Below are 72,089 nucleotides of genomic sequence, written 5' to 3' on the forward strand. Positions count from 1 at the left end.
GAATAAGAGATAGAACTTTAGTCCAAGGGTTGTTAGTCCATTTTCTTGGGTATATTCTTGATTCTTTAACTTTTATTTCCATTGACGCTACTTCAACCAAAAAGGTCATGAAGTCTTGTAAGGTTGGAATGAAGGATGACTTCCATCTTCTTGTAGTACATTTTTTGGCTACTGCTAGAATTGTCCAAAGAAGATATTTATTTTTGTTATTCAATACAATAGATTCATTTACATTCAGAAGAATTAAAGGTTTTGATAATATGAAGGAATCAGTAAAGATGGCTTGCAGAAAATTTTCAATGTCATTCCAAAATTTCTTAATGTGAGAACAATCATAAAAGATGTGAGACCAATCAGCCTTATATTCTAGAGAACATCTCCAACATATTATCTGTTCAGAGGAGTTAAATTTAGCAATTTTACTAGGAGTGTAAAAACCTCTATGCAAAAAGTTCCAGGAGAAAATCTTCCATATTTTTTAAATTAGAGGTTAATTTAAGAGAGTGTAAAATTTTTGATTTATTTGTAGGAGATAGGGACAATGTACAATCTCTAGTAACAAAATCCCAACATTTCTGATTAGGAGTAGTTTTATAAGTAATAACAATTTTATAAATTTTTGAGATTAAGTTTTTCCAATTAAATTCACCATGCAGTATTTCATACATAAGAATTATAAATGAGCTATAGGAATAGCTCTGTATTGTTCTGCACAAATCTTGAGTGAATAGAAGCAGACTATTGAAAACTAGCCAGTCTGATGATGGTAGATCATACTCTTTGATCAAATGTGCTACTAGTGCAACTAGGTTCTTTGTGCAATGATACCAGCATGTATTTTTTTTCTTTACCACTAGCTGAGTGTATCTAAGCTAATATTATCGAAAACATTTTTTGTAGTTTTAAAGGGGAATAGAAGCTGGATCCATAGTTTAATGTCAATATTGTTATTTACAAAATTTCTAAAGGATTTATAGATATGATTTAAATAATCTAAATTAGTAAGTTTAATAGTATTATATTGTATGTTGATACAGAGTACATACCAAAGTATGTTACTTAATTTGCTTAATTGTAATTTTTTTATTAGCTAATTTTCATTTAAGATAAAACTTGTATGTAAAGATTTCCAATCTGAAGAATATTTGGGGTCTACCCAATTTAATATTGTTTTGAGGTTAGAGGCTTTAATGTAGGATTCTAAATCTGGGGATATTTATTTCTGCAAGTTCCAATGGTCTAATATGATCAGTTAGAGCTGTCCTATGCTTTTTAGGATACCATAAAATTTTAATAGAGTTTTGTTTATTTCTTTTAAAAGATTTCTACTGGGCAATATAGAGATAGAAAGAGTTATGTAATTTATTTTTGGCAATAAGATCATTTTAATTAATTGTAATCTATCTTCAAATTTTAGATGTCATTTATTCCATTTCTCTGTGAAAAATTTTAATGTGTTCATAATGTTTTTACAGTTTGTGTTTAAAGTTAGGTCTATATTTTCACATAGGCCAATCCCTAGGTACTTCAGTGAAGAAACATGCTTCCCAATTATTTAATTAGTAGTCAAATTAGTAGTATCATTAAGATTTTTTTTTATTTAGAAGCATATGGTTAGATTTAGAACTACTGATTTTTAGGCCAGAAATATAGTACAATTTTTTTGACTAGTAAATCTAATTCCTGTAAGGATTCTTCAGAGTTTATTAAAGTAAGTAAGATATGGTCTGCAAATAACATTATTTTGGAATTAAAATTATTATTTATATTTAGGCCTATAATTTTAGGATCAGATTGAATTGCCAAAGTTGTTTGTGATGGTGATTAAGGCACTTGTTTCTAAGGTAACATTTGGGAGACCTTTGTGGTTTAGGTTGAGTACTTATAATTTCCTCCTCATATGTAGGTCTGCACGCTTGGTCTAAGCTGGAGGTGGTTGGTTTAATGTGGTGTTGTGTGGCACCAACCAGCTGCTTGTTATTTGTGACAGCCACGTGTAAGAGTGTTACCCCCATTAACATTATATACCTGTTTCTCTCAAACACTCTTGTCAGCTTATTTAAGCCGTAGGTGGTTGTCAGTAAATTTTAGAGACTTGCAACATTGTCTCAGGATGCCAATTTCAACCAAGCTGGCTAAAGAGAGAGCTGGAAACTGCAAATCCATGATTCTAGTTGCTTACTAATATGGGCTGAAGAGTAGGAAAGTGACTAACAGATTAGGAGTTGACTGATTGGGAGTGCTATCTGTTTTTAACTAACAATCTATGCCTACTCTCAAAGAGCAACACATCTCTCTGTTCAAACCTGGTGCTCTTTGTGAAACTACTGACTGTTAAGTATGGTAGGAATTTGTGGGGTAGCTAATTTATTTATTTAATTTATTTGACTTTTGTTAACCGAGAAAGTCTGACTGGGTCAAGAACCCATTTTCAGTGGATGCCCAGGGAGAAAAGCTCCCCAACATAAAACTTGCAAATATACGGAATACTAAATTTACTTTTTGTTTATAATTTACAGAGATGTATTTGACAGACAACTGTTATATATATATATATATATATATATATATATATATATATATATATATATATATATATACCTAAAGGATTAAATTAGCAAAATTAGTAGCTGATTTATAGAGAGGATGAGATAATATGGGATTAGCTTTATTATATTATTCTTATAACAACAGTATACATAACCTATCTCCCACTGGGATTAGTAAAATAAAAAAGGAGATATAAAGGTAAATGCCAGATTAATTAATGAAGGAGGGATAGTGAATGCATAAATAGGCTTAGTTAGAAATTTAGGTATTTAAGATAAGGAAGAAAATCTTGTACAACGATCGGCAAGTTAAGAAAGAATGTAGAACTTTGCTAGAAGGGATATAGACCTTAAGAATGGTGTATACTGAGGGGGAGGAGGTGAAGAGGAGAGCATGGTGGAAATGTAGGTGGAGTGAGGATGCACTGAAGAGGTAGGAGGGGAAAGGGAAGAACACAAGAGGATGGAAGGAAGTTAAAGTAGTGAGGTAGAAGAGTAAGCTTAAGGTAGGTGGACAAGAAGTGGAGAAAGGGAAATATAAGGGTGGGGGGAAGTGGGGCTAGCTAAGTAGTTTTAGAAGAGGGGCAAATACCTGTTTCTAGAAGGTAGCTCTTTAGTGTGAGTTTAAAACTCTTGAGATTTGAAATTGTTCTTATGTTTACTGGTAAGGCATTCCAGAGTTTTGTGACAGTATGAGAGTAGAGACACTGTCCAGCTAATAAGCAATATAGTGAAAGTATCATTCTAAGTGCATTTGCTTATACAGTACACCGTTAAATGAGTCTGCATGAGAGGACAACTTATAGTTACACAGACAAACTAAAAATATTTAAATGTATCCACTAATCAATAGCAAAGTAACACATTTCAAGTTTTTGCAGCAGTCAGAGGGCTACAAATTTATAGTTTCTGTCTCTTCTCTCTCACTAGAGAATAAACCAAGATAGTTATTTTCTAGTTTACAATAAATACCAAAAAATAAGTGCAGAGCTATCACTGCAATTCAGTAAGAATGCAGCATATAGTTATCCCATGTGTTTCAAGGCCAGTAGTATGTCAGATCTGGTGAAAAGTTATCATAATTAGTATCTGGCTGCTTAGCACTGTGCAGCTTGGACAGAATGAGTACAAGGCCACTCAAATGCAATGAACTCATAATAACACAGAACACAAAAAATATTCAAATGAGCCAACTAACCATTAGCAAGATAGTATTCTTAAAGGTTCTACAGCAATCAGAGGCCTAGAAATGACTAGCCTGTTTTATCCGCTCTTACTAGAGTACAAACCAAGATAATTCTTAGTCAGATTACAACAGATAACAAAACTAAGTGCAAAGCTGTCACAGTAACATAAAAAGAATGCAAACTATATATATATATATATATATATATATATATATATATATATATATATATATATATATCTATATGTGGGTCTACCTGAGATGGTCGACAAGCCATTTGATCGACTTTCATTTGGTCGACAATTCATTTGGTCGACAGGCAGATTTGCCCCCCTCCCCAATGTTGTGCAACCCTGGAGTTGATATATATAGTTAGGGGGGTGTGGGGGGCAAAGCCCCCCACATAAAACTGCATGTCAACCAAATGAACTGTCGACCAAATGAGTGTCAGTCATATGGCCTGCCAACCATGTGATAGGGATCCATACATATATATATATATATATATATATATATATATATATATATATATATATATATATATATCCCAGGTGGCTCAAAGCTGGTAAGTTCATTAAATCCAGTGTAAAATTGTCTCAATCAGTAACATGTTTAACACTGAGCAGCTCTGAGTGAATGCCTAAATGCTGGTCTCTTTCTTTCTACCTGGGAAAACCAATTCTCTTCTTGGCAGCAAAGAATGTACTGATTCTTACAGGTTTGTAGGTTCATATGTAAGTCCTAAGCTAGCTACCATTGAGGACCATTTTATGCCTGGTCAGTTTCACTTTCTGTGCTTGAATTAACCTATCCAATTTGGTTATAGATAGGCCTTACCCATCCCATGTTCGATAATTATATATTGTCCCTAATGAAAATAACTGGGATCATATCATTTATTTATTTACTTTACATTTGTTGACCAGGAGTGTCTGAATGAGCTAAAGCCCTTTTTCAGCAGAGGGCGGGGGGTTAAAACGCTGCACGTAGTACAAACAAACAATTTCACAATTTAAAAGTGCTTTAAGAAACACTTACAGTAATACATAAGAGTCACAGTCAAAAGAGAAACAACAAATACAAACAACAAGCGTACAAAATTATAACTAAGGTATACATGTGTAGGAAATTACAAGAAAGTCATTGGAATACATGAGTTTATAGGATAAACAATATGGAGAACAGAAATGGGACTTATCTAGGTTAGATGGATGTGTTCAGGGAGGGTGAGAACAGTGGCATATCATAGATAATTTGAGGGATTCATATGTAGTGTAACATATTTAGGAGCTGCCTCTATGTATTAGTAGTACAGTGGACAGACCTGGGGTAAATTGTCTGATTCCCATCCATAGAATCACATTGCACTTGAATATGGACAGGGAGATGAACTTTGTTTTATGTGGATGAGTAGTCTGTTCCAGAGCAGTGGTATTCTCTGGGAGATAGACTTTTCCCTCCAAACTGTTCTGTTGATGTTGTCAAAGAGTTTTATATCCCTAGACCAGGTATTTATAAAGCCATATGACTTCTTGATGTGCAATAAATTCATCAGTATGTCAGACACAGGTCATCTATTAACAGTCTCTAAGATACCGAGAATATTGATAAGAATTTGAGTTGGTCCTTGTAAAACATGTTGTATAGACCTTATGTCTATTTGGTAAGGTGTCTCTGTTGGCATTCCAGTTGTTGCATATGTCTGAATAGATTCATGCCAAAGGGGGTATTATATTAATAATTGGATTAATGAGGGATGAGTACATTTTTAGTGGTATCCATTCAGTCTTAATGATGTTTAATCTGTATCTTTCAATGTGTTTTTTTCTACTATATAACTTAAGTTTATATTCTTTTAATGTATTCCAAACTATTAGACCTTAGAATCATTTATAATGTTATCACAGAGCCAAAGGATTTTGTTAAGTAACTTATAGGCGATTAACTGCAGTACTTATCAGTAAAAAGAACAACATGTTCTCTATATATCACATAGAAAAAAGTACTATATTCCTTTACAGCAAGGAAAATACCAGATTCATAGAAAAACTAGATCTTCTGTTTCTCATATTTTAATCAGCAAATAATCCTTTGTGGTATATGTCTCATCCATTTGTCTCATACTCTAAGTAATATTCCTGTCAATGTCCATGCATTAACAAGTCTAGCCAGCACTTACCTCTTTTAATCACTAGGTTATTTTTTCAGCCTCACATGTCACTTTTATGTATTAATTGCAAAATGGTCCTTACAGTCCCTCTGGATCAAGTCTTCAATGTCCTTCCTTCTGCCACCATTTTTAGTCAAGAACATCCATAGCTGACATCCAATTGCATTTTTGACTTTAGATCTACCATTTGCCTCTCAAATTACATGTTTTCCAAATAATCTGCTGATAAGCAAACAGTGAAATTCTGACTGCAGCTGGTTTTCTATTAAAAGACTGTTAAAATATACAAATGATACTGTTCAATTATTCCTGCTCTTCACTTTCCCTTTGTAGGTCATCACTTTGCCAAAATTATCAATGCAGCCATCACAATCTTTGCCTTCAAATACCTCTCTCCAAATTAAATAATGGTTTCCAAATTTCTCTGAAAAACCATGGTACAAGATGTTTGACAACTTGTTTTTGAAAAGTCTCTGGGCCGGATTCACGAAGGCTTGCATGGAGTCTTAGAGTAGAGTAAGACTCCATGCAGCCAACATGCCCGCCGAGCGATCCAGGAACAGCCAGTAGGGGCATGCAACTGAGATCTCTAAACTAGTACTACACGGACAGGGCTGGGATATGCAAATTACCTCAATTGCAGGTGAAAGCCATGCAAATGAGGTAAATTTGCGATCCAAGAAACCCAAACCTGTCCGAGTAGGAGTAGTGTTACTTGCAGAAACGTACTCAGTTGATAACTGAGTACAGTTCTACAAATAGCAAAACGGAGCTGTGTCAGCTGGAAATAAAGCATGAATGTACAGGAGGAAGCATTCCAATGGCCAAAAATACAGCTATTGGCAACAAGAAGGGATGCAAATTAAAAATAAAATATTTTTTTTTTATCCCGATCTCTGTGGTTTAACCATAGGGCAGCGCTGCGCAAACACACTGGGCCATAAAAAGAAGAAAATTAATAATTAAGATCCACAAATGTGGATTTTATAGCTAAAAAGAATTTACAATGCAAGGGAATGGCAGGCTGAAGACAACATGGCCACCAAGTAGAGGTTGCTAAGGGGGGAAGCTCAGTCTAAGAGATGTAACTAAGAATTAGTAGGCAATCCCACGCAAATGAGAGTTAGGATAGTGAATCGTAAGTTTACATAGCAAATGAGCACAGTCAGTGGAGTGTAGGAGTAGTATAAGGGGAGTAACAGAGTAGAAGATAGGTGACATCACGAGGGGGATATGTATGAAAGGAGTGAAGCTCATTGGAGCAGAGTGACATGTGTCAGCTTACATTCACATAATAGTGAAAGAGGTGTGTCAACAGGTAGGCCAGGTAAAGTCAAGAAATCAAAGGTGTATGCCATGGATAACACCAAAGTTTCTTGCTGAGCGTGCATATGTGCGTGTGCGCGCCAGTAAACCCGAGTAAGACAGTGTGTTCGCGTGTAACTGTGTGGGCGCGCGTGTAGGCTTGAATAAGCATATGTAAGGCTGTGTAAACAGTTGTAAGCATATTTGCACCGGTGTGCACGCGTTTTAACAAGAATAAGCAAGTTTTAGTCCGTATAAGCATGTATGCGTGCATGTTAGCTGCTGTGTGCGTGTTTGCATTTGTGTGCGCGGGCACTCCCCCCCTGAGGAAACAGGAAGGAAAAAGGAAGCACACTAAACAGTGGAAGTTACCAGGGAGTACTAGCAGAGCTAGCAGGTGAAAACAATCAGAACAGGCAATTACCCAGGCAAAACACTAGCCCAGCCCAGCACTTAAAACTCTGCAAAGAACAGTCCATTATGTTTCTCTTAAAAGACACTGCAACACTGCAGTAAGCTAATAGAAGTGAAAACTGAAAAAGCTTCACTGAGATAAAAAATGTTAGGGGCTGCCATTGCTGTTATAAGGCGACATATTCAACATGCTGAGGGTGGTGATAATGCAAATTCTGCTGGACAACCCACAGTGAGGAGATGGAGAAGAGTGCACAGGCCCAGGGTTACCTACCAGGGGCTACATGAGCTGGAGATAGTGGAGCACTATAGAGTGGACAGAGACCTCTTGCAGCAAATTGTTGAGCTGTGCAGGCAACAAGTTTTTTTAGATTTAAAATGAGTTTTTCATTTAGTGAGATGGTATTCTTGGATGTAAAATTATATAAGAAGAACAATAAAATACAAACAATGGTGCATAAAAAAGATGTGCACACAATAAGGTATTTAGAAAGTACTAGTATGCATCCATCACATGTATATAAAGGCATAATGAAGTCGCAGCTGATTAGAGTGAGTAGACTAACAACAGAAGAACAAGTATATATGAATGAGATAGCAGTCATGAAAATAGAATTTATGAAAAGTGGGTATGCAGAATATCTTATTAATAAAAATATTGAATTGGTCACACAGGGTAGAACTAATGACTATAAACCTATATTTGCAAGTTATATGATTGATGAAGAACATGAAATATCATCATTTATAATAAAGAAAGATACTATTGTAAGATATACAACTACATATACTGGCTATACAAATCAAATATGTAAATTAATTGAGAAAAACTGGCCAATTTTGATGGCTACGCCAGAACTTAATCTTATAGCAGGGTCTAAACCCAGTTTTGCATATAGAAACCATCAGGCCTTAAAGAATATGCTGTGTTACAAGGATTTTGCAAAACAACTAAGCCCAAAACACAATAAAATAGGGACTTATAAATGCTACAATTGCACATGCTGCGGGGATATTTTAGAAGTAAATTGTTATTTTAAGCATCCGGTTACCAACAGGAAATTTCAGTTCTATTGTAATGCTAATTGTAACACTACGAAACTTGTGTATCTTGCTACTTGTACGTTATGTCAGGCGTTCTATGTTGGAAAGACTACACGAAGGCTTAAAGATCGTATTATAGAGCATAGATCAGAAATAAACAGGCAGATACAAACCAATGCTTTATATAAACATATATTAGAATTTAACACACATAGTTTCAAATTTAGATGTATTGACATAGTACATGTGGGTATGAGGGGGGGTGATGTTAACAACCTTTTGGAACTAAGGGAGTTAGAGTGGATAATTAGGTTGCAAGCAGACACCACTCCAGGTTTAAATAATGCTATTAGCATAAAACCTGTATTAGTGAAGCGACAAATAAATAATTTATAATAGGTTAGGTTAATATCTTTATAGTTTTATGATGAGCTGGTAAATCAGGTTCTGATGTAAAGCACTGTGTTTTAAAATTGTTATACTGATTAATGTACATTTTTATAATGAAGTATATGAGATGATTTTTTGATTTTTTGAATTTTTTATTGGTTGAATTTTTTATTGGTTGGTTTGGTCATGTGATTTTAATTGTTCCCTCTATTTAAATGTGAAGAAATGAGAACTATGTATGCTGATGAAGGGTTGAGAGCCCGAAAGCTTCATTAAAAGTCTAGCGTTTCTGAGACTATCGTGTGTTTTTGATGACATTTTGCTCTATCTTCGTATTTTATTCTTAAACATATGATCACCCATCCACATGTCAAGATGTCACCTGTAGGTGGTCAGTGGGTGGTTCTGCCTATGCAAAACCGGGACTACACTCTGTAGTGAGTGGAGGCTTTCTGATAATAATCTGTCCCCCCAGCATGTCCTTTTAACATCAGTGTTGAGGTATATGTGCCTGGAGTGTGTAGCTCCAAGGGAGTCGGATATACTGAGGTGGAGCATGTCCAGTAAGTCTGGGTCAGATATTGCCTGCAACTACAGGCAAACAACACATCCGTGTAGGTGGTAAGTGACTGAGTATAGCTGACATTACTGTATTGGAACTGTGCAGGGCATCTGTGTGAGTCCCTATATCTGCTCGATGAGTAACATTTGTGGCTATGACAGTTGCTGCAGGTGTCAGGTAAGGTACATCCCAAATGTGGCATAGTAACTAAGCATGGTTGTGAAGAGTATAGGGGCACAATGACCACACATGATCAACATGTGAAACCATGTGGATTATGGTGGGCTATGTAGACGTACTGTCTAACCACTATGGCAATAGGGTTGTCAAAGGCGAGAGTACGAACAGGTTGTGTCCCCAAAACCGTAACAACCACTACTGTATGTAATGTATTACAACCTATGTGGTAATGTGTGGGCATTTTGTCATCCTCAAAGGGGATGACTATGCAACTAATGACATGTAGCCGTGGGCCGAGGCTCAGGCACCATTCAACCTATCTCTGTGAGACCCTGTATGAGTATGCATGTGCCAGCAGGAGAGCTGATTATGGCACCCAGTTTGCAGTCATCTGCGAACATGGGCAGCCATAACCCTCTTGTGATAGCCTGTACATCACACAAATATATACTGAACAAGGGAGGTCCCAGGACTGAGCCTTGTGGGATGCCATGTGTAATTGGTGTATAGTCGGACATGGCACCTGCAACACTGAGCATGTGGGTGCTATCCCTGATCCAGGTAGCAATCCATTGTGTCAGATATGTGTCGATATTGATGCTGGGAAGCCTATGCATAATGGCCGAGCAGGGTATTGTGTTCAAGGGCTGTGCAAGGTCCAGACAGGCTGTGTGGACAACCGTCCCAACACTGATGGACCTGGTAACTGTTGAAAGAATATGAACAGGTCCAACAGGCAAGATCTTTCCACAACAATGCTGTAATGTGTAGGACCCAGTGTCTGTAGGTTTCCCATGTCTATGTGCATGAGTCCCATTACAGTACACCCCATAGCTTTGCAGAACAGGCTACTTAGCCTTTTAGGCCAATATTGCCTGTGGTCTGTTGTGGCAGTATTCAGTGGAGCGGGACCACTATTGTTGTACGCCATTCTGTGGGTACATATGCTGCAGTAACTCTTATGTCGAACAGTGACATAATGTGAGTGTTATGTCTGTCATGAAGGCTGTGTACGACACAGGCTGGGACACCATCTGGTCCCATTGATGCTGTGTTGTCCGCTGTGGGGAGGGCATCACTCACCTGTTTACTCGTGATGTCTGGGAGGTTACACTCTGTTGGTATGGACAGTACCACCTTAGGGGGGATGTGGGGGGCACATCTGCACTGAACCTGTTTGCCAGGATGATGGCAATGTCAGTGGGTTCAGGGTATGTTTAGTCAGTATGCAGTAACACACAGCATATCAGTGAGTGTCCAGCCAGGTACCTGAATCGACTGAAGAAGGCCTTGTGAATGTCCGACGTGTCTGGTGCAATTGTCCATTAGAAGCGTGCCTGACATAATTACCCAAGTGATTGTAGCTGTCTGCTAGTACAGATCACAGATGCCTTCCCTGTCTGGGATTGTGCTCTATCATGTAGTAGCTTCCTCCATTTGATGTAAAGCATATGAATGGCTGGGGTCTACCACACAGGTCCACTGCCATTGCAGGAACGAGTCCAGTTGTTATTTTTGATGTAACGATCCATGCGGTCCACTAGGTGTCCATAGAATGTGTATGGAAAGAATACAGCAGTCTGAGCCATACTTACCACTGACCCAGGGTGTCTGAAGGATACCACCATGGTTTGGAGGAGTGTGACATTTTCCTATGGGAAGTTCACCAACATTATCCAGGAAGGGTGTGGGGATGGGATATGGATGTCCAGTGAGATAAAGTATGCTCTGCCCTTAGCAATGAGGGGTATATCGCAGGTGTGGAACATAGAGTCCCCGTGTCAGTGGATGATCATGTCTGATATGTTGTCCCCTCATGTGGGTGTGGTGATCGGTTGTGCCATAGCATATGAGTGTAGAAATAGTGGCAACTGTTGGTCGAGGGTGTTGTAGCCTGAGTACTATTCACAGTCAATGTGTGGGTATTTGACTTCACCCAATATAATGGTGTTTGGGGAGACCTTCATATTGTCCAATGTTCCCAGGAAAGCTGAGTGGGATTGCTGAGTTGGGGAGTGTGGTCTGTAGTAGGCAACAAACCAAAAGGCCGATTTGCACAATGTTAGGTGCATATGTATGGTTTGTGATGCTTTGCGCAGTGCTACCAACCCAGAGGTATGTGTATCTGTGATGTATATGGATATACCCCCTATTTGTGTTGGCCATTCCGAGTTATTTGGTCAGAAAGCATGGTACGATATACAACCTAGTAGTGCTGGTGTGCATGTGGGAGCCTGAACCATGTGTCTGTTAGTGCACAGATATTGCTATCCTCCATACTGAGGAGATTCCTGAGTGGATGCAATTTGAGGGTAATACATCTGGTGTTGAGCAGCATTATCCTCAGTGTTGTATACTCTGTAATGTCTAAGGAGGTGGTTCTGTCCTTTGAGCCCCACTTAAATAAGGCACTATGGTGGCAGCAAGTGCCCTAGCCAGTATTCAAAGGTCCAAGGGTGACAGGTGACAGACACTGTATCCCCATTGAATAACACCAATATGTTAGCCAACTGTTAAACGTGATCAGTGTGTTGGTATACTGTGACATCATACTTGGTGAGTGTAAGATGCTAGACAAGAACAGGGTAATACTGGGTTGGGATACATGATCACAGAGTTCCTCTATGTTTCATGTCATGTGGTCCAGGGAGGAATGTCTGAGGTTGTACGCACCAGCTTGGACAATGATGGAGCCAGTCCTGGACTTGCTTTGGTGTGACCTGAGTGCATGTGTTAAGTGTCGGATCCTGGCACCTGAGAGACAGCTCAAAGTGACTGTTCCCTTGTTTGGCCTGGTGAGTGGGACAACAGTGTGTTTGACATTAAGTGTCACCTATAACAAGTGTATCAGGTGTGTTGTTTAGCCCAAAGGGCAGTGAATGTGTGGCACACTAACATTGTGAACTGTGTGAAGTTGGCATTGTAGTGGGGTAGCAGTTGTATGTGTGTCTGTATAGCCTCCGAATATGTGTTTCTGTGATAATGTGGTTTGTGTGCTGTCACTATCGGTGTATGTGAGACTGATATGTGGTGTGTGTGGTCACCCTCACCACCTGATAGACTATGCCAGTCATGGGTGGAGAGAGCTCAGTGTCCTGTATGTCAATATTGTTACATCTCCCACATATGTGAGTGTGATGTGAGGAGGAGAGGGTTGTCTGTGTACATGAGGCAGATGTGACATTGTGTCATAACCACAATATTCACTAGCTGGACTGGAGAGTACACATTAAACCGACCCCTGGACATGCCAGTGTATTATGATGACATACTCTGTAGCCTGAGCACAAAGGATCAGTAGGGTGTTAAGTGTGTAAAAGAGTATAACTGGGATTAGTGCTCAGGTTTGTTGGTGTTTTGTAAAGAGTAGCTGAGAAGGAGTCCAGACTGAGAATCAGGGCATGTCCTTCAGCTATGTAATAAATAGTAATGTACACGCATGTATGTGCTGAGTCAGGGACAACTGTTCCTTACTGACATTGCCAACATCCTATCAGACAGGCCCATGTATACATACCCACCTCCCGCAGACGATAGTCCCTGACATCATACCAGGAGATATCACATGTAGAATGGCTGAACAGCTCCCCCCAAAGCCAAAAGCATGGAAGCAATTGGATTACATTGTTTCCCAATATGTGTCATGCATGCACTACAGAACAAACAGACCCTGCACCTGAACAGTCTGTTGAGCCTCACCCACTCCACAGGACCTGGAACCATCGAATGTGTTACAGCAACATAAGGCACTCCCCACATGTGTGGGTGCACAACACACCATGGGAGGTATAGTCCAGTAAGCCTATAAAGTCTGATCTGCAAGGCCATGGAGTGCATCATGGCAGACGTGATAAACAGAGCTACTGGAAACTGACAAACACACAACCCTACAAACTGTGGTATGTTCATGTGCAGATCATGGTTCCCAAGCATGCTACACTGTCTGCAAGGCAGCCACCCAGGACATGCATCATGGAACAGAGCTACACATGTCCCACATAGACTTTGAAGAGCTGTTCATCAACATCACAGACACATGTCGTATCCACAAAATCAACAATCTGTGCATAGATATGTGTTGACATATGAAGGGATGTCAATGTGTCCACAGATAGATCACACAAGGTGAGATGCACAGGGTCCTGTACAAGCTGTTGATACCTGCCAACCTACATGGATCATTCCTGGGATTGCAAAACAATGTGTACACACATTACCATGTCCAGTCTGATGATGTCATCATCCTACAAATATACCAGGAGAAGACAAATCACCCAATAAAGCATATAGCGTGCTGTGTTAATGTGTTTTTTTCTAGTATCATAACCTAGTTAGGTAGGGGTTTGAATCCTGCAAACATCACATGTGTGTGGTTTCCTTTGAGAGACATAGCCTTTTTGGAGACTGGGAAAACACATTAAAAGAGGTACATCCCTGTTTGGAAAGTCTGATGATGTAAGCATCCTACAAATGTTCAAGGAGAACATGAACCACCTAGTAATGCATATAGTGCACTGTGTTAATGCGTATCTCTCTAGTATCATAACATAGCTAGGTAGGGGTTTGAGTCCTGCAAATGCTATGTGTGTGGTTTCCTTTGAGGGAAGTAGCCTTTTTGGAGACTGGGAAAACACATTAAAAGAGGTACATCCCTCTTTGGAAAGTCTGATGATGTCAGCATCCTACAAATATTCAAGGAGAACATAAACCACCCAGTAATGATTATAGCGCACTGTGTTAATGCACATCTCTCTAGTATCATGATGTAAGTAGGGGTTTGAGTGCTGCAAACGCCAAGTGTGTGTGTGTGCCACAGGTGGTCAATGTAGTGTGGGTTTTGCTTTTACTACGGTATGACATATGTTTCAAACAGTATGTGCATTGCACACATCGGGTATCTGCGTGTCAAATAAATATGTGTACATGTGACCTCAATCAATACATAGGTATGAAGCCTGCATACGACATGAATACATTTGTAACCTTCGACAGATTGTGCCGCTGCTTCACAAATCATAGGTCACATATGTATGTCTGTGTCAAGCCCGGCCAATGTAGTGATCCGTGGTGAAGGACATCTCTGCCACACACACCCATGACACGTACTATAGAGTACTATGAGTGAGGGTAATTGCCGGGGTATATGTCAGACATGTTCATACACAACAACGACTGGCAATAATGGACAGTCATTATAGGTGTACACCAGCCCTGAGGATTTGCATGCAGGCCCCTAATGTGTTATGTGAAACACCGAGAGACCCCACAATAGCTATGGATATGTGGATACCAAGGGACAGATGACATAACATGGGTCTGTCTGTACACATTGGTACCCGACATACATGTTGAGGGCTACCACCTATGTGGTACTGTCAGGATAGTATGTATAGTAAATGTGGATGAATATGCCATAGACGGCTCACTGCTATACAGCATGTGTTGGACAACAGGTATCTGTCTGTATGATACCCTTTTGTAGGATATGCTTCCCATCCAGGGAATGCAGTGTAGGCCAATGCATGCATTTCCAGATGTTGATGTACATATCCCTAGTGTATTTGCATGTACCTAAGAGGGCTATATGCCACACAGGTGTGGTCCCAGGAACGTGTGGTGGTCAATACCACTAGTTACTAGTTATTGTATAGTACTGGAAGGATCCAACTGTTACTGAGTTCCCTACAACTGTGAGTCATTTGTCAGGACATCATCTAATGATTGGTTATAGTCATGCTGTTGAGATGGTGTATACTACCAAACTGCAGATCATTGACAGATATCAACAGTATCACCCACATCATAGAACCAACCCATGTCATACACACATGTGTACCCATGTTAGTACATATCTGTAGTAGAATAAATACTGGCCATCGAAAGATACCATGAGATGTTAACAATGTGTAGAACAGGGTATGTCGCACGTGTCCACTATGCACGCACATGCAGACAGTGTGCACACACCATGTTCACAGATGTACACCCGCTAATTTGTAATGCACACATCACACGTGTACTGTCTACTCACTAACACATGCTGGCAACCCTGTACACTTCAGCCAAGTGGCACGTGGGTGGACATTACATACTCAGGACTAACACTGGTGTAAACAATGCTACAATGACTATCACAGCTGTGATGCATAATGCCTGCTCAGGTATACCTACAAGGATATCATTACACTTTCCTGTTGTCAACTTGCTACTATTGCTACACTGCTATAATGTCACCCTGTGCATCAGAACTGTGTTAGCCTGTTCCTGCATCAATGATACAGATGACAGGAGGAGGCACAGGTGTCATCATATGCACAGGGTGTGTTGTAGGTTTGTCAGAGCCCGACATTGACCCATCCAATTGGCATGTCTGTGTGTGTGTGTGTGTGTGTGTGTGTGTGTGTGTGTGTGTGTGTGTGTGTGTGTGTGTGTGTGTGTGTGTGTGTGTGTGTGTGTGTGTGTGAGTGTGTGTGTGTGTGTGAGGGACAACAGTACAGCATGGGCCAATGTTGATGTAATGAGTGTGTGTAGGTGTGAGCCCTAGTTGTATGGTAAATGTGTGTGTGCCTGCATGCACACAACTCCACCATGTGGCTGCCATATATGGGCGGTTGTGGGACAGCCACAGACTGTACCTGCTAGGCCATACAGATCACTGTCTCTGGCCATGGACATGGTACCTGTGCCTATCAGGGGTGCTATGGGCAGTATCGGGTAACAACCCTGACTGGGTGTTGTCATCAGAGGCAGTGGTATGATGACTGGACCCATGTCCCTGCTGGGACTGGCCAGTGCCATGTGCACATGGTCTAGTAGGACGGTCAATGGACAGGCCAGCCCCAGCATTGCTAGGGCTGGTATTGCCACTACAGGAGCGGCAGTGATCCGTGGTCTGTCTGCGATGACTGCCAGCTGATGCTGTTGCTGGCATGCATCCGTGTCGGCTTCTCATCCATCCTGCATGGTCCTGGCTCATGGCTAACACATTGTGGAGGACATCTAATGTCTCCCTCCAATGGCTATCAATGACCTCGGTGTAATTCCGGATGGCACCAGCAAGGTCACGGATGCTGTCATTGATAGCAGTTTAATGGGCCCTCTGCGCCCTTAGTCCCTGTCGGGTGTACCGTTCCATACGTGCCTGTGCCTGCATTGCAGCCCAGAACATACTGGAGGTTGTAATACCTCTGGGGGCACGTCTGCCAGGGGCAATACGACAAGTGGTGCTCCCCCGAGAACCCCTGGACATCTGCCTATGTGGTACCATTCCAGTAATCCAGCTATGGCTGCTGTGAGGGGATGCATGTGCCATAGGTACCACACTCTCCTGGTCAATGCCAACTGTATGCTCTCCCTCAGCTAAGGCCATTGGTGACGAGGGATGTATTGGCAGTATGAGTGTGCGCATAGATGGGGTTAGCCACTGTGTAGTGTCGATTGATGAACCAATGACAGACCCTGTCAGACCTTCCTGTGCCACAATACATGTCTCATCATCTCCACTATCAGTGGCGGTGACATCAGGTTCCCTGCTGCATTCAGCCACCACTAACTCAGCACCTGTGGAAGGAAGACAGGAAACACACTTTACAATCTGTACATGATGTTAGCACACATGCACACATGAACACATGCACACATGCACACATGCACACATGAACACATAACACATGCACACATGAACACATGAACACATGAACACATGCACACATGCACACATGAACACATGCACACATGCACACATGCACACATGAACACATGCACACATGCACACATGGACACATGCACACATGCACGCATGAACACATGAACACATGCATACATGCACACATGCACACATGAACGCATGAACACATGCACACATGCACATAAATACACTGCTCACCACAGCACATACACACACACACACACACACACACACACCAGCAATCCAACACATACACAATAGTGGATGATGGTGGGTGACAGTATCACAAGGCAAACAGTCAGCACACATGTGTTAGTATGCAGAATATGTGTTGCTCAAGACCATGCAGTGCAAGTGTAGACAGCCCTATCTAATGACATTATACATGGCTTTGATGCATGTGTGTAGTTGTTCAGTGATTGGGTACACCCTGGAACAGAGTGTGTACATGGACACAGCATTGCTCTGCAAGTATTATCTGCTCTGCAATGTCATGTGCACCATCACTCAATAGTATACATACCATGGCTGCATGTGTTATCTGTGTGACACATAGATTACCATATCTGATGACAGTGTCTGTGTCCATAGCACAAAATAGTGGGGACAGGTGTAGCAAATTCATGCAATGTACAGACATGGGATGAGTAGTGCATGTAGACATGAAGGAATCCCAATGCTCGACAAGGACATTGTACAGTAGTTATGGTGAGTGTGGGACATACTGCAGATATGTCAGTGCCAGCCACGACATGGCATGCTACACAACTGCAACATTAAACACCACACATACCCAATGTGTGTCATGTGACCTATACACCCAATAGCATTCCAGGACATATATGTGACTCTTTGTACAGATGGCGACTGATGTGCAGAATGTGTATACTAGCATATGTAAGCACACACACAACATGCTATGCATGGTGTGTATAGGTGTATATGTTTGCACACACAGAACAATGAGGTGCACAGCAAAGACTGCTATGTGTAATACTGTGGTCACTGTAACTGGATGGGGTGTAGTACCATGTGCCATCATCATCATCATGCATCTTGTGGTCACTCACGGCTACTACTGTGTGACAGACCACCGCCTAGCATGCTGTACCTGAAATGCAGTGCCGTGGATACGTTCACTATTACACAGCCACTTTGTACATGGGTGTATGAGGTGCCCAGTAGGGAGCATTGCCACACATGACTGTATTATGTGTTTAAGAGTGTTGCACATGATAAGCCTCTACCCCCAAGGTATGTCATGTGTGTGTGGATGACATATGGGATACTGAAGTGTGACCTTACAGTGGGTGTGTGCTTACGCCATATGTAGCGTGACTTTGTGTACTGCATGTGATAAATGTGTTATGTTGTGTACAGGTGTTGCAACTATGCCTATACAATGTGCAGTACGGGGTTGCCACAACTGTGTATCATGCTCTGTGTATTGCATGTCATTGAGGCAGCTACTGACATTACTGAGCTGTGCAACGTCTCACAGCAAACATGCATGGCATGCATTATGCATAGGTGTGTTATGTGTACATGGCCTACACCTCACCTATGACATGCATATTTCATTACCAACATTGCAGGTATAACACACTCACCAGCATGGATTGGCTGCCTTGCTGTCACACCAGAGGGACCTACAAGAATATGAGAGGGTTTGTCAGTGGCTACAACTGTGGCATTGCTGCAGTAGGTATGCTAAACTGCAGTACAACAACAGTCAACAGTCATAGGTGTAGGGATATTATTCAAACTATCCATATTGCACAACACTAGGCAGCTGAACTGCTAAACACACAGTACACATCTCACGTACACATAATCTAACAATACAGTTAACTGTAGTCTACAGATTGGGTATGTTACCTGCTTGCTCCAGGTGGATGTGCTGGGTGGCTCCGGCCTCCATTACAACACATGTCAGTGGTTGATGTAGCTGTTGTCCAGGAGCCACCATGCTTAGGAGCAGCTCCTCCGCTCTGGTGAGGGGGGGATGAATGGCCACCCCTCCACCTGTGGCAAGCTGCTGTCTTTGGATATCAGATGCATGCTACCGGACTTGTCTAATTAAATCACTGCAGTGATGGTGTACCTGCTCATATGTCCAGTTATGCATGCCTATGTCATTTACCCGACTAACAGGTTCCTGCCACAGTGCAGTCTGCTCCTGCTGGTGCTGGCTGCTTCTGGAGAAGAGCATTGTGTACAGCTGCGATAGGCTGTCGAGTATCACCTCTTCCTCATCCGCTGTATATGCTGGGTTGCGGTGGTGGGCCATTTGGATGAAAAAGATATGAACAATATGTGTGAGAGTGTCCTGTGTCACACTTTACACCTTTACCCACAGATATCACTTTACTGCCATATACACCATCCTGTTGTCTGCCAGAGGTTGCACACGTTCAAAACCACTTATTGGTTCTCAGGCCACAACTAACTAACACTGCCTGGCAGACTCTATATATCACACCACTATACAACAGTACCCAACACACTGTTTGTGACACATTGCACAACCTCAAGACAGGGGTGTATATCACACCGATGCACGAACAGAGATGTCATCCATTGCAATGGATGTATAGTACAGGTACAGTAGTACCAATCAACCACCCTAGTCACTGATGCCATAGCCCTGCCTAACAGATGTGTCCAGTTGTTACTATAGGTGGCATACTGCTGTAACAGACTATATATGTTGCTGGATACACACATTTGCCCTGTAACACACATATGATTGCAGCCATTGTACAGGCATAATCACACACACATCAGGCAAATATACAGTGCACCACTGTATGCCAACACAGATGAGCATTACCTGTGTACCATATGGTACTGTGTGCACTACTTACACACCCTTATGTCTGCATTCTGTACTCTGTGGAGGCAACAGAAAACACACATGACAGTGTTTCCAAGCAATGTGAACACACACCATACTGTGCTGTTTAGGCCTACAGCTTCAGGTAGTACTACAGTTCATATTGGTGATGGATTCACCAGCAGTACCACTCGCTAAGCATACATGTATTGCTTTAGCCTACAATGAGACACCACATTCGTCAACGGAGAACTTTGTCACATCATCTGCTGTAATACTATGTCTGCCTAACAGTACATTACACATCAGTTGCTGTCCTCACAGCTAGGATAGGCACTACCATGTCAGATACAACATCACACTAAGTTATCACACCTTTACAGACCTTGCACACATTCAGCGTTACACTTCTGCAACCTCACATAGCAGCTATTGCATTAAGTACATGTGTGAGTGCATAGGGTCATAGGTAGGTAATATGCTATTGGCCCTAGGGCCTACGGCAGCCTCCGTAGTGGTGGTAGCCATATGCAACCCTGGCCTTTGACACACATGTACTTTGATTTCACTTGCCCCTGCCAATGTGAAACACAGAGGTGTTTCCTGGGGTGTATTACCAATCCCCCACACAATCATCAGGGGTATTTATAACAACTGCTAAGGAGGAGCCTTGTTTGCTATTGCTATGTGGTCTATTCTGGTGTATGGCATATCTCTGCGATGGGAACCTATCCCTCCAGCATGTGCCGTTTAGTAAGCTGACAAGGTTTAGGGCCCTAGAGCGTGTATCCCGGAGGGATTGTGATTTGTTGCCATGGTGGTTGTCACCCAGCTATGGGTGTGACATACCTCTGTATGTCCGGCAGAGGTCACCTCTGTGTGGCCAGTATGCAATACAGTGTATCTGTGGTTTTGTGAGTCAGTCTGCATAGGGCATCTGTTTGCATCCAGTATTACCCTCTGGGGGGGTCTGTCTGTGGCCTGTTCACCTGGTGTAGTTGTCATGTGAAGTACATACCACACAGGGCATTGTGATGATTAGAGGGGAACTCTACCCTATACTTCTATAGCTGACACACCTGCTGTCATGACACATACCACACAAACAGATTTCAGGTGTAGTGTGTCACTGTCTTCATCAAAGCGGAGGCTACTGTCCACCTGTGTCCCATGTTCCCTTATCGCACCTTCACTGTTAGGTAGATCTCTACCTATGTGGTAGTTAATGGGTACACTGTTTTGGGAAGGTGGAATGGCACTGCAGTATCAACACTTGTCTACAGTCCATGCCTTGGTCACCACACACCTGTTGCGGTACATATGAACCCGTGTGTCTCTGTATGTATATATATATATATATATATATATATATATATATATATATCTATATATATATACTATATCACTCTATATATATATATATATATATATATATATATATATATATATATATATATATATATATATATTTATATATATATATATATATATATATATATATATATATGAATATATATATATATATATATATATATATATATATATATATATATATATATATATACATACATACATACATATATATATATATATATATATATATATATATATCTATATATCTATATTATATGCATGCATATCTATACAGATACATGTACACATCCATTGTTGTACACATGGATGTACATATAGGCACATATACAGTCCACCTTTCATGGTGGGGATATCACTTATGCGACAGTTCTGGGATGTACAGGTATGTGATTAAATTGCACAGTGTTGTGCAGAATGCATGTGGGTGTCCTCAGCCCTTGTAGCATTAGCAGGCTTCACTGGCTGTAACACAGCCGATCTGACAAATTTGTCCCACAGCATTTAACCACCACATGACATAAATCAACACTACCATAGCTGGCCTTAGGCATAGGCCAACTGGGCAGATGCCTAGGGCGCTGCTCTAGCAGGGGTGCTTTTCCACTATTTATGTGGTGTAGTAAGACAAGGATGGGGGCACCAGGAAGTGTGGTAGGGGGCACTGTGGAGCCCTTTTGCCTAGGGCACCAGTTGACCTATGGCCGCTCCTGCGCACTGCATGCTGTTTTCTAAGCCACACACTACGACCTACATGGATATATGCACATATCAACCTTCACTGACAGATATCTGTCCACCCTTCACTAACAGTTGCAGTATGTCCCTTGCCCTATGCACATGTGCAGATACAGAAAGATACATACCGCTGCCACACATGGATGATTTGCAGTGAGTAGAGTACTCTTCAGGAACATCTACAACATGCCAACACATACATGTGAGTTACATAACTTACCTTAGTATTTCCCTGTTCCGTGTGTTACGGTTTTGTAGTTTTTTTTAATTGGTGTTTTTCTTTGGTTTTCACCCTCTATTCAATGTTCTGTCTCTGTTTCTCACTCTGTTATGTTCTCTGTCTCAGTCTGTGTCTGTGTCTGTGTCAGTCTCTCTCTCTCTCTCTCTCACACTCTCTTTCTCACAGCACCTGCAATTATATAATTGTATGTGTGGACTGCAGGTACAGCCTGCTTTTCTAGGTATCTGCACTTGTGCATGTGACAGCCTCTGCACCAATTGCTGCCCACCATTCAGTAATTGCATGCAGTTTGCTGTTTGGTGATTGCATTACTCACTTTGACTGCAGCCCACTGCTATAAAATGCTAGGTAAGGTAGGCATAGTCCTTTCAGATTTCCAAGGTGGGGCCCATGCTTGTTTGCTCTGGACACTGTTGTGTCAGTCTGAAGGTTGGTATATGTCTCTTATCTGATGTTAGGGTTGTAGCCAGTTATATGCATGTTGTACTCAAACCTGAATGTTGCTGCTTCCAGTACACACATCTCAGTGTAGACATGTACGCACCCCTCCAAATGCTAACACAGGATACATGGGAGTATGTACTTTTTTTTCACTCACACCATTAACTGCCGTACAAATGTGCTTATTGCACTGTGTTCCTGTGGCCAGTATTAATCCTGGTTTGATACTGTGTGGTGTTTGTAATGTTCTACTGTAACATTATTCCCTGCTAGGATGGCTGGTTCTCCTTTCACAGTCATGTCATGCAATTCCATAACCACTGCTGGTAAAGACCCACAGAAAAGTATTTGTGTTATACCATTCCTAATTTCCGTTTACATTCCCTCATTGTAATGCATGATATATTTATTTCAGAACCAAGTTATTTGTATGTCTGTTGTGGCTTAGTGGTAATTCATGCAGTCTATTGTGTCAATGGTCTGGTGTTCGAGACTGGCAGAGTTTTTTTTCTTTTGCTGCTCAGCAGAACAAGGGCCCTGCCATAGAGTGACTAAGGCACTTTTAAGCAGTTGTAAGTGGGTTTGCGTGGCTTTGCACGATGTTTAGCGATGTTTAGCTAAGCGTACACATGCGCACACTTGCTTAATCCCACATACTACTGCTTAAAAGTGCTTACTCCCGCTAACCCCCGTACTTATTTCTTTTAAAGAAAAGAAAATGGGGAGATAGGAAAGTGGTGAAAAAGGGGGCACAAAGAGGGACACACAGTAGGTAAACAAGCTCGGGATGTGCAGGACGGGTGTAGGAATGGTCCATAGCTTCCCATTTCTTTAACAGCAACAGCTGTGCATATGCATTCTAATTATCAGCTTAGATGATTGTCCGATGGACATGTGTGCGAAATGGGCAGCTATGTATGGAGCGTAATTTTTTTGTGGGTACTGATTGCTCTTTTTTTTTTTTTTCAGGTGAGAGTGGGAAGTGAGGTAGAGGAAGTAGGTATGTCCGGGGAGGTAGGTTGGGAAGGTAAACAGACAAGACAGAAAATATGCATACAGGGGCAGTGTATGACACATGGGGTGGGTGAACACAATTGATGGGGTCGGATGTTTGGAAATTGCAAGCCCATGAGCCCACAGATGGTAACAGTGGAACTGAGAACCCCACCCATGGGCAGTCACCACTGAACCTTCACAGCCCCGAGGGTGGCTGTGCTGGGGGCTGCGTAGGATGGGCAGGCTCACCCATGAGATGTGCCACTCTCGCCTCAAGCTGGCATAGGGGATCAGTGACTGAATGCTGGATCTCCCTACGCACCACAGCCCGGACCCTTTGAAGGGTGACAGGTGGCCCTTCTCTGCCCACGCTTGCATGGGGGGAACGAGCCCCATCCCCTGCAGTGCTTCCACCCGAAGGTGGCACAGGAGCAATGGAGGAGGGGAGCCCGGGCTGGGCACCGGACCTGCTGGTTCCAGGTGCACTCGCCGGCTGAGGAGGGACAGGTGGGTCCACTGGGACCGGCCTTCTCATACGTTCTGTGATTAGGTGTGTTTAATTACAACATAAGCAAAACAGCATTCCAGATTAGTTGTAACAGCATGCAATAATATTCCCATTAACCCAACAAACCAAGGGTACAACAGTTGAACAGCAAGCATAACTCATGCGTATATTGAACCACAGTGGTTATTCCAACAGCATGCAGGGATGTTTGGTAGCAACAAGCCACCATGATTGTGGTGTTTAAACAAGGCACATGCATCAACATGAATGCTAAGCAATGGGCACACCCGCGCACACACGCACAAATATGGGCAGCTATTTTGGGAATTTAAAAAAATAAATTTAATGTTTTGTGTTTTAGAACTGTGATAGGGGTTTACAATATCAGGGAGTGTAGTTTTGGGTGCAGGGATATTTGAGCGGACTCACTTTTGTGTATTTGCTTTTTTTTACTTTTCAAACACTTGCAGGGGTGTGGACATTTAGACTGCTCGGCAGTCAGACACACCTCCTGCTTTCATACACAGTCTGTGTAAGACTTCCGGTTGAGTCAGTGTGCCCTCATGCATATTCATGGCATACTGACATCATACCGTTCAACTGCAGGCTCCGAGTAAGACTTAAGTCTTACACGGAGGATTCATGAATCCGGGGGTCTCTTTTGAAGGAACAGCAATTGCAACATAAAAAGAATCCTGATCTCTGACTCTGATGCAGATCTATGAAACAGCACTCCCAAACTGGAATGTACACTGAGAGTGAAAACAACAGTAGTACTCTCCATAAACTATAATATATTGTGGTATAATAGTTTCATATACATAGTAAAGAAAATGAGAAACTGTAACCTTGTGTTAAATTCTATAACAACTTATTTTGTGATAATATGAAGTCAAAAAAATCTTTGGTGCAGCGGTGTAGTGGTAGCATTGTTTTCTCACAGCAAGAGGTTTTCTGGTTCGATTCTTGGTTAGAGTATGCATGTCATCCCTGTGTTTGTGTGGGTTTTCTCTGGTTTCGTTCCATTTTACAAAGACATGCTTTTGGAGCATTTCTCCCCAGGCCTCTGCTGAAAATTGGCTTCATTCAAGTTGGACTTTCCTGTTAAATAAATAAAAATTAAGACAATGAACTGATAGATTTCAAAAGCCATGTTTCATTCATGATTATTTTGGGATACTACATTTGCTATGCATAGGTATGCCAATATGTGTAACTAACTGAACATTTTCCATGTAGTGATATATTATTTCACTATAACATTATGCCATATTATGGCATTCTATGAAGCACATCAGCAATCCTTAGTCAATTATTCCAGCTCTAGACATCCCAGAGCTATTTTGTGAATATTATATATATTCAGTCACAACCCTGGCCATCTTTATGTTGCAATCAAACTGCAGTAATTAACTTACATTTCTTATTTACTGAAACACAGTTTATTGACCTGATCTGAATTGTATTATTCGCAAGAGTTTATTTTATTTATTCATGTTTATTATTCATTCATTATAAAGCCATGCATGCATGATAAAAGTCATTGCCCGGCTGTTCAGCAACACAACTAAGTGGCTGAAAAATTCCCATTAATTTTGCTTTAAGTTCATTGTAACAGTCTATATTTGTTTTAGCTCTTTTCTTTCTAGTTTCATGTCTTAAGGTAAACGTTTGCATCTGTTATAGTTATTTTAAAATCATTATTTAAAATCATTATTATGATATTTTAATCAGTATTTTGTTGTTTCTGTTCTGGCAACATATTGTGAAGTGTTGCAAAACCCTTTCATCCTTTATACATTAAGTCCTGTGAACAGATCCACTGTTTTTGCCTTTTAAGTGATCTAAGTTTTGAAATGAAATCCTGTCTGCCTTTATACAAGAGGAAATGAGTGCCAGGCGAAGATGCAGGAGTTTCTGATTGCTTCCAGACAGGGCAGGGTGGTACTATAACTGCTATTTCTTGAGGCATGTCTTCAATTTCCCATGTTATTCAACAAGAGAGATAAGTGGCTGAAAATGTTATCATTTCTTGTTATCTGTTTTCAGTCCATTATCCATTTAGCTGTTTTCTTTCTTTCTTGTTTCTAGTCTTAAGATGAGTTAGCATCTGTTGTAGCTGTTTTCAATCATTATTTAGTTATTTATATTCATTTATTTATTTATTTACATTTGTTGACCAGGAGAGTCCGACTGGACGCAGGCCCATTTTCAGCAGAGGCCCAGGGAGAAAAGCTCCACATTAAATGCTACAGACATTATGCAGTTTGAGAAAAATAGCATTTAAAAACTATAGACATTGTTCAGCTGTAGAACATAAACCAAGATTAAAACATAGTTGTAAAACAGCTGTAGAACATAATACAAGTTTAAAACATAGTGACAGATGTTGAACATAGTTACAGATGTAGAACATAATTCATCAGTGGACACTGAATCATTGTTTGTGAGGTACATAACAGACATTAACACTTGTTGCAACAAAAAGTTCTTACTATATAGTAAGTAGCTAGGTTTATGACCAACCAAGCTTGTTATAATTAAGGTAGTTGTTGGGGTGTAGAGAGAGGTAGTGGGTGGGTGGAGTGGGTGATATTGGGGGGGGGAGTTGCAAGGGCATATCCTGCAAGTTTTTAGGTGTGCATTTAGTAAAGATTTGAAGTGGGTGCAAGATGTTACAGAGGTAATTGAGGATGGGAGGGAGTTCCATAATTTGGCTATAGCACAGGAGAATAATGCTTCTCCAGCAGTGTTATTGACTCTTGTGACCTGTAGGAAGTTTTTGCTGCTGGATTTTGGTGGTCTGGTGGTAAGATAGGGTTGGAGTAGAATCTAGAGGGATGGGACTTTTAGTGGATGGTTTACTAGTTTGTGGGCGAGTGTGAGATGGTACCATTGAAGGAGGGGAGGGAGTTCTAGCCAGCCCAGTTCTGCCAGTGAGAGACAGTAGTGACTATGGTAGGAAGCTCCTGTGGTGAATTTGGCGATTTTGTTGTAGCAGGGTTTCGAGCTTATTTAGGTCGCATTGTCTTAGGTTTGTATATATTGGAGAGGCATAATGTAGGGTGGAGATAAGGTGAGAATTGGCTGCTGAAATCTTTGCTGCTTTGTTAAGTAGTTGCTGATTTCTATATAGTGTTCCTAGTTTTTTTGCGGACTTTTTTAATGGTCATGGATATGTGAATGTCAAAGTTCAGTTTATTGTCTATTACCACTCCTAGCAATTTGGTGTGTTCTGTAGGATGGATAGTGTTGTTGTCTTTTGCTGTGATGTTAAAGTGAGAGTTGTTTTGGGTAAGTTTGGTGGATTGGAAGATTAGTAATTTAATTTTGTTTGGGTTGAGTATTAATTGGGCATCGGATAACCAAGTTTCAACAGAGGAAAAGGCATCCTGTGTGACTTTTTGCAGTTCGGGTAGGGAGTGGGCTGTGCAGATGATGGTTGAGTCATCTGCATATTGTATGAGTATGCCATGTGTGGTGGCAGAGGCTAGATTACAGGTGAAAATAGAGAAGAGTAGAGGTCCAAGGATGGACCCTTGGGGAACCCCTATGGAGACAGATAGTTGGGGGGGATAGGTTGTCCTGCCATACAGTGAATTGATGGCGGTCAGACAGGTAACTTTGAAACCAGTTGGTGACTGATTGAGAGAAGGATAGGTTATTGAGAAGAGAGATGAGTTGTTTGTGTGGTACCATGTCAAAAGCTTTAGAAAGGTCTAGGAATGTAGCTGAGGAGAGATAACCAGCATTTTTATGTTGTAAGATAGTGTTAGTGAAAGAGAGCAAGGCAATGGTGGTGCTATGGTTTGGTCAGAAACCGTGTTGGGTGTTGGAGAGGAGTTTGTTAGCAAGGAGGTGATCTGAGACCTGAGAATGGATGCATCTCTCTAGTATTTTGGAGAGTGGAGAGAGAATAGCTATGGGACAGTAATTGGTTAGCTCTGTAGAGGGGACGCCTTTGTGGAGGGGAATTGTGTGTGATGCTTTCCATAGTGTGGGAATGTAACTTTCTGACAGAGATCTGTTAATCAAGATGGATACTGTGTAGACTAGAGCATCAATTGTGAGTTGTAGGTATTCACTTGGGAGGTTGTCTGCTGCTAATTTGGTGGGTTTAAGTTTAGTTAACAGTTTTTTATATTTTGGAGGTAGGAACAGGAGAGAACAAGAAGCTAGTGGGGAGATTGCTAGTTGAAGTTGAAGGTGTGAGTTTGAGGGGAGGGTTGGGTTGTCTTGCTAGAGATAGTATGGTTTGTGTGAAATATGTGTTGAAATAGGAAGCAATATTTTCGGAGGAGTGAATGATGTTAGGAGTAGGGTACTCACTTTACCTGGGTGGAGGATGGAGTTTATTGAGGATCAGAATTGTTTGTGGTTATGTTGGGAGGTGGTAAGGGCAGACTGGTAGTATTGAATTTTGTTCTGTATTATTAGCTTTTTGACTCTGTTGTGTAGTTCTAGGAATTTCTGCCTAGTAGAGGAGGTTTTGATTTTGTGCCAGTGCTCTCAGGCTTTATCCCTGTTTTTCATTTCTGACTTAGTGGTTTTCTGTAGCCATGGGGAGGGTTGGGCTTTGGTTCTGGAAAGTCTTATGGGGGCATGGTAATTAAGGATGCTCAGAAAGGTAGTATTAAAAAATTCAACTGCGTCATCAGGACTGAGGTACTTTAGAGGATGCCAGTTACATTCTTTAAGGGATGTGCTGAATGAGAGAGGGTTAAAGTTAATTTTTTTTGCATATTTGATGGTAGATGACAGGTTTCGCTTGGTATAGGTGTTTTCGGAGTAGGAATGTTGGGGAGTGATCACTGAGGCTGTCCGATAGGCAGCCTGCTATATATGACTGGGGGCTATTACTGACTAGTATTCAATCCAGGGTAGTGTGTTGGAGCTTTTATTTATCCTAGTAGGTGACTGGACTAGCTGGGTGAAGCCATGGAGGTTTACATGATTGGGTTGGGTGGTTGCTAGAACAGGATTGCCAGTCAGTGTTGAAGTCTCCTAAAATTAAAGTTTCTTGGGGGAGATGGTGGGTAGTCCAGCTGAGGAGGTTTTCTAGTGGAGGGAAGTTTTGGCCAGGTGGGAAGTAACATCCTATTATGTTGATGGTTTTATATTGGTTTATTTTTAAGGTTGGTATATATTATTTCCTACTTAACTATTTGAGGAGCTGCTAAGTTTAAGATCTGGATGTTTAGATGCTGTTTAAATATTATAGCTATACCACCTCCTTTTTTGTTTAGTCGGTCTACTCTTAGTATACTGTAACTGGTAGGGAGGATCTGCCCATTGGTAATGTGTGGTTTTAACCATGTTTCTCTAAGGATTACTATAGCTGGGGAGTACAAGTCTATGGTGGCATGGAGTTCATGCACCTTGTTGGATATACTTCTAATATTTAGACTTAGCAGAAGGAAGTCACTTGGCTTTCTATTGGATGTGATTTGGAATAAGTTGTGGTGTTTAGTCTGATTATGTGGGGTGGGGTTGGAGATTGAGGGGCCAGGATCAGGGTGAATATCTCCACTGAGTGCTTGTTTGGATATGGATGAGATTATTAGTTTTATCAATTTTTGAATATGCTTGCTTATAAGGGAAGGTTTATGATTGTGTTCTGTGGGTAATAGGTATGGTGGTAGGGTTATTATGTTAAGTTGTGGGGATGATTTTTGTCTCAGTACTATGGTTGGTAGATTATGCAGAGGGTGCACAGGGAAGGTCTTTAACCTGGTGGGAGAGTAGCAGAGTAGTGGGGGGAATATAAATGGTGGTGAGTGTAGTAATACAGTGGTAGTGGTTGAGTGGGGGAATGGTGGAGGTTTGGTAAGATGTGATGCATTTAAGGAATGTGCATGCAGTGAGTATAGGTATGGTGTGCTTGTACATGTTAGTAGTTCATAGGTTCATAGGTTGATACTAGGCTATCTGCTCTAGGGCATTTATAAGCTTTAGATTAGTTGACTGTGCCTCTGTATAGTAGGTGTTACTTTACTGTACCTCTGTCAAGCAGGGACACAGAAGAGATCCCAACAGTGTTGGTGTAGTGATGTGGTTGAGGCTGGAAAAAATCAGGTAACAGACTACACTGCTAGCAGGTCAGAATGCTTGTGTATTTAAAGGATTAAGAAGGTAAAAATAATATCAAGTAGCAGGTCAGAATGCTTGTGTATTTAATGGTTAAGGAGGTAACAATAATATCTAGTAGGGTTTAAAGGCAGCTACATGAGAAAGAAGGTGTTATCTAGGGGCTGGCAGGATGTGAGCACAAATACAATCATTGCAGGAGGAAAGCTTGTTATTATCGCTAGTTTACTTTAAATAATGTGAACAGATTCAAGAGGTACATACATTTTTATTGAACATTGGCCAGATCATCCAGTGACTATACCAATGGAAAAAGGTCCAGTTACCCAAACTTTTTTCCATTGATATATTCTGTCAGTTTTTATTTTTGTAGTTGTTTTAAAAAATAAATAAATATGTAGTCTGGACTTTTCTTTGTATTTCCAGTACATCAGCTAAGTCAACTATGAGATGTCCAGTGGTTTGGCTTTGTTTGGCCACTTGGGCTTTGCCCTCGTGACCAAACCACACCAACCGTGGGTAAATCTAGCATTACCCACACCCAGACGTGGGTTATTGCTTAAGTAGATCATATAACTCAGTTGTAAATGCTACATAAGTTTAGACAGTTCATTAATGAAGCAATTTTAATGTTTTGTTGCTTCTGATCCTATAACATCTAGTTGAACTATTGTAAAACTCTTTCATCCTTTCCAATACCGCCCATAAACAGCTCTGTTCAACAACAGGGCTAAATGTCTGAAAAAGTCTCATTTCTTGTTATATATTAAGTCCATTTTAACAGTCTGCATCTGTTTTAGCTGTTTTTTCTTGATTTCTTTCTTAAGAATCTGCATCTTTTTTGGCTGTTTTTAAACCATTTTAAAACACTCCCTTCATTGGAACTCTAAAATTTGTGTTCTAACTTCCAGTATTTGCATCCTAAGCTTTTTGATAAAATTGGGTAATGTACTCTCGTTTAAAAGAAACATTCATATTCTTAGAACCATAAGCATTAGTAAAGAAGTGTAATTGGTGCTCTGTTTAGCCAAAAATATTTTACAGTTGTAGTATTCTATTCACTAGATATTAAGTCATAAACTGCATTTTGTAAGTCACAATAAACACAGTACATATTAACTTTGTAATATTTAAAAACAACTTTCAAACCTTTCAGTAACCACTCAAGTTAGCCACGTACTGTCAGCAGCACTTTGTTCCCCCAATGAGAACTTTCATAGGATGCTAAGCATTCAGCTTCTTTTGATTGTTGTTATAGTTAGAGAAATGTGAACATCATGTCAATGTAAATAAACAGTACATGAACAATAACTAATATTATCTTTAGTTGCATGAGACAGAGGCAATGTATCGGTGTAGTTGTTTTGCCAGTCGTAAACTTTAGAAGAAATAGTTCAGTAACTTGAATGCTGCATGGTTTTTGGAACTATTAATATAAATATGAATAGATAATATTAGAAGCCTAAGGATGTCAGTAGGATATATCTAGAGAAACACCTGGAGGCATCCTTGCACTTTAATTGTTTGAGCTATTTTAATCAGTGTTTTGTTGTTTCTGATGCCTACAACATCAGGGCAAAGTGTTATAAAACTCTTTAGCCTTAATCTGGCAATTCAGTTAAACAGATGTAATTTTTTTCCCTTTTAGGTGGTCTAACTTTTGAAATTAAATCTTGATTGCCTTTTTATGAGAGAAAATGAGATCCAGACAACGTTGCAGGAGTGATAATTGCCTCGAGGCAGAGACGAGCTTGTATATAACTACCATTATGTAGCTTTTTATTAAAGCCTTCCACTTATTTTTACCAACCAGGTCTATTCAATAACAATTAAACAGCTTAAAATTCCAATCCAGTAGCTGTCAGTTTCTGTCTTATTACGTACCTATCGATAATTTGATCATAAAATTCCTTCCCTCCTTCATTGGCTGTTATCATTAAACACAAAAGTATTATTGTGTGAAGTCACTCCCTTTTAGCTATTCAAAATCTTTTATCCTCCTATTGTTTCCATATATGCAGAATACAGAGTGCTCTTGGTAAAAATTGCCTTTAGAATCTCCTTCTAGGCTTGTCTCATCTGCTCATATTAGTGAGTACTAGAAAATGAAACTAAGAAGCTTTTTTCTTAAGCAGCTAAAGCTCCTGCTACTCTCTTTCATATCTTCTTGCCTGGTTAGAAAATTAGCAGACTGTAATGGGAATACCCTATTAAAAAACAGACATTCTCAATGAGGGTACTAATGTACAAAGAGAGCCCTGTATCAAGTCCATGGGTTCACGGCAGCATGTTAAGTCACCATGAAGAATGGATTGAATGTAAATGGCCACCATGTTTTTATTTTCACCTGCTAAATTGGTCCCATTTAATGAACATCATTTAAAAAAATAAATTAGTAGAAAATAACAAAAAGGAGTGTCAATAAACAGTTACAACCAGATGCCATTTATCTTTCCCATTACTTTCCGAGGTGCCTAAAAATGAATTTTGCCAGCATTGAAAAATAATTAAACTATGAACTATGAACTAGCAAAATGAAACAAAACGAATGTAGCTAACTGCATTACAAGTGTATGTATATGTCTTTTGTGTGTGTGTGTGTGTGTGTGTGTGTGTGTGTGTGTGTGTGTGTGTGTGTGTGTGTGTGTTTGCTCGGGAGACAGAGAGGAGAGAGAGAGAGAGAGCTTAACAGAGACAGAAAGATAGAGACAGAGACAGGGACAGAGAGGCAGAGACCGTATAATGCTGGATAAAGCCAATAAAAACAGGAACAATTTGAAATATTGCCCTTATTCTATTAGGAAGTTAATAAATCAAGATGTTTTGCATCGGTATGTTTTTTTTCTAAACAATAAGAAGTATGAAAAAAATGAAGATTTTAAGGGACAGTGCAGAAATATAAGGCAAAATGCGAGACAAGTTTAGATATATGGATGGGGATGCATTGAACTGTATGCATTTTTTCATTCGTTTGATGACAAAGAGACATCTGAAGCTTAGGTAGTCGAGAAACTGGGTGTAACTGCTAAGCATATACATGTTTGTATGTGCGTTTGTGTGTGTGTGTGTGTGTGTGTGTGTGTGTGTGTGTGTGTGTGTGTGTGTGTGTGTGTGTGTGTGTGTGTGTGTGTGTGTGTGTGTGTGTGTGTCTGCCTATGTGTCTTTGTGTATACATTACATATTTACATCCTTCAGCATCAATTACATATCCTACAGAAACTATGAAGCATTTGGCAATCAGCACTATCTTACATCAAAACTAATAAAGTGAATGTGAATATACTAACAGTAAAATGAACACAAACGATTTTAACAGATAGCCCATTTTCTAAGTGCATTAATGCCTTCCAGGGTGGGCAATATTGGAAAAATAATTGACCTTCCATAAGTGAAGAGGCTGTCTGCCTGTAGTGTTGGGCCTCACAACACATCTGGGTCATTCATTATTTTCCCAGTAATGCCTACTTTGGAGGGCATTATTGCTTTCTCCATGCGTAGGCCAGTACCTAGAGTTATCAACCTTTTTCTTCACCTGACTTTCAACATCTGGGACAAGACAACCATTGAGTGAAGAAACATATGTATATTTTGCATATTCTACCATAGTTTGCAGTTACCCCTGCTATATTTACCTTGCTAGTGGAAAAACCTAAGTATTAGACCAGCTAGAAGGTCAGTCTACCAGTTTCACTTCTTTTGCCAACCTTGTAGTACTAGGTCTCTTAAGACATTGTACTAAATGTACTATGTTCACAGATAATGAACTTCATCTCAACACTAGTAATTCCACCTGTGAGAGGTGTAAGTTTTTAACTAATCTAGAAGTTTCCCTATCACCTAAAAAAACTTCCCCATGAGCTTTATTTACTTCCCAAACAATCTTTCACTAATCTTATCAAAATCTTTTCTTTTATGCTGAGGCTGTAAAAAAAAAAAAAAAAAAAAAAAACACTCCTAGAAGTAAATCTTTTGTGTTTTAGGAACAATCTGATCATAAATCCGGCCACTCATCCACCCAAGGTGTATCTGCCATATAGGGTCATTCTGTGCAAAAAAAAAATAAATAAATACAGACCCACCATTCTTAACTACAGCAGGAACAGAAATGTCTATTGTCAGGCATACTGATTTGCCACTGATAAGGCTGAACAAGGGAAGAGATACAGTGAGCTGGCTTTCAAGTGCCAGAATTTTTAACATTGCAAGGGTCTTAAGGATCCTAAATTCACAAATATGATTATGATGTGTTAGTGGTACCTGCAAAAATAATGCACATGAGATATAATACCCCGAGAGACATGTATTTAGACATAAATAAATAAGGTAACCCAGTCACCAACATGATAAACAACCTTGAAATTAGACAGTGTGATGACCCAGAAGGTAAAACAATCAAGCATAGAACTGAAGCTGCCACAGGAAACAGAAGTTTAATCCACAAGCCACAAACAGTTCACATAAACGCCTCCAAATACACAGTACGTTTTCGTTTCTCCTACTTCATCAGATGTGGGCTGCTTCCAAAGCTAACACCTTTTATAGAGCACATTGTTTCAATTAACAAATCAGCTTTGCTAAGCAATCAACTTGTAAATGAGAAAAAGTGAAAAAAGTGCTTTTGTGCACAAAAGCACTTTTTTCACTTTTTCTCAATTACAAGTTGATTGCTTAGCAAAGCTGATTTGTTAATTGAAACAATGTGCTCTATAAAAGGTGTTATCTTTGGAAGCAGCCCACATCTGATGAAGTAGGAGAAATGAAAACGTTCTGTGTATTTGGAGGCGTTTATGTGAACTGTTTGTGGCTTGTGGATTAAACTTCTGTTTCCTGTGGCAGCTTCGGTTCTATGCTTTATTGTTTTACCTTCTGGGTCATCATACTGTCTAATTTCAATGTATTTAGACATGTCAGAAGTTTCCACACATGTTACAAAGGCAGGTAAAACACTGTTCCTGGGTGGAATTGTTCTTAACCTTGAATGATGCTCAGATGTAAAAAGACAGCTGGTTTCAATAATTGGGTTAAATTGCTCGTGCAATTCCAGGGGAACCTACTGTGTTAGCATAGTATGCTAACTATATATATATATATATATATATATATATATATATATATATATATATATAGTATGTATATATATTTATATACATATATATGTATATATATATATATATATGTATGTCTATGCATATATATATATATATATATATATATATATATATATGTATGTATATATATATATATATATATATATATATATATACTTGATAGTCCAGCTTGCTTTCTTAAAGATGGCCCGTATCTCTAACTAACTTAATGGCTTTGATATACTGGCTATAGCCTTTGCTTCCCCCATAGCCTCTTTTAGGCAGAGTCCAGCTAATGGACATTCTAACATATCAGTCCTGAAATTGGAGAGCATTAGGCTGGTCTAAACAATAAACTGACTGATCCTGAGTTACTCCTGCATTTGAAAACATCTGTCTGCAAAATTACAGAGATTTGGTTTAAATGTAAAGAGAACACTCCTTCTGTAATAGGGTGTTTCACTTTTTATGTCAGATTCAGTGGTAACTATGGAGAAATCTCCCAATTTGTCAAGGAAAATATTGCCTTCAGGAAAATCTCTAGGGATCCGCAAACTGAACTCAATTAAATATGGATCACTCCAGACAGGATTAACCATCAGTTGACAGTTTGCTGCAGAATACCGTCTTTGTCCCCAGATGACAAAATAAGGTTCTCCATTGTTCTTAATAATCCCCCATTAGCAGAAATGCCCTTATTTTAGATAAACTATCCTTAAATAAAGTGTGACTCCTATAACCCAATGTAGGATATGCACACAATTACTAAATATTAAAAATAACAACTCTCAAGAGCAATTAGTAAACTGACTGGAGAACACAGCATTCCTGACCTAATTCTTTCAAACATAGCTGACTTTTTCTCGAGTCTTCTCCAGTGGAGTCTAATCTCTCTCTTTTAACCATCTCCCTTAAATTCCTCAAAAGGTCCTATAGCAAACCCCACTTAATTTAAGACATACAAATGTGCCATCCTCAACCTACTCTATGATGACATTTTGAGATTTTATTATCAGTGCACCATCCTTGATCTCAGTGAACAGCAATCTTTACTAAGAAAGTCTACATCCTAGAAAAATGCAGTAGTCCCCATAAGTACCAAGAATAATGGGAAATTAAAAAATAAACCACCCTGGTGATGCATTGCCATACATCATCTCTACAATGGAAGAAATAAACTCCTTAAATTATATAGCAGATCCAAAACTCATCTTCTCAAGAAAAAATATCAAAAGCATTAAAAAAATGAAAAACACTATCAACTCCACTAATGGAGCTCATAAACTTAGACTGACATTTGAAGACAAAACTTGTCATAAATCATTCTTTAACTATTTCATAAAACTAAGAAATGAAACCCAACATTGCATTGAACATATTCAAAATGATGCATCATTTTCTGACCCAGTAAACATTGTCAATATCTGTACAAACAAATTCTGTGCCACCTTCACCTGAGACTTCTATCCATTGGCCTGAAATACATGAACACCTTACTCCCCCAATTATCTCTAAAGATCATCTACAGAAATTGATAACCAAAAAGATAAATGCTTCATCCATAGGACCTAACAATTTATCTTGTTGCTTAATTAATAGTAAAAAATGAAGAACAAACCAAACCAGAAATAAAGAAACCAAGTGAAGCAGCTGGATTAAACCACTCACAAGTAAAAACAGATGAAAGACTCTGTTGTAGTAAGTGAAATCCACTTTATTCACTCCACAAAAATACATGAATTGTTTACCAAAAATAAGCGCTTTTGTCTAGAAGATCTAGACTTCATCAGATAACTTATTACAAGTGGGAACTTCCTTATATACAAGTACAACAGGAAGTGACATAAGCAATCAAACAATTAAAGAAGCAAATTAATTTAAAGCAATACAAGCACAATGTTAGTAGTCCTGGTAGTGAATGCATACAAGTGATAACCTGATTTCAAAAACACACCCCCTTCTGACATCAGACCACATTTGCAGCTACCTTGTGGGGCGGAAATGGCATCTACAAGCTTGTGGTCTGTGTTAAATTATTCATCTTTAGATAATAACACCTAACTCCCTACCAGAAGTTCTTTTAACAATATTTCCAATGGAATGGACAGTATAAACTCATCTATACCCTGTGGACAATGGATTTTGTAAACAGTGGATACTATTTCAATGGCAGCGACAGTTCCAGCACTGCAGGACTTGCTAACAGAAACTATTTCCTTTGATGTGACTGAAGGAGTTACAATGGCTAATGGTAACAATGATTTACTATCTCTTTTTGACTTATTTGACTATAAACTTTTCAAAAATCAAGCATTTACAGCTTGATAATGCAGATTTTAGGGAATGTATAAAAGAAAATATAGTACCAAAAGGTCTGAGAATGTGGCGCTATCCTAGTGGCTTACAATATAATTCAGATTTATTTAAACAGTTGACTGCTTTGTTTGATAGGCATGGTGTAGAATACATGTGTTTGATTATACAGCATAATGATGGTATGATTTCTGAATTGTCAGCTGCTGTTTCTGAATTAGATAAAATTATTTGTGGTCATTTGCACTTTGATAAGTATAAATACGAGCATGAAAGAATATTTAAAAGCATGGATCATTTAGTAAATTCTATTAAACTCAGAAAAACAAAAAAATTAACAAGGGATAGAAATGACAACAGTAATCGTTCAGCATATCCTAGGCCACCACCTTTTCAGGAATCTGGCAATAAATTTATAAATCCTAATTTGAATTCAGTGAACACTAATAACACTAACAATGTGAGTAATCCCTCTTCTAGTAACTCGGGGCAAATTGTTTTAGACCCAGAGTAGTTCCCACCTTTAAGATACTCGGTGCGCCTGAGGAACAAGGGTCCACCAGGGAACAACTGAGAGATAGCCCCGATGTGCAACAACTACAGGAACAGGGGAGGGATGGTGAACAGAGGGGGGATGCGGTATCAGACATGGAACAACAGGACTTAACTGTGGCTCTTTTAGATAACTTGCATTTATTACCTGATACCTCAGGTGATATTCTAGACCACCCACACCCACCCTGTCACATTGTTACTAACACCTTAGGCGATTTTAATGTATACAATTTTTCTAGTATGGAGATTAATTCTGAACATTGTGACTTGTTTGCTAAAGGGTTTACTTTTGTACCCTCACAATCCCCAGATATTTCTAATATTTTAATGAATTTGAGAATGTACACACGCAAACTGAATTTAAAAATCCTTTTCAAAAACTCTGCTTCTAGTTCCTTTGTTAACACCTTGGTTATTTCTAGTACTTACAATCCCCCACTTCACCCTACTGTCCAATTATTTGAGAAGATTTGCGAATTGGATATATGTAATTCAAAATTTACCAATGGGAATGTTAATTTTAGTGAGAAAAAGATTATTGAAGAAATAAAGGAATTTTCACATACCACTAGAATCATGAAACCAGACAAGGGGGGGAGGTGTAGTTTTGATGAATTACGGGGATTACAATAAGAAAATGTTATTCATTTTAGAAGGAAAAGCTTATACAAAATCTTCTGTAAATGAACTTAATGGTGCATATAACCGTATAAGAAATGAACTCCAAGATCTTTTTTATTGAGGGTTCTATATCTATAGATGTTCTTAATTATTTCTTGGTTCCTTACCCCAAACTGTCTGTTATGTTTGGTTTACCGAAATTGCACAAAAACCTAGCTCAACCACCCATGCGCCCCATAGTAGACTCTAAGGGCTCCATTACCCACCCCTTGGCAAAATATTTGGATAACAAGTTAAAGGAACATATTTTTAATGAGACACACATTTGCAAGGATTCATGGAGTTTCTTAGAAGCTATGGACAAAATACCTTTCAAGGATGCTTATATTTTTATAACCATTGACATTAAGGACTTGTATCCAGTCATACCCCATGACACGGGTTAGATTGGTTTACAGAGTACCTCCATGAAAAAGACATTACACATTTTGATGTTTAGTCTATACGCAATTGATGGAAATGGTCCTTAAAAACAATTTTATGTTTACAGAGTGGTCCTAACAGCATGGAACTCGAAAAAGTGACTACCTTCTGGATTTAAGTATCTTTGCTTTTTTTTTTAAATGGCACCTGCTACTTGCTTTGAAGTAGCCTACTGACTGTTTTTTTGATTACTGCATTTATTTTAAAATCTGCACTTAAAGTTACATTTTTAATTTATTTAGCGATAACTTTGTTTGTTTGTTTAATTTGAACTGTGGGGCTTACTAACTAAAATTGTGCTAGCCTGTGTAACTAATTCACTGTCTCTGCATTTTCTGTGTATTTTTCTAAAAAAAAAAAACAAAAAACAAAAAATAATCACGTTTTCCCTTTCTTTCTTTTTAGTTTAGACCCAGTAGACATTTATTGCTGCATTTGGGCTGTGGTGTACTTCTTGTGTCAATAGTTACCCTTGGATAGAAGGAAGTTTTTCTTTGCTCACCAGTGGGAGTGGGGAGCCTTGAGCAGCTATCCTATCTTGGGGGAAGTGACCTCAGCACAAGGTTAGTAATTGGTTGTTTGTATGGTTTGGTTGTTTTTTTTTTTTCCCTTCACTGCTTAAAATGCGCGTGCTTACAGCTAATCGTTGCACAGCTTTCTAGCAGTGATCTTATAAGCATGTCGCCTGGATTATTCTCTGCTTTTCTTCCTCCCTTAGAACTGTTCTACTTATTTTCCCTTAGAATATCATACTATATCTAGAAAGCTCCTAAAGCATTTTTAACAGGTTTTTAGCTTTAAACAAAACAAACAAAAACATCAAAACACTCTTAATTCAACAACAAAGTACTTGTCCTTAGAAATTCTGTTTCCTTGCATTTTTTTACACAGTCCACTCATTGACACAGTTTTACACAGCAATCTTTTCATGTTCAGTTGGCTGCTCTCCTGTTCATCAGGCAATGGCATCCTCCTGTTCAGCTGAGGCACATCTGCCTCCCTCCTCCCACAACAAATGTTCTCCCTCCTCACAAAAATATACAAATATAGGAGAGAGATGCAACCAAATATATGGCTGATGCAACTAGCTAGCCAAACTGGAGGGCACAGACCAGTCTGAGGGAGAAGGTAACCATGCACACCACAAAGTCAGTCTCACAACACACAAAAACAACTGCAAACCAAATACCAAAACACACCAAAAACACTGGAGGCCTTAGATTAAAAAAAAACAACAACACTTTCCTTAAGACATAGCACATGCAACACATAGTTCACAAAGTCAATGTAGCACACCAAGCACACACCATTAAAGACAAACAACATGCCAGGACACACTTAACCAAGTCAAATGTAACAACATGCCAGACACACTTGTAATAGGTGACTTTCAACACTGAGGCACTCACACACCAAGTCAGACCACTGAGCTCAGGAGTAACACATGAACAGCTGAGAGGGGCCACAGCAGTCATGCCCACAGGGAATGATCCATACATAACACAAGCAACAAATTGACCACGAGTCACCCTACATGACATGGTGTGAAACGACCTGAGTCTGATTACCTCTAGAACGCCGGTGAAAAGAGACGACCTGAGCATGGACTTACTCTACCAATGTGGGCGGTCTCAACCCCTGACAAACCATGATATCTTACCATAATCCAGGCCAGTACAAACAGTCAAAGACAAAATTATCAATGTCTAACAATGGCTTAATGTTGATTGTCTGACTAAGATGTGCCAATGTCATGATGGACACCTTTGAACAGTGCAGCTGTCCCAGCTGGCCTGGCTTCCTGAAGCACCCACCACCCTAGACTCAGATGTCCCAATGCTTTTTTACCCCTGGCTCAAATTTTAAGTGGAACAATAACTAAGACAAGTGTACCTCCTAATAAGCAGGTGGAAAATAACTGAAAGGTGCCAAAGTGCTCCCCTCCTCTAGAACCTCAAGACCTGTGCCTGAAGGATGTGGAAGTATCAGTGTATGGCAGATGACTGCAGCCTGACCAGGCTCTGGTGCCTAATCATAAGCCTGCCCCACCTCATATCATGCTTTCCAAACTAAGGAAATCCATGACCCCAAAACAAAGACCCACCATTTTCATCAAGATACCATCACCTCAGGTTAGTGAAAGGCAATGCAGAAGCATGGAGACACTGCCTTCAGTGCCCCACTGATCAGCCAAACCACTTACAGTTTGTACAATGCTATAGACCACCCTCAGAAATTCAGAGACCCACAACACCTTCCCAAAGACACCCACACCAGTGAATGTCTCTCCCCCAAAGATCAGACTGGGAGACTTCAGCTATCCATACATAGAAGCCCAACATTACTCAAGCCCCAACACCCCTAGCCAAGACAACTAGAATTCACCAAAGTCATCAACAATGACACAACAAGTCACCATTCCCACAAGGAGACAGGACAAATACTAGAGATCATCAAGTACATCATGGGACAAAATGCTCCACACACAAATTAATCCTCTTGGAAGAGATCACCATTAATCTAACTCACTGACAAATCCCATGCCCCACCCCTGCCAAGCAAACACACCCAAGAACTTCTCAAAGTGGTAACCAACTTCTAGACTGAAAATTGGTACTACTGGCCCCTCCTGGGGTGGCATCTTGCAAAACCCCTGTTGCTGAATCCTCAAGAAATTAGCTATGGTACAATCAAAAAATAAATGCCTCATGCAATCCCAAATAAAACCAAGACCCATTCCCCAACCCCAGGAGGCCGGAAACCGGGACCCAGGAGGAGGAAGCATATACTCAGGAGAGGAGGAAGCTAGGGAAGTACAGGCAAAATCCTAAACTAGCAAATCTATCCAAAATCAATAAAAAAACAAATCATCACTCATAAAATCAAAATCATAAAAGACACAAGAGAAATCATCCAAGACCAACAGAGAGAAAGCTAGAAAACCTCTTTGGCTTCCAGCTATGAAAAGACACAAACCAAAACAAGATAATATCCAGAGAACTTCCAGACATGCACAACATACTGCAGCTGACACAAGTGCAACCAACATTCCAGACACCAGCAACATTCTAACTCCCCCCTCCCCTCCTAATTTCCCCTAACATCCCAGATGCCCAAAGCCTCATCCACAGAGAGTACTTGGGTAGGAGCCCTCTCCGGAGCAAGCCCAAGCTGTCAAGCACGACCCAGGATGGTGTGGGAAAAAGCAACATGAACTACTGGGGGAACTAAACCCACATCAGGATACAATTTAATAATCTCAGCCTTAGGCAAGGATACATACTTAAAGAGTGGCGTCACGGCAACCAGACTCCTGGAAAAGCAAAGTGTGCCCACGGGACTAGAACTAGACTCCCATAAGCTTGTGAGCCAGCCCACAACTCATAGGATCCTGGGATCATTACCTACCAATAGAAAATCCCAACACCCATAACCAACAGACTGTTGGACAAGCTTTGATTGGGCTTTGATACTTTTGGTCAGTTCACTTTGAACAATTAGAGCTTTTCTATGACAGTCACAGGCTACCTTGACCACGAAGGCCTAGCACCCCACAATAATACCATTTATTTCACAAGACAACACACACACTACTTACTCGGGCATCATAGACAAACCCACCAGCTAATGTACTAGACCCATATACAAACTGGGTTTGCAACACAACTCCAGGACAGACCAGGGGGTCAGGAGTTGCTGATAGACATCCAATCCTAGTCCTGACACAAGCTGACCTAATAATTAGCCTTCTGACCTGGGACTAAACATAGGAGACATTATTTTTCTGATTAATTTTGAACATAAACCTTGGGAGGAGGTAATCTGATAATGAAGCAGATGTTGACAAACCTTCAGAGAGCCTGCAGCAATCAAAAATTGGTGCCACAGCCTTGGCCTTAAACAGAGGCCTGAAAATGGTGCCAATCACATCTAGAAAAGCTACTGTGTACCACTATAGTCAAACCTTTGGGAAAGGTAGGTGGCGACAAGAGGTAATCCAGGCAATAATCCATCTGGTCAGGAAGTAGTTGGACATTGCCCAGGGACCCATCAAGTGGAGGACCTCTCATCTGAGTTGTTAATTTGCCATGAATTGGTTCATAACTCAGAATCTATATGTGCCCACCTTATCCTAGACTGGGTTTCACCCTGTACTCAAGCAGGTCAGGCCATTTCTTGCTCTTCTCTAATCATTGTAATGATTGTCAGAAATACCTATTTTGGGATCCCGTGAGAAACCGACACACCCAGCAGTTGGAAGACTACAAAACGTGCTCTCTAAGAGGATTCAGGGTCTTAAGGCTCTGTCAGAATGCATCTGTGAAAAAAGACAGCAGAATTCAGTGCTTTTACCTACTCAAGAGGACAAGGTCTTGCCCAAATCCTGCAAGGCCATGTCAGGTCATAGATTAATGACTGTTAACCTCAAATCCAAATCCACGCATGGAACAGGTCGTAACTAGAACAGAGGCACACTACACTCTGGAACAGAATTCCAGTCCACAGTATACCAGGCCTCTGGCAGAGAACATATGGAGCATCTCACATGAACCTATAACAAGGAAATATATTTGCAACAAGAGGGAGTGGCTATGGGCTCTGCATGTGGTGGTCTCTATGCTAATATTGTGGTCAGGCAATGGGAGAAAAAAATTGTATTTCCTTCATGCTATTTTAAGCATATTAAGTTCTATACCAGGTTTTTGGATGATATGTTTGTTCTGTGGGATGGACCTATTGATGTTATTGATGATTTTATTGATTCTATTGACACTACCACAAAATTTTTAAAGTTCACTCACACCAGTGACCTCAACATGATTTCTTTCTTAGACATTTTCTTGGTAAAAGATTATCTAAACAAGAAGTTTGCATCAAAGATTTTTAGAAAAAGTAGGTACTCAAATTCTTTATTGCATTTTTGCAGTACCCACTCTATAAAACAAAAGAAGCCAATTGTAAAGGGCTAATTTGTCCGGGCAGCATGTATGGTGTCTGGCATGGAGAAATTCCTGGATGAATGTGATAATTTAAAACAGATGTTTGTGAAAAGAGGGTACCCTTTTAAATGTATAAGTGACATCATGATTGAGGTTGTTAACAAGAGGGAGCATGGTTTTTATTTGCCTCTACTTTCAGGTGATATTACTATAAATGTTACATCTACTAATCAACATGACAATATTACAATTGAAGAAAGTAGAGATTTTAAAACTTCCTTTATCACTATTTTTACACACGATAGTTTTATGCTAAGAGACATTTTAGTAAAAGATTGGTCCATCCATAGACATGAGAAGAACATTAGAACTTTAATAGGATTACAACCCACCATAGTATACAGAAGAGGTAAGAACTTGAAAAATATATTTGAGACTAGTAATATCTATTCCAACCACAGGTCTGGTTTTATGAATAAATGTGGTAGATCTAACTACTGCAGATACATAAAAGAGGGGAACAGATTTTACATTAACAATGTAGAGATTAGGATTAACCAGAAATATAACTGTGGCTTGTTGAAAGTTATTTATTGTGCTATGTGCAGTGTCTGTTCTTGTTATTACATTGGCAAGACTGACTGGAAGTTTAAAAACCGTATATAGGAACATCTATATGATATTAAAAATAAAAAAGAGACCAATGCCCTAAGTAAGCATATAATGGAGAACATCAATCACAAGTTTCATTTTTTTATTATACATAGTATTAGCACTGACATAAGAGGGGGGCTTGGTCATTATTTTTGGAAAAAAGAGAATTATATTGGCAGTTATGTTTAAATGCAGGGAACTGGCCAGGTCTTAATGAGCACATTACTATTAGATCTATTCTGAAATTAAAAGCATTAGAGAGGTAAATCTACCTCACCAGTATTTATTTCAGTAATTATTTAAGTATTAAGTTATGTATTTAACTTAATAGTATCCATTGTATAAAACAGCCTTTTACATTTCCATTTTAAACACTTTTATATACATTTTTACAAATATTTATATTTTTATGCATATATTAATGATATACATATTTATGACATTGTTATTTAGCATTTATTTTGTATTTATTAGGGGGTTGTGTGTTTGTGTGTGTTTTTGAAATCAGGTTATCACTTGCATGCATTCACTACCAGGACTACTAACATTGTGCTTGTATTACTTTAAATTAATTTGCTTCTTTAATTGTTTTATTGCTTTTGTCACTTCCTGTAGTACTTGTATATAAGAAAGTTCCCACCTCTGATAAGTTATCTGATGAAGTTTAGACTTTCTAGACGAAAGTGCTTATCCTTGGTACACAATTCATGTGTTTTTGTGGAGTGAATAAAGTGGATTTCATTTACTACAACATAATCTTTAATCTATTTTTACTTGTGAGTGGGTCCAATCCAGCTACTTCACTTGGTTTCTTTATTTTTGGCTTAATTAATAGCATTACACATGCCCTTGCAGACTCACTCCTTAAACTGTTTAATCTATGTTTAGCTACTAGTTTCATTCCAAATGAGTGGCACACAGCATTAGTGATGTCCCTCCATAAGTGTAGAATTACAACAAACCCAGGTAATTAAAGATTTAGCTGCCTTGCAAGCTTTCTCAACAAAGTCAAGAAACATGTTCTAACTGACCCCATAAACAATGGTGTTAAGAATGTTACTAGACTTGACTCATTACGGGCTGGCTTTGTGAAGAGTGGATTCTATCTACTAAATCTGATAAACTTCTTTGACAGAGTTACACAGGCTACAGACCATGTTCATGCCTGCCATATGCATTGCATATCTTGACACAGATAAGACCTTCAACACCATTCCTCATGATGGCATCATCATACAGAAACTAGATTATTTAAAAAAAACAGCCCATATGTGGTTAGCGGGATTGCAAACAGTCTGAAAGACAGAACCCAGACAGTGTGAGTTGTAGGCACCTCATTAGAATGAATGAAAATAATCAAAGTTGTTCCTCAAGGATTGCAGTTGGGCTAACACAGTTTGTACATGACTGTAAACTGGAAGATGTTAAGTCAATCAAACCCTCCAAAATGAACTCTCCTTAGTCCACATTTAGCATATGAAAAATGGAGTCCAACTAAATGCTAAAATATGTAGGATAATCACTTTTGGTAGACAGCCCCCTCCTCATATTATACAGACAACTCAAAACTGGAAAACAAAAATAGTCAGGGATCAAGGAACCTGGTTTATAATTCCCTTTCTTTTGTCCATCTTGTGACAGTGGTTATCAGGAACTCCTTTTATTTAGCATAGCTAATTGCCAAAGTCTAAAGAGGAAATCATTCTCTCATACTCAGCATAGCTCAGACCATTTGTTGAATACTATGGCTCCTTTGGGATGTTTCTCTCTAACAGCATTGCCACCTATCCATTTTTTTCCAGACTATCTGGAAATCAAACTGATTTTCTGGTGGTCCGGCAAACACTGTACAAACTCCAGTGTTCTGTTTCAATAAAAGAAACAGACTATCGAAGTTTGTTAAATTGGCGGATTTGCTGTGCTTTTTTTACAAAAAGCTTTGCAAATCTGCAGAAAAAAAGGCATCACCATCAGAAAAAGAGGGCGTTTCCCTCATGTGATCCAACTACGACGTCACGGAATGAGTGAAAAATGGATGGGGAATGGGTGGGGTATGTGAGGTGCAAGGGGGTGTGGCCTAAGTCCAGTTTTAGCCACAATGAAAGGTGACAACCCTACTCACTAAATATGTCAAACATTTAGAATTACCACATATCAAAGGGCTAAAGTCCATGAGCTATCAGGAGAGACTGGGTACTCAACCCCTTTATTTATTGTATTTTAGTCTTTTCAAGGAGGGGGAGATATTTGTCTCACTTACCATGGCAGTAGTGACCCTTTCTTCCTGGACCTCCTATATTTTCACAAGTCCAAAGGTTCCACCAACAGTAGAATCATGGACCTAAATTTCCACCATTAGAGGAACAAGTTTATAATCAAGCATCTCTGAAACTTTTGGAATAAACTTCTCCTGCATGTTAACCAGTGTGGCTCACTATCTTACTTTAACCAAACCATAGATTACGGATGAGTTTTTACAAATTTACTCTGGGATTGACTGCTATGGCCTACCTGGAGAAAGGTTGTGCAGCCAGAGGGAGGATACTGGCAAGGCATAAATGATCATAAAACTCAAAGGCGTTGAAATATCTATAAATCTATGAAATTTATGAAAAGGTCTAGGCCCTATGTTTGTTCACTATTTATCCTTGTATATTTATGTAAGTGCGTATGCATGTTTAAATACATACATTCTTATAGAATGGATCAGGAATCCAGTTATGCAAAGTGTGACATATCCCAGACATAACACAGAGGAATTAGTATATAAAGCACATATTTTTGTCACCCTTATAGTTGTTTGCATTGATATATTACAAAGGATCTATGTTAGTTGATCAAGTTTTCAGAAATTCAAAATTCATATCAGATGATATGATTAAACTTTTGAAAATTTGAACACTATAACAAACAAAATGTTTATGTTTTTTGCCTCCCACCCACCCCAACTAATTCTATATACCAACTCTGAGATATCATTACAGTGAGGAAAACAGTAAATTTCCCAACCCTCACTGTATTGTGATCTCCATTCAAAAGCTTTGGGTTTTCAGAAATTCGATCATATCATCCTGCTGATATGAATTTCTAGTTTCTGAAAACTCAGTCAACTTATAGGGATCCAGTACAAAACAGAATTCTTGAGTTTATCAAAACAGTGCCCTTTTATTCTCTATACAAAATACCAAATGAAAAAGATGTTTCAGACTGTATTTCATTGTGAAAAAATACAAGAAGGTATTTATATCACTTTTAAAAAACATATTGTTAAACTTTCTTCAGGAGTGCACATATTTTAAGACAAGTTCACTACTTATTAAATTCACTCCAATGCTCCCTTTCTCTATGTCTTTATGGTAAGACACAAGACTATGCATATTGCTAACTGGGAGTCATAGGTCTGTTCACATCATCTTGGGGTATGTGAGGGACTGTTCACATATCTAGGGAAGAGACATGGGTCTGCTCACAGAGCTGGAGGGGAGACATGGGACGGTACATATAGCTGAGTGGAAGATGTGAGTTTGTTCATGTCACTGTGGGTAAGATGAGGGATGCTTCGCATACTTAAGGGGGAGACCCAGGACTGTCCCTATCTCTAAGTAGGAGAGAAAGAACCGCTTTCATAATTGAGGACACAATCTCTTCAGCTGTTGGCCAGCAGCAATTTTATTGTTGAGCATCCAGACAGTCAGACACAACAAACACAGAGCATATTTGCTTCTGTTAATGTTTCATTCAGTGTATTATGACAGAAACACTCATAGGCTGCAGTTCATTCACTTTGTGTCTACAGACACATATGACACAACCTCAGACTGTGGCTAGTGATGGCATGGGTCCCGCTACCACTGTCAAAATACTCATCCAGCATGGCCATACTTCAGGATATTGTGCACATGCAATAGATTACAAGTCAGACAATAGCATGACAAAGGATGCCTTGGATGGCTATATGCTGGTAAATGGAGCATAGATATGAAGCTAGATGCCCAATAGCAGCCTCTGCACAGTATGTAGGCTGACAACTCTATGGCAGAAACGTGTATGTGTCCATCCTTATGCAGAATTTTGTTGGAGATTGTATAGGGGAAAAGGATGGCCAGTATATGTCACAGAGGGCAGTTATAAGGTAGAGATAATACCCGCAAACCTTTGGTAAATGCACTTTCGGGAATGTAGTTTTCAACAGTGATGCATAGGTCAGGGGGAATAAAAATGCTTCACCACTCATTGCAAATCATGTTCATTAGTCTTACACAATGGCAGACCGCTACTCATCGGTTTGTGACTGCAGTTACCAGTAGATGTCTATTGGCATAACCTAATGAAAGATAACAGCAACAATGGACACCACAACATTGGGTATCTCATTCCAGCACTATAGAAGATTGACATGCTACAGTCCATACCCTGCAGGTATAATTGGGGCATTTGAAGAGTCAGTGGCCAGTCAGATGTACAGCATGCCATACTTGCAATAGGTATGCAGAGGCTGTGTATTCTTATTTCCTTTCTGTAGGCACTGTGAGCATTGATAGTAGGCCATCCTTTCACCCATAGTTGCCAACAGCAATGTGGAGATTATGAAGCTTTGCAGATATGCTACATGCAATATCCCAAGAGGGATCCTTGTTGAGTCAGTGATGACATATGACTGGAACTGAACCACAGCATACATATACACTGTTAATTTTGGACTGAATGTGTGAAAATCAGATATGAAACACAAATGGATTGACAAAATGTATAACACATGGAAGCTTTTTAATATCTGGAACTCATAACTGCAAGTCCTTGAACAGTAAGATTGAAGGAGCAAAGTGGATAAAATATGTGGCAATTCACTGTTTCTAAGAGTTTCTTCTTTTCTGATATGCAGTGATGTCAGACTTGGCATGAATAAGTAGTAGGGAATGGAAAGTGGATTTCTCCATGTGGAGAAATGGATAATAGAGAGGTTTTAATGTTCTTCGTTCTCTTTTAAGTACTTTTTGTTAACAATGTGAGGATGTGCAGATAAAGATACTGACAACGCATGCATCTTAAGGATCCATTTGATAATATTCATTTACATTTTATTCTCAGCAAGCAGAATCTTGCAGTCATAGAAGTGATTCAAAATCCTACTCTGGAATGTTTGTGACGTAATAGGGGTATCCACTGCATTTCTCTTAATTGCCCCAGTGTTAGGAATGCAGACCACTGCCTTTATTTAGTTTAAAGAAGCATTGTGGATTCTCAAAGTCATTAAGCATGTCAATCTCATAACAAAGGCTGTGCAGTGAATAACAGGTCAAGGTATCCATATGGTACTTGTCCAGTCAATCATGGGTCAAGATATCCATATGGTATCAGTTCAGTAGTACACTAGTAGTAATCCCTATTCTATCACAACTCTTTTATTAATTGCTATTTGTATCTTGATGTCAGTTGCAGAGGTTTTGTGGCTGGCACTGTTATACTCCCACTGATGATTTATACTTGAGTCATCTTTGGGGTCTTATTATGTCATGGCATTAACTTGGCCAGCATTTTTAGGTTCTACACATGAAACACAATGTCTCTGAATCATACTGTGCCATTTAAGAATGTTTACAGTTCGTTAACACTCATTTGCATAAAGATATTTTGAGGACTACATACTGCTCTGGGCTCCTTAGTATGTCAGTTTTTGCTGCATATGAGTGCTATGTTGAATGCCATGTTTTTGTATCTCCTCCAAGAGAGTGCAACATATTTTGGAAATGAAACATTTCATTAGTACTTCACTACAAATTTTATCAACAATGATGATCAAATCAGAAAATAAATTTGCAACTCCAAATGCATGTTTTTTATTCTCTTTGTAAAATTGCCTTAAATGTACACCTGAAACATCACTAATTATTCTCATGATGTATGTTAAAAATGATTCTGTTGCCTTTTTGCACCTAAAATGTGTGAGTGACTCAATATTCAAGCTGGAGAATGATTTATCATAATGTTGAACTTTCTGTATTTAAACATCAAATTGAAAACAGGGCCATGTCTCCAGACTACCTCACAAAACTACATTTTCTTCTTTTACCTCATTTATTTTTCTAACTTAACACACACATTGTGTCACTGTAAAATAATTGCTGCAAAATGATCCTGCAAGCTGACCATAGTCAAAAATAGTGCAGCGGCTGAGTTCTTCTCCTTCTTACTAAATAAAATAATACAGCATCTAATTGTAGCTCAAGGACAAAACAATGAAGTGCATCTGACAGACCAGATTGGACTTGTGACATTCCTTGAGTGGAAGAGAGACAGTACTGAAATATATTTTATGTAAATACAATTAAAAATTAACCAAGATCTAAAGTGTTATCTGCCATTTGTTTGCCTGCCATGCAACCTGCATCAAAAAGCAGACACTGATAAATAATGATCCTCATCTTTTTAACCACCTCCATTCCTGACCATCTAGCATAATCTCTTGAATTAATTTTTATTCTTTGATCCCAGCCCACCAAGATGAAGACTGGCCTAAAAAGGCAAGAGTTAAGGGATGAGCACCTTTAATTCAGGCTGGAATGGATTTTTCCACTTTCTCCTTAATTTGGTTGTCCTCTGATAGACACAAACACAATGTAGTATATTCAGTACCAGCACAATTTACAGGGGTATGATGTCATACCCCCCCAACACATAGACACACCTGTCTTGGCTAGAATATGATTCAGTCCTTGGGAAGGGAAGTATTGCTGTTTGTCTCTGTATTGTGAGCCATGTACCTAGAATTTTATCAGACGTCACTTCTTATTTGTGTTTTCAGACTCCATCATCTTCTAGCTGTAGAAAAGCAAGTATTAGCTGTTCATTTCCATCCATCCCTCCATCCATCCATCCATCCATCTATCCATCCATCCATCCATCCATCCATCCATCCATCCATCCATCTATCCATCCATCCATCCATCCACAGCCAGCATCTGCAACAGGCAGGCGCCCCATTAAATTCAGGCTTGTCGAAGCTGAAGTCAGGGCTTCACTCTTCTGAATTAAAGAGTAAACATATGTTTGTATATGTACTAGAACATTCCCAAGCATTTGGTGCAGATGCTTAAAGTCAGCAACCAATTGAAATGCTGGGACCTATAAGAGTGAGTCCTGTAACATGGAGACTGAATGGCTGAAAATAAACAACTTAAATATACCAAGTCTGAGATGGCCATTTCCCAAAATATTCTCTTTTCTTTGAGGTATGGTGATCTTAGAATTAATTTATGTAAGTTTTGGGGGTGCTGAAATCTTCGAGATTCACGCTTTTTCCTGGAGTTTTTGTTAAGTTTTTTTTCAGGTGCCCATTTCAATAGGGATCCAAGTTAAGACTGAGAGCTATAGTTCCTATGGAACAAGGTTTGATTCCCTCAGCCCTCATGTGCCTGACATTGAGCAAGTCATTATCTTAGTCCAATGGGCCTATCCAGTTAACAGTTTGGTATTATTGTTATTAATGCTTCCTTAAAGAGTCCTAGCTACAGATATATCATAAGTGCAGTATTGATATACTTTGTTTCACGTAAACTTTGTTTTCAAACAAAAGAGCATCGAGTTTAATTTTAAGTCATTCCTCATTGAAAATCTAATGTGCCATCACAAATGTGTAAATATTTTTCACAGATCAAGACTAATATATTTGAAAATTCATTTTTCTCAATGATATGGTGATTTCTGGAGTTGACACATTAAGTTAGCAGATGACACAGTGAAACAAACTCCCCTACAAAAACTACATAAGAATAAAATGGTGTGTTTTGATAATCATTGGTTCACAGTCAGTTTGTTACTTACTTTTTATATTTTTGAGTGTTGATCACTAAGCTATTGGATGTTAGTCATAGAGCCTTACTAAGCTAACAATGTATCCTTCCTAAACACTGAAGGCTTTTTGTCTACAGAATTTTTTTTTATATAATTTGGGGATTAAAAATGTTCAAACTAAATATGCAGGAACTGTTTATACCTGCAAAAAGATATCAGGTTGTCTGCATTTTTCTGTGTACTGATTAAAATCATTGGCATCTGACATTAGTATATAAATGTACCTACACACCAGATAAATATAAAATTTCTTTTCAGTAAACAACTTTATTGAGCTAAGTGCATGCAGAAATAACAAGAGACTATAAAACTCAACTATTTACTTGCACAAAATAATGATCAGAAGTGCAGACAGAGATGTAAAGTATAATTTAAAGTAAATGCTTACAGTTTGTGAACCAAAACAATACAAAATATACTGCAATCTTTTTTAAAGATGTATATTTTATTTTATGCGTTTAACAGGAAATGTCATTTGAGAAATTGTCTGTCATGCATTTCTTGAAGTTACGCAGAAGAGCAGTGATACTCAAACAGGCCCACATGAGGAAATCTTCCAATGTAACCTACTATCTCTGAACAAAATCTCAACAACCAGAGTCAAGCAAATGACATAGAAGGAATTGTGGGATTGCATAAGAAGTGCATTCCTGGCCGTTGATCTCTAAATTCTAACTTTTTGAGAATTCTCATACAATATGAAAATTTGCACACTTTTCCACACCTCCAAAAGCTGCGTAGTTCCTCATACTCACTGAAGTTACAATACCGGTAATCTTTGTAAAATGTAGTCTCATATACTTAGCAAAACCAAAAGAAGATATATACTAGGACATTAAGACTTCAAGCCACTCTTTCTTGGTAAAAACTTTTATCTAGAATTTTTTCCATCCATTCAACTGCCTACATATTCACAAGATGAAACAACTGTGATAATTACTTAGGAGGAAGGCCTGCATATATGGCAGGTACTTGTCAGTTTCTCTGCCTAAAACATTTGCCAGAACTGGAATCTTTGAAATAATTTCTCAGTAGTTTCATCATCCTGAGTTGCTGTCTTTCATGCAGACTGCACAACATTATCATAATATACAAAAAGGTATCGTCCCCACATAAATCTGACCGCAACAAGTATAACTTTCTTCTACTTAATATGGCCAAATACATCATACTCTGTCCCAAAGCTAAGTCCTCAAAGTAAAAGCTGAGAGACCCTTCAACTGCTCACTAATTTTCTTTTTCAGAACTACACAGACCAAAAATCTCCTCTACAAAAAATGCCCACCTCGAAACTATTAAATAGAGCACTATAACTTCAGGTAATGCCAACAGTATGCACTTGTGTGTGTGGGGGGGTGTCTGTCTAGTTTACTGCACAAAATTTAGCAATCTAAGCCCTCCTTCATTATGTTTGCTTAGAGATGTGGTGGGAAGTAGAAACATAAGCAAACTCAAACAAAAGCATCTTTATTAAGTGACAAGCATGCAATACATTCAAGTGTATCAAGCACCTCCAAATGCCAAAGTACTCCCACTGGATTATTAAGACAAATGGCTCAATCACAGGCAAACTATACACCCAAGAAATCCATGAGTCTTTCACAGCATACAAATGAGCTGCCTTAGTCCCTACAATGCTGTAGCAAATAAACACTTACTATTTCGACCACTAAAGTGAACAGTAATGAAGAAAGGGTCACCCTTGCCTAGTCCTCCTACCCATGTCAAATGTCAGCAAATGCCCTCCTTCTGAAATTAATTGCTATGCTGATGACACATAGCTTTTCCAATTTTTTCCACAGGATACTGTGTTTTGCCTAAATTCCCTTTCTTACAAATTGGAATTTATCCATGAATAGATTATCAGAAACTGGCTTAAATTCAATAATTCTAAAATGGTAGCAATTTGTTTTCATGCTACTTTAAGAAACTTTTCCCTTCTGGTTTTGATGCCTGATACCTAGTATCATGGCAACAAAATGAATATTGTACCTAAGCTACATGATCTTGGAGTTGATCTTGATGATCGACTGACACTTAATGGTCACATTTCTGTCATTGACAAGACATCGTGTTTCCATCTTCAGAACATCTTCTTGATCAAGCCCTTAATGCCTTTTAATGAGCTTTCAGCTATAATTACTGCTCTAATTTCTTCATGATTGGATTACTTTAACTCTTTCCTAATTGGTCTTTTTGGTTCTGATCTTTCATGCCTGTAAGTTGTTGAAAATTCTGCTACATGTTTATTACCTAGTGTGTCAAGGTTTCATCATATTACATCAGTATTCTATTCTTTACATTGGTTGCCTATTAAATACCATATTATGTACAAAATTCTTCAGCTGGTTCTCTTCACAATCTGGGTCCACCATATTTAAAAGAGCTTTTACACTCATATGTTCCCTCCCGCACATTACATTCTTGTTCAGAAAATCTCGCTGTTCCATTTATTTAACTTAGATTCTCCAGGTTTTTGCTCTTTTAGCTATCAAGGCCCATTACTATGGAATCATCTCCCAATCTGGATTCAGAAGATATTTACAGTTACTTAATTCAAAAGTGCTCTAAAAATGTATTTCTTTGAACTTGCTTTTCTATGATCATTTATTGTTTCTCATAGGTTCATAGGTAGCTACTAGGCTATCGGCCCAAGGACCTAAGTAAGCCTAGCCAACAAGATTCCCTGGCTTTCACCACCCAACAAAGTTATTTTCCTGTGCCCCTGTCAAGCAGAGCCACAGAAGTGATCCCTGGGGTGAATTTCCTATTTCCCATCCACTCATCAAGATTTTTCTTGAAAAGTGCTTATGAGGAACCTGCTTGACATAGATGGGTAGCTTGTTCCAGAATACGGGAAGTCTCTGGGGATAGGAATCTATCCCTCCAGCATGTTCTGTTTAATGTGGTGACAAGGTTGAGGTCCCTAGAGCATGTAGCTTGGAGGTATTGGGATTTCTTTAGGTGGAGCATGTCCAACAGCTCTGAGTTTGACATAGCTTTGTATGTTAATCAGAGGTCACCTCAGAGTAGGCGATATGCTATGGAGTAAAGCTGGAGGTTTATGAGACAGTCAGCACAGGACATCTGTTTGAGGCTGGTAATCCTCTTTGTGAGGTACTTCTGCAGCCTTTTCAGCTGTTGCAGATGTCTTGTGGGGTACATTCCAAAAGGGGCATTGTACTCTATAATGGGTCTAATGAGTGTCTCATAGAGGGGAACAATGACCTTTTTTTTTCCTGGATAGAACTCTTTCATGATAAGGTGTGCCATGTAGAAGGATTTCCTGACTACTGTGGCAATGTGATTACCAAAGGAGAGACTACTGTCTACTGTCTAGGTTTCTTATCACACATTTGGCATTAAGTAGACTGCCACCTATTTCATAATTCATGGGTACAGCGTTTTTACCAAAGGGGATTTCAATGCACTTTTTGGCATTGGGCTTGAGGCCATGGCTCTGACACAAGGCATCTGTCTCAGTGAGGTCCTTCTGTAGGATGTCCACATCATTTGGGGACTCGACTATGGCTCCTTGTTTGCAGTCATCTGTGAACTTCATTAGCCTGAGACCTTCTGTGTTTGCCTGTACTTCAGAGAAGTAGATACCAAACATGAGAGGACCCAGGATTGAACCCTGTGGTACTCCACTTGTCACTGGTTTGAAGTCAGATTTGGAGTCTGCAACTTTTACAGTGTGGGTTCTGTCAGTGAGCCAGTTAGCAACCCATCTTGTGATGTAGGTATTTATACCTAGTTTAGTGAGTTTATCTATAATTCCAGAATGGAGGATGGTGTTGAAAGTCTTGGCAAGGTCAAGATAGGCTGTGTGAACCACCTTACCCTCATCTACGGCTTTGGTGACTGCCTCAAAGAAGTTGATCAGGTTCAGGAGGCATGATCTGCCTTTCACAAACCCAAACAGGGTGGGGTCCAGAGTTTGGAGGTTACCAATGTCTTTGTTTATGAGTTTCATGATGATACGTTCCATGGCCTTGCAGACCAGGCTCGTCTGGCTAATAGGGTGATAGTTCCCAAGGTCTGTGGTACCTCCCCCTTTGTGGAGTGAGATAACTGTTGCTGTGTGGTTACAAAACCTGACATGAGGCTATGATTGAACATGGTGCTTAGGTGGGGAACCAGTTCGTTCTGAAGTTCATGTAAAACGCAGCCTGGGATGTTGTCCAATCCCATAGACACTGTGTTCTTGGCATTAGAGAGTGCAGTTTTTACTTGCATAGTTATGATTACAGGGACTCTGCAATCTTCTGGTATAGATATGGGCTCTTTAGGGGGTGAAAGGGGGATAAAGTTAGCACTGAACCTATCTGCCAGGATGTTGGCAATATCAGTTGGTTCTGTAATTTTCATGCCATTGTGCTGTAACTCAGAGCAGATCTGGGTGTTGCCATTGAGATTCTTGACATAGCTATAGGATGCTTTGTGGATGTCTTTAGAATCAGTGGTGATTTTGTTTTCATAGCTAGCTTTGGAGGATTTTATGAGGGATTTCAGCTTCTTAATGAGGCTGACCAGGGAGCTCCTCAACTCATGGGATTTTACTCTCTTTTGCAACAGTTTCTTCCTTCTGTTGAGGAGTTTGTTTATGGTAGAGGACAACCAAATTGGCTTCCTTTTTTTGGAGGATAGCATCTTGGTTTGTTAGGGATAGCATGATCCATGCACTCGTGTAAGTGCTTATAGAATGCATTTGTGTAGGATTCAGCAGTTGTAACTGTATTGTCCATCTGCATGTGTGTCGTAAAGTTTGCCACTTCTGTCTTAAAAAACATGAAGTTGGCTTTGGAGACATTTTTTGCAATGGTTACCTTAATGGGGGGGTGGGGGCGGGATGTGGATATCTAGGGTGATTAGCTTATGGTCGGATCTGACCAATGAGGAGTTGACTTCAGGTGTGGAACACCAGTCACTCATGTTGGTAATGACTAGGTCTAGGATATTGTTGTCACTGGTGGGGGTGTGGATAAGTTGATCCAGGGAATTGGAATTTATGATCTCCAGAAAGTATTGAGCAAAGAAGTTGGTATATGTGTAGTTTTCCCAGTTAATGGTGGGGTAGTTGAAATAGCCCATTATTAGGGTGTTTGGTTGAACCCTAATATTTTTCAGTATATCAAGAAAGGAGGAGTGGAAATCCTTGTGCATGGTGGGGGATCTGTAGCAAGCTACAATTTGGATTGCAGTTATGCTCAGAGTTAGTTGCACTTGGATAATTTCAGATGCATTATGCTGAGCAACTAGCCTGGAGGTGTGGCTATCCTTAATGAATATGGACACACCTCCGCCTTTGATGTTCCGGTCTAGGTTAGATGGCTGAAAGGTGTGGTATGAGTTATAGCCTGGTAATGCAGGGGTGTTCTCTGGAGCCTTGAACCATGTCTTTGTCACTGCACAGATAACGATGTTCTCCATTTTAAGGAGTTTCTCGAGTGAGTGCATTTTGAGGTTTAGACTTCTAGCATTGAGTAGCATTGCCCTCAGTTTTTGCTTGCCTGTACCTGTTATGGTGGGTGAATTTGTCATTTGAACCTTTCCTAAAAAAGGCACTATAGGGGGCAAGAGCCTTAGCCAGTAACTGGAATCCCAGGGTCAACAGTTGCAGGCCATCTCTGTCAAAGCATAGTGGTCTGTCGACCATGTCGTTCCAGGCAGACAGATACTGGACCCCTTAGAATGACACCAGAAGCTTAGCCAATTGTTGAAGTCAATCATTTTGTCCTTGTACTGCAGTATCATTCTGGGTAATGGTAGGCTGCTACTCAGGGCTAGGGTCATACCTGCCTGGGCTACAAGATCAGAGAGTTCTTCCATGTCTCTTTTCATGTAGTCCAGGGAGGAACATCTCAGGTTGTTCACACCAACATGGACAATGACAGAGTCATATTTGTACTTGTTGCAGAGTGACCTGAGTGCATGGGTCATGTGGCAGATCCTGGCACCAGACAGGCAGCTGACAGTAAACTTCTCCTTGTTTAGCCTGGTGAGTGGGACATCAGTATGCCTGACTATAGAGTCATCTATGACTAGTGTGTTGGGTACGTTGTTTTGCCTTATGTGCTGAGTCTGTGGGCTATGTGTCATTTGGGTTGTGTTGGGGGGGTGGAGGTTGCTTGAGTTTCTGCTTTGGAGGTCTCTGTTGCCTGGGCAGATTATTATTGAGAGCCTCTGCAAATGGTTTTGTGCTTCTATGTGTGGATTTTGGTGGTGTAGGTTTAGTGGGACTATGTGGTGAGTGTGGTGTGGTGCAAGTGTTTAGCTTTTCCTCTTGACTGTCAAGTTCAGTTTTGGTTGGAGAGAGCTTTGCCTCCAGTTTGACTAGATAAGTGCATCTCTCACAGGTTGTAGTTTTGGGTGGTAGGAGGAGTGGGTTGTCTGTGTACATGAGGCAATTGCTACATTGCCCCAAGATGCCTATATTCATCAGGTAGACAGGAGAGAACACCTGGAGCTGACCCCTGGACATGCCTGAATAGAAAACTATTTTCATCTAGACAAGTGGGGAAAGTAAGTACAGGAGCTGTTTTCCTCTAAGCAAGTGAGGAAAGTAAGCACAAAAACTGTTTTCCTCTAGGTTATGAGGAAGGTTGAGTGCTGTAGTAATTTGTAGCTTATTTAGTGCTTACAGGAAGTTCTGCACAAGTGCTGAGCACGAAGAAGCAAATTCAAGTACTAAAACTATGAAACTGGCTAGTTCTAAGGGAAAAACTGAAGAGCAGACTTTATGGCATCTGGAATAGTTTAACCCTAGCTAAGCAGCACTGCATGATGTGCAAACTCGCGCAAACCAGCGCAAACACAGGTTTTTATCTCAGAAAGTTTAAAGGGATAGAAATCAGCCCAAAACGGCTAATAAGGTTCAATTTCAGAGCTGAAAACCGCTCTTCTTGCGACAGATAAGCTGTCAATGCTTACCACTCTCACTGATAAGCAGAAAGACTTCCCATTACCACAACAAGGTCTGGACAACTCAGAAACACAAACTAAAGTCCTGAAACCAGCAAATCTGTGATCTAGACTATTCTGCTATAGGAAAAGGTGGAAAATGAGCATAACAGATAATATTGTTGTTTATTTTTTTTTTTTTTTTGTGAAATTAAGCAGAAAAAGGCAAATTAACAGTAAATATGCACAGGAAAGGCTGTTTCACTTGAGTGTGATGCCTACAGTAGTAAATGCAGTTTAAATTATTAACTTTAGGCTGAAAATCAAAGTGCACACACAGTAAAATGATTTAACAGTAAAAATGCAGTAGAAATAACAACAGAACCACAGTAAAATGGCTTTTAAAATGTGATAAGCAAAAACAGTCAAGAAAAGCCAAAAAAGTACTTAAAATCAGCAAAATGTCTGTCATTCTCATTTCTGGTGTTGTAGTAGTTTGCAGGATGCCCAAACAGGATCTACCAAGCTAAAACAAGTGCAAACCCACACAAACATGGGTTTTTAACTCAGAAAGTTGAAAGGGATAGAAATCAGCCCAAAACAGTTAATAAGGTTCAATTTCAGAGCTGGAAGCCACTCCTCGTGTGACAGATACGCTGCCCAATGCTTACCAGTCTCACTGATAAGCAGAAAGACTTTCCACTACCACAACAAGGGCTGGGCAACTCAGAAACACAAACTAAAGTCCTGAAACCAGCAATCTGTTTTGCGACACTCCTTTGCCATTGCCTTGCCTCTAAAACGGTGGCTAATTTGATTTACTAAGCATATCGCTAGCTTTAACTAGTAGCCAATTGCATGCTACCATCGTAGCTTCTCCTCAGTGTTACTCGCGTTCTATTTTATGCAAGCCCCAGTGCGGCTTCTGCCTCAGTGTTTTCTAGCCAACCACTTAGAGCTTACATTCAGTGTACGAGTAAACACTTCCACTTTTACGAGCCTCATTGAAGCTTCTGTATTTGTATCTCATCTGAGTTTCTGTAGTGTTTTTAACTAACCATCCTGAGCTCGAGTAAACACCTCCAAAGCTTGTCTCAACACGCGTAAAGTGTGTTGAGCCCCACTGAAGCCCCTTTCTTAGCATTTTTGCTAGCTCTAAAGTGCGTCTCTACATGCGCATGTGTGTTGAGCCCCATCAAAGCTTCTTTCTCAGCATTTTTAGCTAATAATTCTGAGCAAGAGCGAACGCCAACAAAGTGCAATCCTTTACATATGCTGTGAGAATCAACTCTCGCTCACACATCTCCCATCTGGCCTGCAACCTAACCTTTATCCCCTAACTCGGGTTATTAGGCGCCAGATCACGTACGAAGTCTACAGACTATGGTAGAAGGCTTCCTGTATTTCTCTGTCCAATATGCCGACATGCACATATGCTACAGTATCCTTGTAATGAATATAGACACAGCCTCCTTTGAACTTCCTTCATGGTTCCCTTAGGTAACACATTGGCCCTGCTGGGTATATCTGTACTAATTTCCTTGCTAAAATAGTCTAGACACAATACTAGGGTCTAGTTCTTTTTTCCCCTGTTATATTATGTTTTATTTGTAAAGAACAGAATATAAGGGTCTAGTTCATTTTCCCCAGTTATGCTATGTTCCCATGTTTATTGAGCTGTACTATACCACAATTGTTTATTTTTTACATTTGCTTAATCTGCCTATGACTGTTAATTAAGTGTAGTTTTAAAGAGCAGAATACAAGGGTCTAGCTTATTTCTCCCAGTTTATGCTATATTTCCATGTTTAATGAGCTGTACTATACCACAATTGTTTATATGCTTGATCTGCCTATGACGGATAATTGAGGTTTTTTTTTTTTTTTTTTTGCCTAACAGACTGAGGGTGCAATGTTTCAAGTGCTGTGCATTACCCTATTTACCATTCTTATAATACTTTGAATGCTTATAACTGTTTGATTAAATACTGTTTCTCTAGTTGTTTGAGATAAGACACACCCTTCTACAGATACCCGTGTTTGCTACATCTAGGTAGTGCTTTAGACATTTTTATAATCCCAGGCAGTGTATTAGATGGTGCTTGTACAGATCTTTGTTAGTTCTACTGGTAGAACATAATGTTTCAATTGTCACTGTAAATGTTTGCTTTATTTTTTAAAGTGCTCTGCATTACCATTTATTTTCTATTTGCTAGATGTTATATATGCCTGTACTTGCTTTATTGTTCCATTTATTGCCTGTCACATTTTCCGTGATTGTTAGTAGCTACCTTAGTTAATCCCCCCATCCTATTACCAGGCTGGGGTACTGTGGTAAAGTTGGTCATTGTACAGTGACTGAGTTCTTAACCCTGCATCTCACCTTACCTGATTTGCACTGCCTAGAAGCTGTACCTTTGCTACCATTTACCTCTCTTCACTTACCACTTCTCCTCTATATTTCCACTTCTTTTTTGTCCATCCTTTCGAACTCTCTAACTACCTACAATATTCACTTCTGTGCCTATCCCTTTGAGCTCTGTATTTATCTACTAACTTTATATTTACTACTCATTTTCCTACTGCATATTCCCCTTTCTCCTTCCTCTCTCTGTCTGTAATTCCACCACTTAAATGAACCTAACATAGACTTTCTCTACTCTCTTTTTTTATTATTACAGTTCCTCACTTTAGAAGCTTACTACAGAAGCTCCCTCCCCACCTCAAACCAAAACGGAATACCTCCTGCATCACTTTTGAAAACTCCCTGGAGCTTGCCAGCCAGATTGAGCTGTAGAACTCCTGTGAAGAACTGCCCTAAAGTAACTTTTTGAATGTAGGTAGCCTCATAGCATCTACTGTTTCTATACTACCTACTCAGTAATACTTGTTTTGTCTAACTTCCCTTGTAAATGATTCAGCAGCCTACCATGGACCTCCCAAATATACTCTCTCCCCTCAAGTCACCTCTGTCCTAGTTACTTACATATTGAACGTTGTATGCGACCTGCTCACCTTGCCGCCTGCCTTCTACATTCTCACCACTAGGTGGCAGCACCTACTTACCAAGGGTCAGTGCAACTCTAATGTTACCTTGGCTTCTCTCCTATTAAACTGGCCAACTAACTTAAGAGACTGTATTTTTCTCTGTCTACAATCTGGTTTTCACCCCCTGTACTACATCAACTTATCTACTTAAAACATCTTTTTCCTCCCTACATGTTACTTGTCCTTATCTGGTACTACATCTCCTTACCTTTCTATATCATTAGCAGTAGCTGATGCTTTTTTCAGCTGATCTTTCTTTTTTTTTCTTCCCCGCTCCGTTCACCCTGCGGGCTCACTCCGCTCCCCTACCCTACCCCCAAATTCCACCCACCCCCACTACATCTACATTTATACCCACTTAACCACTCCTACTTCCTCTCCAAACTCTACACTACACCCCTTCCTTTTCCTATCCCCTCCCACTTGCATACAACTCTTACTTCTCATCCCTCCCTTCTCCTTACACAACATCACTACATTACTTATTAAAACCCTAACATGCTTAAAAAATACTCATCCTTCCCAATTCAACTACTACTCCTCCTGAACCTTACCTACATCTACTATCTTACCCAACCTTATCCCATCACCCACTCACCATTCTCACAGTCAACATGCCCTCTCCATACTTCACAATCCAACTTCTTCAACTCAATCTCCCCTGAACTATATCCCTTCAACAACTACATATGCTTTCATTTCAAACTATTCCCCCCTCTTAAACCCTCATCTACTCTACCCATATCTCCCACTAATCTTTCAACTTATATCTCTCAATCAAAACAATCCAAATACCTCCACTACTTAACTCAACTTTTAACTTCCTTACTTTTATCTGGTGATATTCACCCTAACCCAGGACCAACCCCCTCCTCCTCAATAACTAAATCCATCCTACTTACATCTCTTAATGCACAAAGCTTAACTAACAAAATTCCAAATCTCCATGCCTGGCTACTCCATAACAAACCAGACATCCTAGCTATTTCTGAAACCTGGCTAAAACCACATGTAAAAAATGTAGAGATAGTACCACCTAATTACTCTATCATCAGAACAGACAGAACCAATAAAAAAGGTGGAGGGGTGGCTCTTATCTACTCTTCCTCCCTATGCATAACACCCTATAATAAAGCCATTCCAAAGTTCGCTAATGCAGAATTAATACTAGCTCATGTTCAGCTAAACAAACATAAATTTATATACATTGCCTCTCTCTACATTCCCCCTGGAGACAATGTCCCAATACTCAAAGAAATCCTCTCCTGGCTATCAACTAATGTCTGTAATGAAACTATAATCATGGGAGACACTAATATTAATTGGTCCTCCATTCAATTCCCTACTCACCCCCTCAACATCAACCTATACAACTACTCTCAACTCATTAACTCCATAACTAGGCCATCCAAAGACTTCACTAGTGGCAACATTTTAGACTGGATTCTAATCTCCCACCCACACAACTACCCTGACAGTGGAACCCTCCCTGACTCCCTCAGTGACCACCTTCCCATCTTCACTAGATGTCTTCCTTCTCCCTTACTAGTTACTCATACTTACTTAACTACCGGATCCCATAGAAACTTTAACCCAGAAGCTTTCTCTGACACCCTTAAATCACTTAATTGGTACCCTCTAAAAACTCTACCACTTGAAAATGCTATAATTCACTTTAATACTACCTTCCTACATCTCCTAAATAATCATGCTTCCTTAATAACCAAAAGAATAAAAAGGAAAACCACCCCCTGGTTAACAAAGTACACTAGCCACCATGCGACTTAAAGATAAAGCCTGGACACAATACCAGAGGAACAAATCTACATCTAACCTCAATGAATACAGAACTCTTCGTAACTCAGTTAAAAAGCTTATCTCAGCAGACCATCGAAACTACTTCATCCAACTTCAAAGCAACCATAAAACCAACCCACAAAAGTTCTGGAGAGGTATAACTACCCTCTTAAAACCTGGTACTACAGAAAACCCTAACCCCTCCCCAAATGTACAAGACTCTGATCTTGCTACCCAATTCAATTCTTTCTTCATTGACTCTATTTCCAAACTTACCTCTTCTTTTTCAAATAACAATCCACCTCCTACCTCCACTTCTTTTTCAAATAACAATCCACCTCCTACCTCCACTTCTCCTCACCCACCTCCCCCTCCAACTTCTTTCTCTCATTCCTCACCCTCTCAACCCCCACCATTTTTCATTAAACCTATTCCTACTTCTACTATAAGAAAACTCCTGCAGAAACTAAAACCATGCACCAATGCCCCTGATAACATTCCCTCATACTTCCTTAGCATAGCTGCTGAAGCCGTTGCCCTCCCTATCAGTATCCTAATCAACCGCTCTATCCAAGAAGGTCTTGTTCCTCAAATCTGGAAAAAAGCTTACATCATTCCCCTGCACAAAGGAGGAAATAATACTAATATTTCCAGTTTCCATCCCATCGCCATCCTCTCTCCAATTTCTAAAGTCCTAGAAAAATGTATCCACCTTCAACTCCTCCCCCATCTCTTGGACAACAACCTATTAACTCCTACCCAACATGGATTCAGACCCCATCATAGCACTATGACTGCCCTCCTTTCCTTCCTTGAAACTGTGAATATAGCTAGAGACTTTGGCCTCGCTGTATCTACCATCCTTCTCGATCTCTCTAAGGCCTTCGACACTATCTCTCATAACCTACTTTTTACAAAACTAGCTAACCTAAACCTCTCATTCTCTTCCCTCAAATGGTTTACCAGCTATCTCTCCAATAGGCAACAAGCTGTCAAATGGAAAAAGGCCACCTCCTCCTTCCTCATCTCCCCTACAGGTGTCCCACAAGATTCCATACTGGGCCCCCTCCTCTTCAATATTTTCATTAATGACTTTTACCACTCTATCCCTCTTGCTAATGTTATCCAATATGCAGATGATTCCACAATCATCTGTGCTGCCCCATCCATCCCAACTCTTTTAAAACTAACTCAAGATGCTTTCTCTACCACAGAACAATGGATGAAAGACAACCATCTAGCACTCAATGCTGCTAAAACTAAACTTATGATTTTACCTCCTCTAAAACTAAAAACTTTGATCGAAATTTATTCTCCATCACCAGCCAAAATACAACACCTCTTGAGCTAGTATCTGAAACCAAACTACTAGGGGTTCAAATCGATGATAGGCTCAAATTCAACTCCCATTTACTACTAAACATAAAAAAAAACACCAAAAACTTGGTATGGTCTACTGACACAATCAGTTCCTCACCTCAACTACTAAACTTACTCTCTCTACTACATTTCTCTTACCCTCCCTTCTCTATGGAGCCCCTCTTCTAACAAATCTACAATCATCTCTCAAAACCAAACTATCCTCTTGTTACAATAAAATTGCCAGATTCGCCACTAGCAACAAATCATCAACCCATCACTGTGAATCTCTCCACAAACTAAACTGGCTAGAGCTACCAAACTACCTGTCCTACACTCAGCTCACCTATGCTCATAAACTAATTTTCCAGCCTTCTCACTGTCCCTCCCTCTCCACTACTATTAAAATGCACCACTCACAAAGACTTCTCAGATCAAACAATCAAAACCTTATAGAACTTTACAGACCCCTGCACCCCCAGGACAGTACCTCCTGCCACACTCACTAGCACGCTTATGGAACTCCCTTCCCCCCTCCATTCGTACCATTACTAGCCTCCCATCCTTTAAAAAATCACTCCACTCTCATCTAACTTCCACATGGGAATGCTCATGCTCCCATCCTTCATAACCTACACTTTACCTCAATACTCTTTCCCTTCCTTCTCCCAAATACCAGGTAACAAATTCTTGTTTGCTTCTAATTTACTACTCCGTACTAGTATCAAGCAATTCCTCACCCTACTGCATCTAACTACCTATCCTCAATCCTACAAAAAAATATATATATATTTTGTTATACTTTTTACATTATTACCTTTGATTGAAATACTTTTGATCAGTCTATTTTACCTCTGTAATCCTCATGCAATCTATGTGTGTATATTAATCTTAGTTTGTTTACCTCTGTAATCTTCATGCAATCTATATGTGTATACTAATCTTAGTAATAAAATAATAAATAAAATCTGGGATCCAGACTAGTCTAGTATAGGAAAAGGCAGGAAATGAGCAAAACAGATAGTATTTTTTTTGTGAAATTGAGCAGAAAAGTAAATTAACAGTAAATATACACAGAAAAGGCTGTAGCACTTGAGTGTGATGCCTACAGTAGTAAATGCAGTTTAAATTATTAACTTTAGGCTGAAAATCAAAGTGCACACAAAGTAAAATGATTTAACAGTAAAATGCTGCAGGAATAAAAACAGAACCACAGTAAAAATGGCTTTTAAAGTGTGATCAGCAAAAACAGTCAAGAAAAAGCCAAAAAGATACTTAGAATCAGCAAAAAGTCTCTCCTTCTCTTTCCTGGTGCTGTATTAGTCTGCAGGATGCCCAAACAGGATCTGCCGAGCTAAAACTTATTTAAAATACTTCTATATATAAAAATACTTCTCATTTGTATTTTTATTTTTGTGTACAATGCTCAGGTTCATAAACTTGAACTTGAAGTTCAACTTGCATTCTATCCAGAATAGGATTTTGGATGACATAAAAATCCCATACATTAAACATGGAAATCTACTGTCCTCCAATGCATCTAAAGCACCATAAAGTACATGAATACATTCACATCAAGCTGTTTAGATTTTGCCATCTTTCCTTAGTAATTCACCATTTCCCCCTACAATTTATCATTTCATCCATCCATTGTCATCCTGTACATATTGACTGCTGCTGCTCCCGGTAATTTAGTCTCTTGAAGCAGTACATGCACCTCATTTTGTTTTATTTTGTCTACACTAGTTCTTCATTTAAGGATGTGATTTGATCCCTTACCCTTCAATGAAATGAAAAGCGGACCTCCCCAAAGAAAGAAACAGGTCTGTACTCCCATGATTCCTACTAATATTAAAAAGGGACAACACTTTTTAAACTCAAAAAAGAAAAAAAAAGGTCACCACTGCAAAAACATACAATTCTGGTAGTAAGGAAACTCCTTACAGGGCACCCCGATATTTCATCTCTCATCCTCAATATACAGAAATTAAGGAAACATAGTGCACATCACACCACGCCCAGGCATTATTATTCTCTGCAGAAAAACATGACAAACGCTTAATTGGATCTAACTGGTGTGCACTGCTAAACGCATGAAAGCCTGGAAAATATCACATCAAAATTATACACTACATTGTACAGGAGTACCAAACAATTTAAAGACAGACATAAAATGTTTCATTCTAAATTAATACAAGATCCAAAAATGACCAACCATTTTGTAACCATGAATACTATATTTACAATGTCTCATGTTCCCTACAACATTTTGTAAATCACCTGGAAACTAAAGTGCTCCTCTAATCAGAACTGAGTCCACAGCCCAAAGGGGATAGATCAAAAACATTTAAATATATAAATACAATCAATATACATACATTAATGTGAAATGATACAGCTGGGATTTTATGTTTACTATGCTTTGAAGAAATATTAACCATCAATATTGACAGAAGGAGGCAAAAATATAAGTAAAATATGAAAATGGTAACAATAATATGACCCCAAAATAAATATCACTTATCAACTTAACAAACACAGCCTTCATTGACTAGGAGAAAAAACAAGGACCAATTACTTCTCCTGATATATGCATTGTAAGTCCAAAACTAAAAGGGACAACTAAATAATGGCTTACTCTGAGTTCTTATTGAAAACTCAGTACTGTGCTGTTATTAGAGATGTATCAGAAGCCCCCATTTATGTCGCCCTATTTATGGGTTTGTTAGAGGAGCAATTAATTTACGATATCAATTATAACATCTTTTTGGCAGAGATTAATATATGGAGGTGATATTTGGATGACTGTTGGATGGTTTGGCAAGTTTATTTACAGGAATTTGTTCAATATCTTAATGACAACAAATGGGGTATTGAATTTACAGTTAATTGTGATGTTAAACAGATTAATTTTTTGGATGTCACCATAACCAGGAATATGGATGATACTCTTAGTAGTCAGGTTTTCCATAAACATCCAGAATATAATAGCCTACGACATGCTTTCAGCCTCCATCCATGTCACATTTTTAGAAACATACCAAAATCACAATTTTTACAGATTAGGTGTAGATGCTGCTTGGACGATCCCTATGGATATTATCAAAAGGACCTTATTCAAAGATTTCAAGTCAGGGGTTATCGGTTTGATGATGTTATGTCTGCCAGTAACTGGTCTCTAACACAAGATAGGTTGGATTTATTGGAGTATAGAGACAGATCTCACCAAGATACTTCTATTATTAGATTAGTCACTACTTTTGGGTGGAATATTAATATCCTTAGTGATATAGTGGAACGACATTGGAATATTCTACTAGCTAATGATGTACTGTCTGAATTTTTAACACCTAGATGTATGTTTTCTTATCGTAGGGGTCAGACTTTGGGTTCCCACTTTAACCACTATAAACATTGGAGAGGTCTTACACCATCTAATCAATAATTGACACTCACCGGGGATAGGTTGGTTGAATCTTTCCCTTGTGGGCATTCTTCTTTTTGAAAATTTATGCTCAAGGCCAAACAGTTTTCTAGCAACAATACCAGCATAATTTATTCTATTTCCTTTTTGCCATTTGCAGCACTGACTGGGTAATCTATTTGGTCACCTGTCTGTGTTCTGCTTTTTACATTGGCCAAACCTCCCATCCACTCCGCATACGTATGTCAGAACACTTGAGCGACATCAGGAATAAGAGAATTTCTAGTGCCTTATATAGGTACACTGTCAAACATGGTGCTGCTACATCTAGATTTATGATTATTGATAAAATTCAGGGTGATAGAACTAATAAACTAGGTTGGCATACTATACTTAATAAAAAGGAAAGAAGTTATATTATTAAGTTAGGAGGACTTTTTCCCCAGGGCTTAATGATCATTTATAATTAGCAAATGGGATTGTGTTTGCTTGTATTCTTGTAGTATATAAATGTTTGTTGTACTTATGTTATTGTTATCACTGTGGAAGGCAGTTTTTGCCTAAACCGGTCTGATTTTTGGGTGCAGTGCTTTGCACTTCACCTTGCTGATGTTGCCACTATATAATAAAAGATTTAATTTCCACTCATTTGGTGCTGGCCATTTTTTCTTTTAATAAATTTATGTCCAGCTGTCCAATCATCATGACTTGCCTTAAATGTAGTTGAAGTGGTACTTTGTTTGACCTATAGTGGTAACTCAGTGTTTAAGCTGGAAATGCACTGAGTTAGTAAACTATCCCTGCAAAGGGTATGGCCTGTTTGCTGGTATTAATTTAAGTCCCTAATGTGAGTGTTACCAGAGGCACTGGTTTTGAGAATAAATAGGAGGAGAACTAGAATTATTTGCCCAGCAAATATATCAATTCAATAGAAATTAATTTCACAGATTTAGGCCCCCTCTTTACTCACAAATTGTCCAGTTATTCATAAATTATGACAACAGTGATTTTCTATATCCTCAGATTTTTAACTATGCTTTTTTATTGCACAAATGCATTTCAATAATCTATGAAAAATGGACTCTAGTTATAGCTTTTGCTTCCACAAATGTCTACTGAAACTCTAGGATCATAGGATCATAGTATCACAGGAAGTTACGAGACTAATGACCCTAGAGCCTTTGCAAGCCTAACCAGGTTACCCTTGTTTCCACAATCAGCACCTATTGCCTGCATCCAAGATAAACACAGGTTGAACTCCTGGGGTGAATTTATGGTTACCCATCCAATCATCCAGATTGCATTTGAAGAGGACTAATCAGGTGCTCTGTTTGACATGAAGTGGTAGTCTGTTCCAAAGGTGTGGTAACCTCTGGGATACAAATCTGTCCCTTCAACAGGTGTTTTTAATGTGACATACCAGGTTAAGGTCTTTAGAGCAAGTAACCCATGTGCCATTTGACATGCAGATGTGCAGCATTTCCTTAAAGCAGGGTCAGAGGTTGCCCTATATACATGGCGGAGATCACCTCTGAGTAGTATGTATGAAACAGAATAAAGTGACAGTGATTTCAGATGATCCTCATAGGAAGATGCTAAAGACCTTGAATTTTCCTAAGGTACATACCAAAAGGGGCATTGTATTCAATTGTTGGCCTGATGAGGGAAGAGTACAGAGAGGTTATAACTTCTTTTTTTTCTGAAGGCAATGCTATTACGTATGAGATGAGCAATACAGAATGCCTTTCTTACCACTGTGGAGACATAGTGATCAAAGGTAAGGTTGCTGTCAACCTGTGTGCCCACGTCTTTTACCACTGAGTGCGTACTTAGGGTTTTGCTATTGATGTGGTAGTTAGCAGGAACATTGCCCATACAGAAAGGGATGATAATAATTTTTTTTTTGCAGTGAGTTTAAGGCCATGACTTTGGCACCAATCATTTGTTTGCATAAAACCATCTTGTAGAATGTTGACATCATTTGGAGATTCTAAGACTGCTCCCAGTTTTCAGACATCAGAAAACCTTGTCAGCCACAGACCTTTAGTTTTTGCTTGCACTTTGGAGAAATAAATCCCAAACAGTGGAGCTTTCAGGGTTGATCCCTGTGGAACACCATGGTTACAGGTCTGCTGTTGGAGGTGGATTCTCCTACTTTGACTGTATGGGTTCTTTCAGTGAGCCAATTCATGACCCACCTAATGATATAAGGGTTGATACGTAGCTGGGTAAGATTGTCAATGATGCCTGAGTGGCGTACAGTTTCAAAAGCCTTGGCTAAGTCTAGGTAGGCTGTATGCACAGATTTCCCCTCATTCAGGGCCTTGGTGACTGTCTCAAAGAAGTCCA

The sequence above is a fragment of the Protopterus annectens genome, chromosome 13.part0 (assembly GCF_019279795.1).
Source record: "Protopterus annectens isolate FY-2018-M chromosome 13.part0, PAN1.0, whole genome shotgun sequence".
Classification (NCBI taxonomy): domain Eukaryota; kingdom Metazoa; phylum Chordata; order Ceratodontiformes; family Protopteridae; genus Protopterus; species Protopterus annectens.